Genomic DNA, 72089 nt, shown 5'->3' on the forward strand with positions numbered 1-72089 from the left:
GACTCAGATTCACTCCTGACTCCTGTCTGTTTTTGTGTCTTTTAGCAATGATTCTATTCAATGAGTTTTGGTTGTTTGTGGGGGGGTTATTAAAAGGGCAAGAAAGCTTTATCCCCTACTCAATGGAAAGTTTCAAGAGTTCTCAGATCACAGGTTGGTGTGTTACAATCTGCATTTTAATATAATGTGCATTCATGTGTGTGAATATATACAAAATTTTATATACATATAGCATATAAAAGAAAACGGTTTAAAAAAAGAGTTCTCATCTCATAAAGCAGGTAAGGAATATGCAGCAGGAGACAGCAGGAGAGGAAAGGATGAGAAGCACCTGAATTCTCTTCATAGAAGGCATCTTTCCATTCATGCAAAAACTCGAGTTCATGGATATCCTGTCTAAACACTTAAGATCTCCTAAACACTCTATAAGTGTTTCATAGGAAGCCTCTACTTACATTATTAAAATTATTTAAGACTCAATGAATGAATGAATGAATGAATGGAAAACTTACTGCAAAGATGTCCTGTGCTATGGAGATGACTCTTGGTTCTTAAATACTTTCCCAGTAAACTGGCATCCTGATACCTTCCAGGTACTCTGTCATGTTGCAAAATACTTAAAAATGAAAATTATAGATGTGCTTTTTGTCTGAAGGCTCTGAGTTATAGAGGCTCATGTTCTCTCATGAGACAAGTTTAGGAGACAAATTTAGATGGCCAAAGGGATACATGACAAAAAATATAAAGAATCATTGGGCTAGTTATACACCCAAATCGTATAAAAGAGGTAACTGAGGACAAAAGATAGGAAATGACTTGGTAACATCTTAGCTCATATGTCTTCAATTCTAATCCAGATTATTTCAATTATATTCCTAATTGGTCATTCTATTTATTTTTATTTTTTAAATCCTTATCTTCTGTCTGGGAATCAATATTGTTTATTGGTTCCAAGGCAGAAGAGTGGTAAGGACTAGGCAATGGGGGTTAAGTGACTTGCCCAGGGTCACATAGCTGGGAAGTGTCTGAGGCTGTTCATTCTATTTTATCACTTTTGAGCTCTTACATACTGTTGCTAATATATATGACCATATGATTCCAGTGCCCTTTTATGGGCTCTAGCATAAAACACAACTTGCTCTGTTAAACTTTTAATCCCACTGTCATTAGTAACTTGTTATTTATTTTTTATTAAGTTGAGGTTGAGGGCCATTTCTCCAAGCTAAGATGTTATTGAGCTTATGAAAATAGTCATATAAGATATGAATTTTTCTGAAGACATCAAACATTTCTGATAGAAGAATCCAAAGGAGAGTAAAAATTTCCCAATTTACTTTTTGGAAGACTCCTGAATGCCTCTTGTCTTGGGGTTATCTTTGAGACAAGTAGATCTTCCTTCTCATTTATTCAATGCAAACTCTCTAAATGTAGTTTAATCTGTGTTTTGAATTAGCTTACCTATAGAGTATTTTTAACTGTCTGTTTATTAAGAGAATATATGAGATAATAAGTTTGTTTAATAAGCATTCTTTCAAAAGATTTATGGTCTAAGATTATTACAGGAATTAGAAGCATGAGTTCCAGAATTCCAGTGTATATCAATTACTATTGAGAGGTACTGATACAAAATAGATCATGGTAGTCCAGTTGGTGATCTATAGAACAAGAACAACTATCAGATGCTGAGATGACTTGTTGAGACACACTATATGGTTAGATGGAATAATGTGAAGAGACAGTATTCTGTGTATTACAGGCATCTATTGACCAATATCTTAAAGATGCAGAAAATTTTCCAATACTTTTAAAATAAGTATTTTTTATTAATTTTATTTTATTAATGTTTTTTTTTTGTATTTTATTAATGATTTCATAGAGATGAATACAAATCAAATTGGCACTGTATTGCATACATGCATACACAGAAAATAATGAAGATTACCCTTGCCATACATCTGGGGAACACAGAGCAGCAAACTGAAATTTATAACATCAAGAATGAGAGTGCCCAACAGAGGAAAAACCAAATAGATCCTCCAATACCAAGAGGCAGTCAGCTTCACCAAAATCATCATAACTATTCTATAAATAATAATTTCAGTTCTTACCAGGAGCTGTTGCCCTTTGGTGTCATGGAGACACACAGTTGCTAGAATTCTTCCTATTCTGGCAACTGTTCCTGAGAAATTTTAGCATCATTAACTTCTCATTTAGATTGTTGATTGACAGTATTGCCCTTCAGCTGATGCCCAAGGCTAAGGTTCAGAATGGATAGAAGCTTAAATCTGGGTTACAGTCATTTTTGATTGCTCCCAAGCATCAGTAATGGCTCCAGGTCAGTACATGATATACCAGTAGTTTAGGAAAGAAGACCCTGTTGTTCACTTCCATGCAAATGACTTTGATTGTTGAAATTAGGAGTGCCTTTCCATGGTAGCCAAAAGTCAGAAGGAGACACCAGGAGTCCCTTAGTCACATTTCTGCCTTGCAAGGAAGAATTATTAATATTTGCATAGATATTGGAAGTTTAATAAAAATATTTATGATGAATTCCTTTCCATATTCCTAATTTTTATTTGTATATATTATTCTGTCCCAAACTATCTGTTGACATCCAATCTCATATCTCTAAATGCTTTTCAGACATCTCAAACTGCATCTCCAGTAGACATTTTAAACTCAACATATAAAAAACTAAATCCATCTTTTCCCCAAGCCCTCCTCCTCCTATCTTCCCAGTTATTGTAGAGCACTCTATATTCCCAGTCTCAAGTGCTCACAACAAAGGACTCTTAGACTGCTTGATCTTTCTCACCTTCCATATGAAAGTTCCACCCAACTAAGACAATTTCACCTTTACAATATCTCTTGAATATGCTTTCCTCTTTCCTTTACTACTGCCATCATTCTAGTCCAGGACCTCATCACCTCATGCCTCAGTCTGCCTGAAACAAATATCTAATACATTTTCTATTAATCTTCTAAAGTGAGATTCATAAAGTCCATGTCAGATCACATGACACTCTTCTCTCCCATTTATTAAAAAACCTCCATTGGCTTTCTATTGTCACTGGGACCAAATATAAATGTTTGGATTGCTATTTAAAATTTTTTATAACCTAGCACCCAATTACCTATCCAGTCTTCTTACTCTTTGCCATAACATACTTTTAAATGGTGCTGACTTCCTTCCTGGCTAGTCCATGAACAAAATATTTCATTTCTTATTTCACTTTGTCTCTCATGCCTAGAATGCCCTCTCTCCTCTATTCTGACTACTAACCTCTTTGGCTTCTCGTAAGTTACAACTGATATTGCATCTTTTACTGGAAGCCTTTTATAATTCCTCTTATTTTTAGTGCCTTCCTTTTGTTAATTATTTCCTATTTATCCTGAAAATACTTTGCCTTGCATATTTTTGGCCTCTTGTTGTCTCCCCTATTAGACTGAAACTCTTTGAGGACAGATATTGTCTTTTTCCTTTTTGATTTCTTAATACAGTGCCTGGCACAAACTAAATGTTTATTTATTGATTGTATATGCTCTCTGCTAAAGCTACAAAATAACTTTATTATGTATTTACTTATACATATACATATTGTTTCCAATCCAGGACCCAGGGAGTCCAAAGTTCTGGGAATATAACAATAACCCTCAGGACTCTGGAACAATCAGTCTTCTATGAAGGAACTGGGCAAGAGATAGACAGACTGGGTGATGCTCATTGTTTGTGGGAAGACAGACATTGATTTAATAATTTAATGGACACTTTTAATGTTAATCACAGCAAAACAGTCAGATGAGTGACAGAGACAGAGAGATTATTCCTTCAACCCAATATCTCTTATAGAGGACAAAGATGGAGTGTTGTTGCTTTTTAATTCAAATTTAGTTCCTTATGATATACTGATCATATGATCCTTTCCTCTTTATTGTCTCTAACAAAAGACCCTGCATCTCCCAAGTCAGTCTTTTCACTAGTTTTTCTCCCATCCAAGGAATGATCCTTTGACTAATAGTCAACTTTGAGTTTCCCTTGCTTCCTATTTATTCATACAAAAGCTTTGTCCTCAATTACATAGACATTTAGGTGAAATGTTTTTTTGTTATTGTTGTTTTGTGGTTGAGAGGGAATAGGAAGGACCTTTGCTTGGTATCGTAATTTTAGAATCATCTCTCTGTGACAGCACTCAATTTTTTATTCATCTGTTTTCTGTCTACAAAATCTACATGTATACACATACACACATATATAACATATATGCACTAAGACTCACATGTGTCTTATGTATGTCTATTTTTATGTCTTAACATTCTCTTCTCCCTTTATACTATTTCTTAGTGATATCATCAGCTTACATGGATTTAACTGTGACAAGGAAATCACTTTAAAAGACTGATATATATTAATTTAAGGTCGCCAAGGAATTCAGCTATGTAATTCCTAAATGAAAACTCAAGTCAGCAGTCAATCTTTTATGGAGTTTAATTACAACAGGAGGAAGAAAGGAATTAGAGATAGAGAGAGAGAAAAGGGAGAGAAGGGAATAGGGCTTAAATACCCCTTCTGTTTAGGCTGGGCCAAAAGGCCCAAGCCCTTAGATAGCTGGGGCAAAGGAAAGAGATCAGTCCCTATTACTCACATGACCAAAATGGAGAAACAGTCTCAGAGGCCCCCACCTTCAGCTTCCTTCAGAGCAAGCTTCTCAGAGCACACTCCAACCACTCAGACAAACTCCTCAACCACCACCCTGAGTCTTCAGACCCCTCTCTCTTTAAGGAAACCATCCAAGTTCCCTCCCCTCAGTTCTCACATCTACCAATCATTGTCCATCAATTTCCCTGTGCCAATGGAGGCTCTAGCTTAACCCAGGACCGCCCAGCGGTCTTTGGCTTTGCACATGTCTGTTGAAGGTCATATTTTCAAATAATTAAATCTTTGATCCTTTGCTACAGCCCTTCCTAAATCCTGTTAACCTGAGTAGGGTAGAGATTGGAATAATTAAATTTTGATCTATGCTGCAGCCCTTCCTCAATCCTGTTAGGACTGAGTAGGGTGGAGATTGATTCCAAGTATCTCCATTGTATCAATTCTAAAATCAATCATGACTCAAAGAAATTCCTGTTCTATGATTAAGTATAGGTCAAAGTCCTTTCCATTGTTCAGCAAAAGGTTTCTGTCCTAAAGTAATCTTAAGAAGGGAGGAGGAGGAACTCTCATGCCAATGGGGTTCACATTCCAAAAGCCAAGACCCACTATCAATAGGAAATTTTTCAAGTATGAAATTTCCCAATGGTGAAATTTCCAACATTTATAAGTCTAAGAAATTTTGAGGTTTACACAACTATCACGTTAATGTGGACGACCCTCTAATCTACCCATCTTGCCCTAATGCCTCTGTATTTAGGGTTGTATCTCCAACTTCCTTCAGGCATCTCTAACTGTATGCTGAGTAGACATCTTAAGCTCAACATTTCTAAAAGTGAAATAATTTTCTTTCTCTTTAATCACTCCCCACATACAAATTTCCCTCTTAAATTCAAGAGCAATATCACCCTCCCAGTGGTCAATCAGGTGCAAAACCTAGGCATCATCTTCAAATCATAATTTTCTATAAAAGAAAGCCTATTAATTTTACCTTTGAAATATTTTCTGAATATGCCACTTTCTCTTCTCTGACACCAGTACCAGCTACTAACTTTGCTCTTCATATTTGAACTATATAAAAATCTGCTGGTTGATTTGCAAACCAGAATTCCCTTCACATTTAATATAACTTCTACTCAGCTGTCAAAATTATTTTCCTAAAGTGACCATATAATCTTCTCACCTAATAAATTCTAATAGGTCCTGATCACCTCCATGATCACATTGAAAATCATTTGATTTGTTTCCATAGCTATTCATAGCCTATACTCTCACCCTCAACCTTTCCAGTCTTTTTATGCTTTTCTCCCTAACTCTTCACACCAGAGACACTGATCTTCTTGACATCTTCCAGGAATAAGATACTCTACCTCTCAGCTCTGGACACTTTCTCTGGCTTTCATATCTGCCTCCTCATTTCCCCAAAGTCTCAAGTAAAATGCCACCTTTTATAGGAAGCCATTCTCAGTCTGTCTTAATTGCAATGCTTTCTCTTTATTAATTATTTTTAAATCATCCTATTTAAAACTTATTTATATGTGTGTATTTGCTTGTTCACTCCCTCATAAGATCATGAAGTGCTTTAGAGTAGATACTGTCCTTTGTCTCTTTTTTAATCCTTAGAATTTAGCACACTGACTGGAAAAAAAAGTAAGCACAATAAATATTTATTGATTACTTAATATCAACCAACAATATAGTTGCTGACATTCTGTCTCCTCCATTAGATTGTAAGATTCTTGGGAGGAAGAGAACAACAATTCTCATTTATCTTTCCTTGTATTCCTGGAATTTACAACAATATTTGGGGCATAGTAAGCATATAATAAATGCTAGTTACCTGCAGGTCAGACAATAGAAACACTTTGCTGTGTAACTCTAAGGTAAAATTGACAAAATTCTCTAACAGAACAATAAACAAAATTATCATTACCATTTCATCAGTAATTATCGGTATTTAATAGTGTTTAGGTATCAGCAGCTGGATGGTACAATAGAATATAGACCCAGTGTCAGGAAGATGTGAGTTCAAAGCCAGATTCAGGTTCTTACTAGTCTTGTGATCCTGGGAAAATTATTTAACTCTTTGTCTGAGTTTCCTCATCTGTAAAATGAGCTGGAGAAGAAAATGACAAACCATTCCAGTATTTTTGCCAAGAAAACCCTAAGTGTGGTCATAAAAGTCCAATAAGATGGAAGTAACTTAACAACAAGTTTTCTATGCAATTTACAGATATTTAATTTTTTTCCTTACAAACAAACAAACCCCCCAATAATGTCATAACAAATATCAAGCTTGACAGTATCAAAGGTAAAAAGTATATGTTTGGGAGATCATTCAGAATTATTTTTAAATGAAAAGGGTCAAAGGAGAATTCTCAAAAGACTCACCTTTATTCATTTTGAATATTTTCTTTAAGAAGATTATTAGAAGATTCCAGATATGGTTGAATATTGAACAAAAAAAATTATTCTGAATCTCTTGATGTGTACAAAATTAAAAGTTAATACAAGTATAATCAGTCTAGAATAGTTGTCTTTGTGAAGTCAGAGTTTTGACCAGTTTGAGAATGGAACAAAATTAGCATCTCATTAGTTGAAAGGTTAAAGATGAACATAAAGAGAGATGAATGTAGTGTGCAATTATAAGAATTCCTATTGAGCATAAGGAAGTATTGACCAAAATGGTGAAACCCAATGACAAATAGAATTATTCCAATTTTCTTGGGTAATTGAAAAGAAATTGCCATCAGGAGGCCCAAATACCTTAAAACTATCTCACACAGATAATAATTAATTTCTTTGCTGAGTAGAATCATGTTAAATATATACAGAAAAAACTTTGGTTTATGTATCTCTGCTCAGTGATATTAAATGAGGCACAAAATAAAGTTAGGCTTGCCCAGAGTATAATACACCATTATAATGGAGATTGTCTTTTTCAGGGTCCAAAAGGAGGACGATTTCTCTCTAGTGGTGGTCAAAGGCTATACCAATTTAGTATATAAGATTATGAACTAACATCTGTAAAGTGCTTTTCCAGCCTTATGATGCTATGTAATTGCTCATGATTATTATTTTTTGTCAGAAATGTTTCATGGACTTAGATGATGTGAGAACTTGAGAAGCATTACCTAACAAAATGAAAATAATTGGAGGGGAAAAACAAATTGTCATAAGACCTCAGTAAGCTTAATCATCTAGAAAACATTTGCAAATGCTTAATGGAATAGATTTACCAGTATTTAGAAAATCATATATTTTCTTCAACACTGACAATGAAATGACCAGATTTGGCTTCTAAATCCTCAAAACTCAACGCCTTACATCAGGAATTCAAAATGACCCTAGAAAACATGAAGTTAAAAAAGTGATTAGACAAGAAAAAAAATAGAGGAATAATTTCATGTGGGGCAAGAACATTTTAAAGTCTCTGAGGAATAACATTTCATGATATAAGATAAAATACAAAAAGGAATGTGAAAGTTGCATTATTTTCAACAAAACAGTTACTTAAAGTGCATTAACTTCCATATCTATCCATATCTAGTTCTATCTATACATATGTATATATAAATGTATGTATATATATTCTTATAAATATATATAGTTTATTACTTTAAAAACAAATATCTTTATTAAGTGTGTGAAGGGAACAAATATGCTAAAATATATCACTCAGAAATGTACATATATGTACACATGTTATATACATGTGTAGGGAGGACTGTATGGCAATGAAACAGACAAGCACTCAAATATGATTTTCTTTAGCAGACATCTTCACAGAAAATTGATTGAAATATATAAAGATGTGAGTTTGTTCTTTGTTTATTAATAACTAATATTCAAGAAGGTCTTTACTTTGGTCTAGCATAATATAATATTAAAGCATCATCTCCGACAAGATCTTGCCTAGTCATGTGTTCAGGCTATGTAGGATGTCATGTTAAATATAAAGACAGAGAAAATCTTGCTTTTGTACCTCATTTAAGTGAGGCACAAAATAAGGTGAGTTAGGCTTGCACAAATTATAATACACCACTGTGACAGAGGGTGTCTTTCCCAGAGTGCAAAATGAGGAAACATTCTCTCTTGGTGGTAAGATCCTTGAGATGTTCTGGTTTATCAGTGACATTGGGTCAATCATAGCAAGACTAAGAATAGAATTTTGTATAACTGTTTAAACTGGCAAAATGAAGTAGAAGAAATATGCTTATCACCTAGATTATAAAATGCATTTGGATGAGCAAATAATAGACAGTGATTTGTGCCATGAACTGAAGAGATCAGAGATAATAATTTGGAATTGCATTGAGAAATAATAGCTTTCAATGATCCTCATTTGATCTGTTACACAAAAGATCTATTATTTTAATCAGCTGATGATTCTTGGTACTTGGCATTTATGTATTATCACAGACTCTTGAGAATCATCATTGTGGGTAACTCAAAAATCAATTGAGAGATGGATGACAACATACAAGAAGCATCAAGAGATGTATGAAAAAGACATCTCCATCTGAAAATGAGGAGAAGCCTGTCATATAACCATAGCAATGGAGAATAAAACTATAGCTTCAGGGTTTCACTAATACCCATGAATTGCTAATATAATGCTACTAATAAGAATACCACATGCTTTTGTGTTGGACTAATCCTGTTGAGAGAATTCTTGGGCTAACAAGGACAATAATCTGATGAGATGAAAATTTATATAGACTAAACATTGGTATTTATGGAGATATTAGCCACACTGACCTGATAATAATTCTGCTCCTATATATATGCAAATAGAGCAGCAAGGTGGCATAGTGGATAGAGTTCCTGGTAGGAAGCCAGGAAGACATATTTTCCTTAGCTCAATCTGGCTTTGTCTCACTTTCTGATCTCTAATATGAGCTATTGAAGGAAATGGCAAACCATTCCAGTATCTTTGCCAAAAAATTCCAAAAAAGGGTCATGAAGTCAGACTTTTCTGAAACAATATCAATTTTTGTGCCTCAGAAACAAATATGTGATACTATTATTTAAATTAGGAAATAAATAGCAAATTTTCATATGATAGAAAGTTATATCTCCTTTCTTAATCTTTGCAGCACTATTCTAAAGTCTAACATTAGGAACAATGAGCTAAATGTCTACCCTTATGTCAAATAGCTTATAATCATCTAAACAAGGATTTTAGTCCAAGTCTTGTGACCCCAAAATCAGAAGCCTTTCCATTTTCTCATTCCATAACAATTGTGTCCACAATGAAACAACATACCCTTCATTTTTAATATTCAAAGGATACTTTTTTCTGGGAAAAATATTAAATGTTCATTAGATAAATAAATAACAATAGACAGATTTTATTTAAAATACTGTACAAAACTTGAGAAAGTTTTTCATTTATTGTGGACATAATGACTTACTGGGGTGGAGGAGAAACTTAGACAAGATGACATTTCACTCCCATACAGCCAAAAATAGCTGAATGACAAAAACTGTAGGATAGACAAAGGTGAAATATTGAGGTCATTTTAGAAGGCGGTTGCTATTGGCATGTCTCCAGGAATGATGGAATCATTGAGGTAGAATTGAGAAGGATTTTATTGGTAAATCTGGGCCAACACACTCATGTTTTAGATGAGGAAAGCAAAACCCAGAAAGCATAAGTGATTTTGTCATCATGACACAGATAGGTCATTTTAGAAGGGGGGTTTAAATGCAATTCAACTTCTATTATTTTTATTTGAACTCCAAATCCAGTACAGTATCCAAAGGACTATGGTTTCTTCTCAAGAAATCAGGATTGCAGCAGATAATCTCCAAGGCAGAACCACTGTTAATATCAATCAATATTTTATGTGGTTCCTCTGCATAGAGCACTATGCCTTGTTTTGGGAGAAAATATCAATATTAGACAAAATATCTATCTCTTTAAAGCTCTTGGTCCAGTGGGGGTAGCATACACAAGTAATTCTAATACATACATAGAATATGTGCATAAGAGATGGATGAGAAGAGGGTTACATGAGGCTCATGGCAAGAAAGATCATTCCCAAAAGTCATGGGAGGATGGATCCAGGAAGATTTCATTTAAGAGGTCTGGTGTAATTCCTGATGATTGCCTAATGAGACAATGAAAGGAAATTTTTTGAATTGACTGAGACCAACATTGATGAAATTTCAATTCCCTCATAATAGTTCAGTAAACTTTGGTAAGGAGAGTCTCCTGAATGATAATGATATAAGAAGGTATCAATAAAATTTTATTTTAAAATGATATTTGATATCTCTGATTTTGATCCTCAGACATATGCTATCTTGTTTTTTGTTGTTGTTTTTTTATATGACTGTTCACATATGTATATATCGCAAAGTATTTAAAGATCCTGTATGCAAAATAAACAACCAAACAAAAACAAGTAATGAAGAAATATAAAAAGACAAATATTCTTACATACTACTTATAGCTCTGCCTCTCTCTTAGTCTTAAGTAGGGGGATGAGGCCATGGCAATCAATCAAGCAGCTGGCATTTATTCAGTGGATACTAGGTGCCAGGAACTGTGATACAAGTTAAGGATACAATTACAAAGAATGTGACAGTTCTTACTCCCAGTGAGCTTACATTCTGTTGGGGTGATAATTTGCATCAGGAAATCATGGTGAGTCACCCTGAAGAATAGTAGAGGGAGCATTTTCCAGTCCATTTTAAACACTCTTGTCATCACTTTGGCCACCACCTCAGATTCTGATAGAGAAAATTCAGGAAGCTGAACTCAAGAACATTGAGGATATTATACCCTTACATCCTTCTGTTCTCTCATTAAACATTCCTAACAGATGCCATAGACTAATATTCAATGTATAGTCTGGACTCAAGATTCCTCTCTTTCCTAGTAACCTTTTACTGTGTGCTCTTCACTTACCAATACCCTTTTTGAAATCTTGGGTGCCTAGAACAGAACACTTTCCTTTAAAGTTGTCTTATTAAGCAGAGTACAATGGAATTATCACTACATCTCTACCATCTCCAATTCCTTTAAGTACTGTCCCTCTTAATAAAGCTCATCTTCTCATTAGTGTTTTTGACTGCCACATCACTCTGAGGACATTTAGTGAGTTGGAAATCCACAAAGGAAATCCGCCAGGTCTTGATGCTGAACTATTGTGTCATTCCTTGTCCTTAAATGGTAATTGTGTAACTGATTTTTTTTTATACAGAAGCACATAACTCTACTTTTAACCTTATTGAATTACCCCTTACTAGATTCAGTTTAATAATTGAGCCTTTGGGGAATTCTGTTTTAATGAGTATGTTAGCTATCTCTCCCAAATTATCATCAGTGACAAATTTTATATTCATTCTCTTTTGACCAGAGAATAGTGATGCCCTTTTGGTTCTCTTTGAGTACAAAGGACAATCACCATATTCATTATTTTTTTGTTTTACTTGTTATTTTTTATCAATAGAATTTATCTATGTGTTGCCCCCCTCCCTCACCACAGAAGTAGGATAATGAAGGAGGCAGACATGCTCATATAGATTATGTCTTTAATGATTCCACCTTTCAGTTCATTCTCTGGAAGTAACAGCAACAATTTATTCTTCAAGTATTAAATATGTAGCTGTGTGTGATGTTCTCTTAGTTCTACTCATTTTCTTGTTTATTATTCTGAGTATCTTGTTCCAAGTTTTTTTTTTTAATTAGCCTGCTCATCATTTTTTTATGACACAGTAGTATTCCATCACAATTATATACCACCATTTGTTTAGCCATTCCCCAAATGATGAGCACATATTCATTTTTTAATGACTTCATTGAAGTCACTGATAAATATGTTAATGGAAAAAAGCTTAGCATAGATTCTGAGGTTCTCCACTGAAGACAACCTGGCAGGGATTTTGAATCATTTTGAACCTTTCACAGCTCTGGTTTCAGACCTGCAATTTGATTAGTTCTGAATCATTCAATATATATTATTGGCAAACTGATTATTTCCTTCACCAAAATTGTATTGAGATAATGTATAAAATACTTTCCAAATTAAGAAAAATGTGAATATCATTCATCATCATCATCATCATTATCATTATTTTAATTTCATCAAAGTATTTGAAAATCATTAAAGTAAACACATTCATAGTATTCCCACTACATAGTAGCTTAAAGTCTTGTCAACCAAGAAAATGAGGTTGCTCTGTGTGGCCTTTTTTGGATAAAACTTTGATGACTTTTTGTAATCATTGCTTCATTGAATTGTAGATATTCACCAATCACCTTTTTCAATGATATTTTCTTTAGTTTTCCCAAGAATCAACATTAAACTCTCTGGCCTACAATTTGCACACTTTGCAAATGAGAACCACATTGCCCTTTTCCATGCACATGCTAACCTCTCTTATTTAACTCAATCACTATATCAGACTGTGCTTTCAGGAACTGAGAATGCAGTTCATATGGGCAAGGGAACTTGAATTAATCTAAGACAGGTGGATGTTCCCTTATTATTTCTTTATTAATTAGAGCAAATCAACTCTCTTAGTCATTTTTGTTTTGGTATTTCTATTGAAAAGATCACTCTAATTAGGCAAAGTAAGTCAAGTTTTCAGGGAACATCAACCTAGGAGGGATGAAATGGAAATATGATATTATGATAAACATCATAAGCAAAACAAGTAAAAGAATCCCCTTGACCTTCTACCCTCCTGCACAAAAAAATAACAGATGGAATTATAAGTTGTATACATTTTAAAATGAAATGGGATGAAGTAAAATGCAAAATTCTACTTTAGGTACAAAAATGAATTCAACAATTAAAAGACAGCAGTGAAATGTCTAGGTAACTATTTCTTTGATATGAAAAATCTATGAGTTTTGTGAATTATAATCTGAATATGAGACAAATAAAATTAATGTTCTGTATTCAAGAGGAGGTAGAAGGGCTGTATTTAAAAATGGGAGAGCATGTCACATGAGAAACTTGAAAATGTAATTTTTGAGAATCGAGGATTGAGCTTGATAGGTGCCTATTATACTGGAAGTTTTGTTATGTAGAAGAGAATTATGAATTGACAAGTTTGAACCCAAAGAACAGAACCAGTAGTAATTCCTTCAAATGCTATAAAAATTGACAGTCTCAGTGTAAGAGAAAATTCTCCAATAATTAAAACTCTTGAAAAGTCTTCAAGCAAGAATGTGATGGACACTTTTTGATGACTTTGTAGAAGGGATCCTCAGTCAAGTGTGACCTTAACTATTTGTATTAAGCTTTTTCCATCTCAGATTTTATATAATTCTGTTAAGCAGAATATATTTTATCCCAAAGAAAGAATATTTTTCTTGGCAAGTAACATTGGCTGTATGCTTTTGCATCAATGTCATCAATTTAAAATTAATATAAAATACTTTTGTTCATAGTCTTCACAAAACTGTTTTAAATGTAAAACAAACTGTCAAGTAATATGAAGTACTCTTGTTAATTTTCTTAGTAACTCATTTCATTTTCAAAGGATCAGAAAAATGAATATCACATGGTAACATCCTTGTTTCACTCTTTACTGCATCAACTGACCCAGGATCCAAGACCAGCTAGCTTATGAAGAATGCAATATTAGTCTGAAAGGTAGCAGCCTACCAGTGCTCAGTAAAGGTCCAAGAACCAACCAGGGAATAACTTGCATAGTCAAAATCTATGTGTGTTTCCAGTGACATTTCCTAAAGTATCTCTTTCAGCCATTGGATGTTTTAAATGGATCCAAGTTATAGAAACAATGTGAGTAGGTGCATATGTCATCATGAACATTGGAGTAGGGGAAAAAAGGAACAGTTCAATTCAATAGAAATTCACAATTTTAAAGAACCTACTCTTTGTCAGGAACTGTGCTAGGTGCTAATGGGACAAATAAGAAAAGAAAGACAGCCCCTGGCCTCTAGGAAATTATAATCTAATTGAGATGTGGGGGCAGGTAGAGGGGGGAAAGAATACACATAAGGAAGCCAAAAAAGAGAGAAGTACCTGCAAGAGACACTTGGTATCAGAGACAAAGTGAAACCAAAGCCAAGTGTAGCTCTGATAGAAAATGAAGTTATTCTCTTGGAAAGATCTGAGCCCCCAATAAAGGAAGGCTTTGGGAGGAATTTATTGATCTGCCCTCAAGCACTCTATTGGGAGGGGAGAAACAACTCATTGAGCTCAGAAGAGACTGAGGATTCGAAGTTGTGAGAATTTCCATGATGATATTTTAGGTGATCACTTTATCGTGGAGGAGGTATAGTTCCTTGAACAAAAATGAAAGAAAGTAAAATTTTAGCTAGAAAAAAATATAGTAGGTTAAAATGGTATCTGAGTTGAGGTAAAAAGCATGATGATTTTAAAGACTACATTAATTCTAAATTCTTTTTTTTGAAAATTTTATTTGATTCATTTAGAATATTTTTCCATGATTACAAAATTCATGTTCTTTCCCTGCCCTTCCCTAAGCCCCCTCCCATACCTGACACACAATTCCTCTGGAGATTTACATGTGTCATTGAACAAGACCCATTTCCATACCATTGATATTTGCACTAGAGTGATCAATTAGAGTCTAATTGTAGTAGTCTCTCGGTAATCGAGGATGACGATTGACTGTGCGTTTTTGTGCACAAAGACACTTGTGCATGAAGATTTAAGTGGAAAAGTCGATGAACAGAGACAGTCCCACTCTCTCGGCGTTGGAAGCCTGGGGCCATTGGCACGAAAAGTTGTTACACCTGGAGACATCCTCAGCTTCATTGGATGGCCGTGTTGTCCTTTGTGCTCCAACACACCCTAAGCACTCCATGGTGCTTTGCTGCATCGCCATCTCAGCCATTGAACTTTCTTATTGGTTTCTTCCACCTGTTCAGCCGAAACAGTCTTCACATGCTGGATGAGCAAAGCCCTGGCCCGATGGCTACCCTCACAAGGTTTAGCCAGCCTGTCGAAGCTGTTGCCTGGGGTGTGGCCACTGCCGCATGCTAGCAGCTACTAGGAGCCACAAGTGAGAGCTGGCTGTTGGGTGAGGATCAATTAGATCAATTAGAGTCTGTATCCCTAATTATATCCCCATTGTCCCTTGTGATAGAGCATTTGTTTTTCTTCTGTCTTTCTACTCCCACAATTCTTCCTCTGATTATAGATAGCATTTTTTCTCATAAGTCACTCAGAATTGTCCTGGATTATTGCATTGCTGCTAGTAGAAAAGTCTAACACATTTGATTGTACCAAAGTGTATCAGTTTCTGTGTATAATGTTCTCCTGGTTCTGCTTCTATTACTCTGCATCAATTCCTGGAGTTCTCTCTAGATCACATGGAATTCCTTCAATTCATTATTCCCATGACCACAATAGTATCCCATCCTCATCATATACCATAATTTGTTTAGCCATTCCCCAATCGAAGGATAACCCCTCATTTTCCAATTTTTGCCACCACAAAGAGCACAGCTATGAATATTTTGGTAAAATTTTTTCCCTTATGATCTCTTTGGGGTTTAAACCAACAGTGCTATAACTGGACCAAAAGAGAGGCAGTCTTTTAGAACCTTTTGGGCATAGTTCCAAATTGCCATCCAGAATGGCTCAATCAATTTTGCCACATCCCCTCCAACATTTATTAGTTTCCTTTGCTGTAATTTTAGCCAATATGCAAGGTTTGAGGGGGTATCTCAGAGTTGTTTTGATTTGCATTTCTCTGATTATGAGTGCTTATTGATGTGATTATTAATAGTTTTGATTTCTTTATTGAAAATTATCTATTCATGTTCCTTGCCCATTTATCAATTTTGGAATGGCTTAATTTTTTTGTACAATTTATTTAGCTCTTTAGTTTGAGTACTTAGACCTTTGTCAGAGTTTTTTGTTAAGAAGATTTTTCCCCATTTTGTTTCTTCCCTTCTAATTTTGGTTCCATTGATTTTCTTTGTACAAAACTTTTTTAATATCATGTAATCAAAATTATGTATTTTACATTTTGTGATTTTTTTCTAGCTCTTGCTTGGTCTTAAAATCTTTCCTTTACCAAAGATCTGACAAGTATACTACTCTGTGTTCACCTAATTTACTTATAGTTTCCTTCTTTACATTCACATCATTCACCCATTCTGAGTTTATCTAGATGCAGGGAGTGAGATGTTGATCAAAACCTAATCTCTCTCATACTGTCTTCCAATTTTCACAGCAGTTTTTGTCAAATAGTGGATTTTTGTCCCCAAAGCTGTATCATTGACTGTCTTGTTGAGGTCACTTACCCCTTGTCTAGTCTGATCCTCTCTTCTGTCTCTTATCCAGTACCATATTATTTTGATGATCACTGCTTTATAGTATAGTTTGAGATCTGGTACTGGTTGGCGTCCTTTACATAAGTTTTCATTATTTCCCTTGATATTCTTGATTTTTTGTTCTTCCAAATTAACTTTGTTATAAGTGTTTTTTTTTTCTAATTCAGTAAAAAAAGTTTCTTGGTAGTTTAGTGGGTATGACGCTAAATAAGTAAATTATTTTGGGTAGGATTGTAATTTTTATTATGTTAGCTTGTCCTACTCATGAACAGTTAATGTTTTTTTTCCAATTATTTAGATCTAGTTTTAATTGTGTGGAAATTGTTTTGTATTTGTGTTCATATAGTTCCTGTGTTTGTCTTGGCATATAGATTCCTAAGTATTTTATATTGTCTAGGGTGATTTTAAATGGAATTTCTATTTCTACCTCTTGTTGTTGAGATGTATTGGACATATATAGAAATGCTGAGACTTTTGTGGGTTTATTTTGTAACCTGAAACTTTGTTAAAGTTGTTGATTATTTCCACTAGCTTTTTAGTTGTTTCTCTATGATTCTTCGACTAGATCATAATATCATCTGCAAAGAGTGATAGCTTGTTCTCCTCATTGCCTATTTTAATATCTTCAATTTCTTTTTCTTCTCTAATTGCTAATGCTAGTGTTTCTACTACAATGTTAAATAATAGAGGTAATAATGGACATCCTTGTTTCACTCCTGATCTTATTGGTAAGGCTTCTAATTTATCCCCATTGTAGATGATATTTACTGATTGTTTTATATACATACTCTATATTATTCTCAGGAAAAGCCCTTCTATTCCTATAGTTTCTAGTGGTTTCAATGTGAATGAGTATTGCATTTTGGCAAAGGCTTTTTCTGCATCTACTGAGATAATCATGTGATTTTTATTGGTTTGCTTGTTGATATGGTCAATTATGTGGATGGATCCTTGCATTCCTGGTATAAATCCCACCTGATCATAATGGATAACCCTCGTGATCACTTGTTGGAGTCTTTTTGCAAATATTCTATTTAAGATTTTGGCATCTTTATTCATTAAAGAGATTGGTCTATAGTTTTCTTTCTCTGTTTTTGACATGCCTGGCTTTCGAATCAGTACCATAGTTGTGTCATAAAAGGAATTGGGTAGAACTCCCTCTTTTGCTTATTATGTCGAATAGTTTATATCATATTTGGATTAGTTGTTCTTTGAATGTTTCATAGAATTCACTTGTGAATCTATCAGGCCCTGGTGATTTTTTTCTTAGGGAGTTCTTTGATGGCTTGTTCAATTTATTTTTCTGATATGAGATTATTTAAGAATTCTATTTCTTCTTCTGTTAATCTAAGCAATTTATATTTTTGTAAATATTCATCCATATCACCTAGATTGCCATATTTGCAGCCATATAATTGGGCAAAATAGTTTTAAATTATTGTCTTAATTTACTATTCATTGGAGGTGAGGTCTCCTTTTTCTTCTATGATACTGTTAATTTAGTTTTCTATTTTACTTTTTTATTAGATTGACTAGTAGTTTGTTTATTTTGTTTGCTTTTTTAAAACATCAGCTTTTAGTTTTATTTATTTGTTCAATAGTTCTTTCACTTTCAATTTTATTAATTTCTCCTTTAATTTTTAGAATCTCTAATGTAGTTTTCATTGAGGGATTTTTGACCTATTCTCTTTCAAGTTTTTTGATTTGCATGTTCAATTCATTGGCCTCTGCCCTTCTGAATTTGTTAAAATATGAACTCAAGGATATAAATTTCTCCCTGAGTACTGCTTTGGCTGCATCCCACAGATTTTGAAAGGATGTTTTATCATTGTCATTTTCCTCAATGAAATTATTAATTGTTTCTATGATTTGTTCTCTAACTGGTTTTGGAGAATTAGATTAATAATTTCCAATTAATTTTGATTTGCCTCTCCATGTACCCTTGCTGATTATTATTTTTATTGTGTTATAATCTGAAAAGGTTGCATTTATTATTTCTGATTTTCTGCATCTGTTTGCAATGATTTTTTGCTCTGGTATATGGTCAATCCTTGAGATTGTACCATGTGCTGCTGAAAATAAGGTGAATTCCTTTTTGTCCCTATTTATTTTTCTTCATATATCTATTAACTCTAATTTTTTATAAGAATTCATTCACATCTTTTACCTCTTTCTGATTTATTTTTTGGCTTGATTCATCTAGATTTGATTGAGGAAATTTCAGGTCTCTCAAGAATATGGTTTTAGTATCTATTTCCACCTTCAACTCCACTGGTTTTTCCTTTAGAAATTTACATGCTATTGTGAATTTCAAAACTATTCAACCCTGTTCAAGCCATTCTTTAGAGGATAGGATTTGGCTATTTCCTGATCAATAACAATAGAGATACTTGGAATGACAGAATCAGGTCTTGGAAACTACAATCTCCACCCTACTCAAGGTAACAGGATTTAGAAAGGGCTGCAGCAAAAGCTCAAGATTTAATTATTTGAGAATATGGCCTTCAACAGACACGTGCAAAGGGGACAGACCTCTGGGAGATCCTGGGTTAAGCTAGAGCCACCATTGGCACAGGTGAGACACAGGAAGTGAGATAGAGGACAGCTGAGGAGGGCTTCCTTCTTCCTGTGTGGAGGAGAGTGTGGTGGTTGGAGCCTGGTGCTTGGAGTGGAGGCCCTCAGACTGTTTCTCCATTTTGGTCACTTGAGGGATAGGGATTGATCTCTTTTCTTTGCCTCGGCTATCCAAGGCCTCGGGCCTTTGGCCCAGTCTAAGCAGAGTGGGTATTTAAGCCCTATTTCCTTCTCTCCCCTTTCTCTCTCTCTCTCTCTCTCTCTCTCTCTCTCTCTCTCTCTCTCTCTCTCTCTCTCTCTCTCTCTCTCTCTCTCTCTCTCTCTCTCTCTCTCTCTTCTCTCTCTCTCTCTCTCTCTCTCTCTCTCTCTCTCTCTCTCTCTCTCTCTCTCTCTCTCTCTCTCTCTCTCTTTCTCTCTAATACCTTTCTTCCTCCTGTTTGTAATTAAAACTCCATAAAAGGTTGACTGCTGACTTGAGTTTTCATTTAGGAATTATATAGCTTAATTCCTTGGTGACCTTAAATTAATATATATCAGTCTTTTAAAGTGATTTCCATATCACACTAGATCATTTGGTGCATATATGATGATTACTGTAAAACTTAAATTTAGTCTCTAGTAATAGAAATATATTTTAAGAGCTTTATTAATGATTATTAGAAATCAAGGAATAAAGAAAATACAAATAAGAAAGCTACATGCCTAGGGCTGATTAGCCCATTCAAAACTCCCACACTTAGTTTACCCACTACATCATTGAAATGGAAGAGAGAACACGTGGAGGCAGAGAGCCTGTTAAATACTAATTGTGATCTTGCCCAGGTGGAGACAGGTGAGATTATAGTGAATTCTGGGAAGTACCAAGGATTTCTGGGGATTGAAGTCTAGGGTTCAAATCTCCATCTTACATTACTGATATTTTCTCATTGTCTATAGTACCTTTTATCAGAATGTAATTACCTTCCCTATCTCTTTTGATCAGATCTATTTTTACTTTGGCTTTGTCAAATATCATGATTTCAATTCCTGCCTTCTTTTTCTCAATTGAGGCTGAATAGATTTTGCTCCAGCCTTTGATTCTCACCCTGTGGGTGTCTACCTGCCTCATGTGTGTTTCTTGTAGACAACATAGGATAGGATTTTGGTTTCTAATCCACTCTTCTATTTGCTTTTATTTTGTGGATTAGTTCCTTCCATTCACCTTCACAATTATGATTGCCACTTGTATATTCCCCAACATTTTGATATCCTCTCCAAGTTCTGCCCTTTTTTCATTCACTATATCCTTTTAAACCAGTGGTTTTATTTTAATCAGTCCCCTGATTCCCCACCCTTATTATACTTCATTTTATGCCCCTTCATTTTTTGTTTTCTTATTATTGTTTTTTAGGGTCAATTAAGTTTCTTCCCCCTCTATTTCCCTCTCTATTTGTATTCCCCTCCTCACTTCCCCTCCCTTAGTTTTAACCTATTCATTTTCCTTGTAGGGTAAGATAGAATCCAATACCCCAATGGATCTAGATGCCTTTCTCTCTCAGAATTGATTTCACTGAAAGTAAGGCTTAAGTATTACCTATTAGCACCCTCTCCTCTAATACTTACAATAGTATTCTTCCCCTTCTCTTCCCATGAACCACTTTGTGTGATATAGATTATCCTATTTATAATATATCATCAAGATTTTCTAGGTGTCATCTTATATTCCCTCCTCCCTTTTGCTTTTTTTTTTTGCATATCATCTTAGACCACTTATTACTGCAATCTCTACCAATGAATGATTCTTCTAATTACTATAATAGTGAATATAATTTTTGAGAGTTACAAATATTTTCTATATATCAATATAAACAATTTGATCTTATAGAATCCCTTAAAGAAGAATTAAATTAAAAAAAATGCCTTTTCCCTCTCTTTATCATTTACCTTTTCATATTTCTCTTGATTTTTGTGTTTGGATATCAAACTTTCCACTTAGTTCTTGTCTTTTCTTTATAAATACTTAGAAATCTTCTATTTTGTTGAATGCCCAAGCTTTCCTTAGGAAGTAGAAAGTCAATTCTGATGGGTAGGTGATCCTTGGTTGAAGATCCAATCCTCTTGCCTTTCTGAATATCATATTCAATGCCTTGCAGTCCTTTAGTGTAGAAGTTGCCAAATCTTGTGTAATCCTTATTGGTGCTCCTTGATATCTGAATTATCTCTTTATGGCTTCTTGTAAAATTTTCTCCTTAGTTTGGAAGCTCTTTAATTTGACTATTAAATTCCTGTGGCTTGTCTTTTGAGGACTTAGTGTAGAGAAATTTCTATGAATTCTTTCGATGTCCATTTGGTCTTCTTGTTCAAGAACATCAGGGCAGTTTTCTGGTGTCATTTTTTGTAATATGATGTTACAATTTCTGTTTATTTCTAGGTTTTCAGGTAGACCAATGATTCTCAAATTGTCTCCTTGAGACCAGTTCTTATGGTCTATCATCTTGTCAGTGAGATATTTTATGCTTCCTTCTATTTTGTAAGTCTTTTTGACTTTTCCTTATTAATCCTTGCTGTTTTGAGAGCTCACTGGCTTCCAATTGCCCAGTTCTGGTGTTTAAGGACTGGTTTTCCACTATAATCTTTTGATTTTTCCTTTTCAGTTTGGTCTATTCTGCTTCTTATGACTTCCAGTTGTTTAATTTTGGTCTCCACATGGAGTTCCTATATTTTAAACAGTTATTTTCTTTTTGAACCATTTCCCACTTTTCTTGTCAAAATTCTTCCATCTTTTTCATAACCTCCAATTTAAAATTTTCAAGACCTTGTGACCAATTATCATTTTTGGGGGGTGGGGGTAAGGTTTGTATGAATTTATTTTTTTATCCTCTTCTGCTATTATTTCCTCTGTAGTCTGGATTTTTCCTCCATAAAAATTATCCAGGATCAATGCCTTCTTCTTGTTCTTCTTGGTGTTGGTAAGTTGTTTTTCCTGGGCATTGTTTGCCATCACTCTGTTGGTTTTTCTTTCCCTTTCCAGTTAGAAGTCTAAGTGAGGAGGGTAGGCTCTCTGTGTATGGAGCTAAGGAGTGTGGTTTTTGCATGAGGCCACCTCTCAAGTTTCTGTAGCTTTAACTGTTTGCCACCCTTGTCTGAGCTATCTCTGCACCCAAAGCCTAAGCTCTTCAGCTTGTTGGGGTATCAAATCTAGCTGATCTCAGGGGTTGATTTTTGGTTGTCTTTGGTTGTCAGTTGCCAAGGACCTAGAGGTGCCACTTACTCGCTCACTGATTCTAGGGCACTGGCTCTGACTCTAGCTCACTGGCTCCATGTGTGTGGGGTGGGGGGGAGGGTTGATCCTCTCACATTTTGGTTGAAGCTATTTCACCCCCTTAGAGTGTGGAAAGGCCCAAATCCCATGTACCTATTGTGGAGTCCCTTTATTCATATGATTTTTTTTTGACATAGTATATATTGGTAGGTGATGAGAACACTGCCACCATGTTTACTTGGAAGTCTAAACTCTTTTGTAAATGAGTAATTTTATTTTAACAATCAGAATTATGGACCTGAAAGTAAGAAGAATTTTTTTTAACTTTCTCATCCATGTCTTTCATTTTCCAATGAGGAAATTAAAACCAAACATAGATCATGCATCCAATCAATGAGGGATTCAGGATTAAAATTCAAGAGTTCCAATTTCTTCCCTAATACTTTTGTTTATTCACTATGGTGCCCTTTATATAATTTTTAATTCACTTTCATTTTTCCCCTAGCTTCTAAAATTTTGTGTAGTCTGAACACTACTGGATTTAGAGTCAGAAAACAAAGGATTGAAATCTGGCTTGACTCTGTGTGATCTTGTCACAGTAGTTTGACTTTTCTGGCCTTCTATCCCTATGTTTATTAAAGCAAGGGAGCTGCATTAGATTACTGGTTTCAAACTCAATCAAAATGGAAGACACTAAACTTTACATAAGGATCCTTGCTAGGCACTCATTTACTTAGACATTCAACCAAATATTAATATTATTCATGCTTTAATTTATTGTTATTCATCTCAACAAATATTTCTCCATTAACTTTTAATATAAATTTGGCCACATCCATGAGTGCAGGGTCTTTAACATTTCTGGAATGGGTAACTTAAAAAATACATTCTTTCTCTTCATTTTACAAAATAGGAAATAAAAAATAAAAACCAAGTTTTCAGTTTTGATTTGTAAATTGGTCAGATGAATGGCAGAAATGCAAGCTAATGACTACTCAGAACTTAGCATATTGTTTAGCACAACACATGGTTTCAAATATACATTCTGTCTCTTAATAAGTATGCAACTATCAAGAAATCGCCTTAGATCTCAGAACATCATCTCCCTCACCTGTAAAATGGAAATAATCAGTCAAGAAAACATATAATTGCATCAAGCCACTTTTTATCAGTAATTATAATAGAGTCTGATAATAAAAGTGAAAAATGACCAAAAAAGATGATAAAGAAGCATCTTTACCTTTAAGGAACTGATGTTTTATCATATTTGACCTCCATACCTTTTGAGAAAGGTTACATGTAAACTATAAAATATCTGCTGGATCTGTATTATTGTTAGTGGTCACTAATTAGTGATTAATAATATAAAATGAAAATAAAAGTTCATTTATATACCAAAGATAGTCTTTTACTAAAGCTCAAATTTTGTGAGAGGGAATTATCTTCTAGATGTTAATAGAGAGAAAGCATGGAATGTCTATATTTCTGATAAAAGTGGAGGAGATGAAGGAAGGGTAGAAATGAAATGAAGTATGAGTTACCAATGGCACTGATTATATCAGAGGAACAGGACTCAAAGAATTAAAGGCTAACAGGAAATGCAACATTGGGGAATATGGCCATATTTAAACACTAAGATGCTAACTTCAAAGACAATCAACTGCTTTAACTTTCAGACTCCACATGTATAAATAACAATGAGGATTTCAGTGCCCTTTCAATTCTAAATCCCTTGCTACATTTCCACACTTATTTAATAGGCTGAAATAAAGATGCTGAAGAAGGGAAATTGGTTGATCACAGATCAGGAGAAAAAGGTATTTTTATTAAAACATTGCCAGCATACATAGCTCAGTTGGTGTGATTAAGAGGCTAATTTTAAACAAAGGAAATCATAATCTTTTCCTGAAAGGAGGTGATATGATAATGCTGATATATTTAACTTTGGCCATATCCCAGCCAAATCATGATGATGAGTTTTGTGTATTATGATTTAGAAACAATTTTGATCACCTAAGAAGAAATAAGAGGAGGGCAATCAGAATAATTAGAGATAGTGAGTCTAGAACATATGGGGATAAATTGAAGGAAATTGTTATGATCATCTGGAGAGGAGAGAAATCTTAGAACAGAGGTTATTACAGAAGTATCTGAAGGATTGACATGTGGAGGAAATATTTAACTTTTTCTTCATGGTTCCCGGGAACAGAAATAGAAATGATGAGTGAACCACACAATATGGAACATTTTAAGGAAAAAAAAACAACCTTTCTAATATTAAGAGATCTTCAAGAATACAAATGTCTTCCTTGGGAAATAATGGTTTTTCTCTCACTGGAAGCTTCAAGGGAAGGGTGGATCAACATTTGCCAGTGTCATAAGTCATACTCTTTGAAAAATAGTTATCATCTTTGAAAGGAATAATGAACTGGAGGAATACCCTGTGAAATGGAATGACCTCCAGGAATTGATGCAGAGTGAAAGGAGCAGAACCAGGAAAACATTGTACACAGAGACTGATACATTGTGGCACAATCAAATATAATAGACTTTTCTACTAGCAGCAATAATGATCCAGGGCAATCCAGAGAAATTTAAGAGAAAAAAATGCTATCCACATCTAAAGAAAGAGTTGTGGGAGCAGAAACAGAAGAAAAGCATACCACTGATCATATGTTTTGATGGGGATGTGATTAGGGTTTTGATGTTAAAAGATCTCTATTGCAAATATGAATAACATGGAAATAGATTTTGTATAACTCAGTGAAATTACTTGTCAGCTCCAGGAGAGGAGAGGGAAGGGGGGGGGAGTGGGAAAAAAAAAACATGAATCATGTAACCATCGAAAAATATTTGAAATGAAACAAAATACTTAGCACAGTGTCTTGCACATAGTATAGATACTTAATAAATTATTGTCCACTGCTGTATTCCACCACATCTAGTTCAAATCTCTCTTCATTTCTACCCTTTTGAAATAAGTCTAGCTTCCCCATAGGGATCTTTGTATTTATTTAGATTCTTATTTTCTGTCTTGTTCTTTATACTCCCCCTAGGGGGAAGCAAACACAAGACTACTAAAAAGGTAACCCCAACAAAATTGGGAACATTGCCTCTTTCAAACTATGCATACACAGAATAGAGTAGTCACATGTTATCCATTAAAGGGCTTGTACTCCAATAAGAAGGAAAAGTAGCTTGGAGTTATAGTAGTTAGCTGTCCTCCCATTTCTTAAGGAAGAGGATGAGAAGCAAAGTATTAGGAGAATAAGGAGAAAGCAGAGAGAAAGAAAAGAAGTTAACTCCCTTCCTATCAGGCCTACATTGTCACAATAGTAGTAAAGGGTAAAATCTAGATTTCTTTTTTCACACTGTGGCTCATACCTTTGCTTTGCTAAGAGGCCAGATAGAGCTTCTTTTTTCTGCCAAAAATTATAAAGCTGTATGGTAACTACCCTTTCTCTTACTCAAAGACTAGATTGAAGAATTCCTTTCTCTATAGGAAGTTGATTAACATCTGAGCACTTTCCCCTTCTATCTTTAGAATGTGGGAGCCCAGAACTGTCAAATCTGAAACTTTCAGCAAGAAATTCCCAAGTGTTTCAGGGCAAGATATTCTACATCTATCCACAAAAAAAACTGATTTCTTGAGCTCTTTAGCACTTGAAATTTTTCAAAAAGAACCCTCCCATATCTCTTGAGTTTATTTATTTTTTACTTTTAACATGTGGATATAATTGATATATATAGATATATTATTTTCTGACATTTTGCAATCTACATCCTCTGCTTCCTTTCACTTTACTGTTCCCCCTCCTCAAGACAGTAGGTAATATGATATAGATCATGCATATGGTATCCTATAATATATTTGCCCATAATCATCATGTTAAGAAAGGAGACAAATACTGTTTATAGAAGAGAAAATTCAGGGAGGAAAAAAAATGAAGAATGGTATGGTGTTAATTCAGACTCTGTCCATTCATTCTCTGTGTTTTAAAATTAATAATCAATAACTAAGTATTATATTTTATAAAGTTTTATTAATAATAACTAAAACAAACAAAAAAAAATTCCTGACTTTTGCCCAGACACAGGTCCAAAAAGAGAGAGCATGAGGGAGGAGTTACAGCTACTTAAATAAAATCATGCAAAATGTGAGAATACAGGAAAATGGAATTTTGGGAAATACTGGGGGGATGAAGTCCAAATGCTCAAAATCTCCATTTATACATTTCTATGGCAATGGATAGTCGTTTTCATTATGATTCACTTGAAGTTGTTATGGATTCTTCCTTTGCTGATAATAGATCAGATTGTACATTATTGTTGTTACTATGAACTTCCCACTTCTTTAGGAAGAGGGTTGGGAGGAAAAGATGAGGAGAAGGAAAGTGAGGAGAAAGTATAGTGAAAGAAGAAAGATGATAAGGAGGAAGAGATGGAAGTCAAGAAGGAGGAGAATAAGAATCTCTTTTAGACATCTAGCTCAGAATGTCTGTTACAGTAAAGATTGAATCAATTTATCTGCAATATCCAGTAGGTTCCCTCGGTTTTCCCAGTGATGCCGATTGACTTTCAGAAGATTTTCAATTGGAAATAGGTATCAAACTACCCTTCTCTCCCAATATATGTCTCTTGCAAAATTGTGGAGCAATGAAAGGATTTCCAGGATCACACCCCAAACTTTCACAAGGATAGTACACATTTATGCAGTAACTCTAGTTTCTCTATAGCAAGGAAAATGGAACTACCATACCTCTATTCTAACAAACTGTAAAGTTTGGACTTAGGTTTTATACTAAATAAGAAAGTTATAAAGTAATATTGTGGTCACTGATTTTAAAATATTATAACAAGTCAAACAAACAGCTTTTATTTACAAAGAGGTAGAAAGAATGAAAGTGTAAGTGTAGAAAATAGACAGATCCCTAACAAGCCTACCAGTCCTTCTCCTGAAGTCTGGCTCAGTCCCTGCTAAGGCTTCCTGAAGACTGTCTCCATGTGGATTTCCTGGTAATCCTCAGCCAGAAGTCCCAGTGGTGTCTTCAACCAGGTTTCCACCAAAGCAGGCTTCTTCAAAGCCAAAGTAAGAACCTCAATCATTCACCCAGCAAGCCAATGCAGGATACAGGGGGAAAAATCTCCTTTAAGCCACAAAAAGAATCTCTAGAATCAATCTCTCCAAATGCCAGGAAAGGAATGAATGCTTGACTATGTTGGTCTCTTCTTTTCTTCTTTTTTCCCCAAGTCACTTCCTGTTACTTCCTGCCACTCCCCCTTCTTCACAAAAACCAATGGCAGTCTTTCAATTTCCCTAGCACTGCCCAAGGGGGGGGGCAGTGACATTTGGAGGTGTAAGCTTACTCTATTAAGTGACTTGTGAATTCTCATACTTAATGATAAGTAGGGGTACTTTAAGTTCTTGATTAGCTAAAAATAGAAAAGGGGAGAATTAATCTTATCTTCACAACACCAATTTTCTATGTGCGTAAGTTTCCTCCTCTGAGACCAACATTGGAAGTCTTTTGATTTGAATTTTTAGATTCCATGTTCAGACAACAATAAGGGACTACTAACAATAGTAATAGTGATAGTTAGAATAACTAGGATTTATATAGTATTTGATGGTTTTAAAACATTTTATATACATTCTTTCATTTGATCTGTAATCTAATATTGGAAATGAGGTACAATTATACTATTAGCCATTATGTGTGAAACTGATGTGAAAATGCAACCCCTTACCAACACATGTGGATTAAGTCAGGAATCTAGCCAACAATCCATGGGACAGAGTCCTGATTTCCCTAAAAGGATGGTGCAAGTTCTCCTATGGCAGGTGACATATCTAGAAGTCAGGATATGGGACTCAGACTGTCCAATCAAAGAGACTCAATAGGAGTGGCATTATTGACATTATACAAAGAGGGGCCTGAGCAGAGACGTGCTCTCTTGGATGAGGTATTCTTCCTGAACATGATCTGGAGCAAGATGTTTCTTTCCCTTCTCTAAAGCACTTAATGCTCCCCTTGAACTTCAGCTGGGTATTACTAGATCCAGGAAAGCATGGAAGAGGTTTTTTAGTTAGTTTTTTTTTTGTTGTTGTTGTTGCTTTTAAAGTTAGGGAGACCTAGTGATTGTTCTCTCTCCAAAATTGTTACTAATAAATAATTAGAGTTTAATATATTGTCTCCAAGGAAATTTTAATCATTACAATTTTCTATTTGAAGAATATGTGGCCAAGAACTAGGTTAAGGGACTTTCTCAGGCTAACACATCTAATCAATGCTTAATGGAGCTTTTGAACTAGTGTTTCCTTTTTTTTAAATAAAAAACCCTTACCTTCCATCTTGGAATCAATACTGTGTAGTGGTTGCAAAGCAGAAGAGTGGTAAGGGCTAGGCAGTGGGGGTTAAGTGACTTGCCCAGGGTCACACTAGTAGTGTTTCCTTTTGATTCTGACTCCAGTATTCTCTTTGTTAAGCAACATATCTGTGCTTTGAAATCATAACAAAAATGAGAAGAGAATGTGGACTAGATTGCCAAAAGCTAAGATTTTTATAACACTTTCTTTGTGCCATGCTTTAGGCTAAGTGCTTCATAAAAATTATCTCATTGGATGGGCACTAGATCAAGTGTCCCCAGAAGAGAGACATGCTCTAACATACACTGATTGGGGCACTGAGGTACTAATTTCAAAAAAATAGAAATTAGGAAAAATGCTGAAGCCTGGATGAAAAATAATATAACTTTGGTGCTTCACAATGTTAGACTGCATGCAATGCAAGAACTTGCTGAACTTAGCAATGGATGATCTGTTATTTACCCAGACTTTCTTTTGTCTTGTATTATGGTATGCAGAAAAGTTCAGACCTTCTCATTCAAAATGTCTCCAGTTTTGTGTTTGGCTGCTGAACTTTGTGGGCTCATTAATTTGAATTAAACTGATAATTAAGGCAAGTGTTTCTCCATTGACTCCCCCTTCACCTCTAGCATTGTTTATAATTAGAATGACCTTCCACATGGCCCTCTCTTTGATCACTGCAAACTTGCCTGTTTATAAACTCCATTTCAAAATCCTGTCAAGGCTAAGCCATTCTAAATCTCTCATCTTGCCAATTAGGATTCTCAGTGTACATCTGGAATTATGCCTGAGCTAGGGAGCAAATTGTATTATCTATGCACCAACCTAGAAGAGTAGACCTTTGGTTGGATCCTAACTGTGTAGTGAACTACTCTATGTGTAACCTTGATTAAGACACTATGATTCTCAATTTCCTCATCCTCTAAGGTAGGTAAAGTCTTTATTTGTTGTTTTTTTAACATGGAGAAACTAATGGACTTTCCCAAGGTCAGCAGCACTCCACCATATTGAATACATGAAAGGATGCAAATTTCATGTGCACTGTTTGAAATAGGCTCAGGTCTGGTAGAACCTCTTTACTCAATTTCTTTTTCTTTCTTTCTCTTTTTCTTTTTCTTTTTAGGAATTTACTTTTTAAAAAAATACTTTTCCAAGTTTACATATTTCAATTTCTTTCCTTCCTCTTTCCTCTCCCCTCTCCCAGATCCAATAAGCACTTCTGAGTTATAAAAATATTATCACATACCTATTTTCATATTATTCATTTTTTCAATAGAGCAATCTTTAAGAACCAAAACCCCAATCATATATATATATATATATATATATATATATATATATATATATATATATATATAAATAAATGATAAGTCATTTGCTTTTCTTCTGTGTTTCTACTCCTGCAGCACTTTCTCTCAAAGTGGATAGCACTCTTTCTCATATGTCCTTTGGGATTGTAGCAGAGTCCATTACATTGGATAGTTTCAGTGGTTCTATTCCTATGTATAATGTTCTGCTTCTACTCATTTCACTCTGCATCAGTTCCTGGAGGTTCCTCAAGTTCATATAGAAATCCTATGGTTCATCATTCCTTAAATTATAGTAGTATTCCATCACCATCACATACCACAATTTGTCCATCCATTCCCCAATCGAAGGACACCCACTCATTTTCCAATTTCTTGCCACCACAAACATTGCAGCTATAAATATTTTTGTACAATTTTTTTTCATTATTATCACTTTAGGGTACAAACCTAGTAGTGGTATTGTGGGATCAACAGGTATGTATTCTTTTAATGCCCTTTGGGCATAAATCAAAATTGCCTTCTAGAATGGTTGGGTCAATTCACAGCTCCACCAGTAGTGTATTAGTGTCCTTGCCTCAATTTCTAGCTTGATCTTGGATCATTTCTTCTCTTTGTTTTTTGGGTTTTATTACTTCTATGCTGTCAAGCTTTCCCCCAGAATTGTATCAATGAAACAGGCTTAGATTTCTATGTCCCCATAATACTTTTCTTGATTGAACATTCCTTTCAGGATATCACATTTTCTCTCTTCTCTTTCATAATCAGTTTTCTAGAACAATTAATGTATCATGAGCACCTTTGTCTCCTCATTGCCTTCTCACAATTCATTCCTTTATCAATTATTTTACATTCTCACACTGATTGATGGATTTCGTTTAACCTCATTAGTGACACATAATTTATCAAACACAGGGGCATATCTTATGGCCTCATTCTTTCTGACCAATCTGACATATCAGATATTATTCAGAGACAGTCATGTTATTTTGATTGTCTTTCCTTGTATTCTATGATATTGTTCATTAACATTAAAAGTCAGATTAGCTGGGGCATTAATTATAACAGTAGTTACTATTGTTTAGTAGTTGTTAAGTTGGGTTTGACTTCATGACCCAATTGGAGATTTTCTTGGGAAAGATACTGGAATGGTTTGTCATTTCCTTATCCAGCTCATTTTTTAGATGAGGAAAATAAGGCAAATGGTTGAGTTATTTGGCCAGGTTCACATAGCTGATAAGTGTCTGGCACTGGATTTGAACCCAAGATTTATATGACTACTATCCCGGTGTTCTATCTGTCTCATAGCCTATGTATATTGGGTATTCAGGGAAGACTAGTACCTCTGGTGTGAGAGTTTACTAAGTCTTTTTAGAGTTTGTTTCTTCCTTTGGCATCTACAACCCAGTTTTCAATTGTGGCTCCAAGAAGCATGAGCAGTAGACATAACCTGGCAAGCTATCTAAGTAGGCATTCTAAAGCAGGCTACCAACATGTATCAAACCCATCAGTGAATTAGAATATCTACCCCCAAGAAGGTAAAGACTTTCCCTGTGGAAGGGCAGATAAGAACCATTTATTCTTATGGTCATAAGGGCAGCAGAAGCAGGCACCAAAGAATCCAAATTAATCCACTGTATCCTGAGCCATCACTGGTTATCCTTCCTTAAGCAAGTATGCCAGTGGATTTTAGAAAGGGAGAGTGAGGTCTATAACTTTGTGCCACTGAGCCTCACTTTAATCCAATTTATTCTCAATTCAGAAGATATATAGTCATACCATTTTGCTCCTATTCAAGTGTGAAGGATATCAACCAAATAATGGCAATGTTCAGGGGAGATGCTCCTTCTATATTTACAGCTTTATTAATTCTATTTTTCTTAATTTTTCTAACTATTAGGAAGTGATTCCACATCTTTAAAAATACCTGTTCTTTCCTTTCCCATTTTTCTTCAATCTCTCCTCACTTGCTCTTACTATGAAATCCCAGATTCTTTTAAAGCTATGCTTATTATTGGAGAAACACCCCCAAATTTGTAGCAGGGTCTTCCCGAAGAATGGGAGTCTCAAACCGTTCAGTCCAGAAGTAAGGAAATAATATTATGTGAAGAAGAGATTGAAGGTGGTAAAATAGTCTAATAACTGGTAGAATAGCCTGGGGGCTAAACAGATAGCCTTAGGCCTGATGAATTAGCCCAGGGCTAGTAGACTTTCTGCAATTGATGGAATAGAAGCTCTTCAGGTGTGGTAAGGCAATTCCATATGTAGAATAGCAGTTCCATAGAACTGGGTTGATGAAATAGCAAAACTAGAGTTAATAGAGTAGCTCTAGTGGTGATGGAATATCCCAATAGGTAACAGATTAGCAGACAGCAGACCAGGTATGGAGTTGCAACTCAAGATGTGGATTGGGATGTGCATACTTATTGAGGATCTGGGGGCTTGTTGTCTCCTTTTGCAGAAAAATCTCCACCTTTCCATTACATTCTGAAAACCTTGGAAAATGGGCATGGCCAAATTCAGATGAAGGTATGGTTTTGAAATGTTGTTGGTGATCTTGGTGACACCATAAAGGAAACATGGAGAATGCCCATGTTTGGGGGAACTTAGTCCTTACCGTGCATATCCATTTTTCACCCCTGGTCCCACCTAGCATCATTTGTTCATGTGAGCGATATCTTGCTCTCCTTCTAGAATGGGAATATGGAGAAGTGATAGTAGATGAGCACTCTAGGAAATTAATAATCTCTCATAATTCATAATTAAGGTAAGTAAAGAATGATAGTAGTAATTAATAATGTATAGCAGGCATATATCTGATTCCCAGTATAGAACATTACAGATCCAGTAAGATGATTGATGGCACAGAATGGGATCAACAATATAATCAATCATGATTGACTAATGCTGAAACCACACATGTTGCCATTCATGTTTAACTAGTGCTAAATAGTGAGAAATGCAAGATTTCAGAATATGAGGATCCTGTTTCGATTACTGCCTCTCACTGCCCACTGCCAGTATCCATCAGGCTCAGATACTAACTTATATAGGAAAATATTCCTGACAACCCTGCTTATGCTATTTAAAAAGTATTTATACTTATCTATGTACATGTCTTAACTACCCCCCTCCTCAGGCCACCACACACACACACACACACACACACACACACACACACACACACACACACACACACACACTCCGAGTAAAAGGTAAGTATTCTGAGGACAGGAACTATTTTTCCTTTCATGTCTATATGAACAGAGAACAGTGAATTGTCTTGTGTGCACTTCCTAAATGTACTCAGTCAAGTTTTGGCTTGGATTAGATTTGCTGATTTATCACCAATATGTCATTATGTCCCAAATCTCTTATTTCCATTTCTGTCATTTCCCTGTGAATATTATCTTTCATTTTCAGCTTCCTACCAGAAGTTTCCAATGAGATGTTCCACTATTGCTTCAAACTCCACAATTCTAAAATTGAATTTTCCAACTTCCTCCAAAAGAGCCTCTTTCCATTTTCTTTTGATGGTACCTAGTTACTTCAGAAAAAGAATAGTGCCATAAAATTCCATCCATTGCCAAGACTAGGTGATTTTAATGACTTCGTGGAAGGAATTTGAGATACTCCACTGATCCTGTTTCTCATCTCCAGACTCTCTCTACCTTTTCAATTGCCTTCCTAAAATGTTTTGCCTAGAATTGAACAACATATTGCCAATGTGATCTATCTGGGACAGATTGGAGATGGACTACCATCGCATTATTCTTAGAACCACACTTGCCTTGAAACCATGAGATATTTCATTTTTGATCATGTATTCTCAGAACATAACACTCAGTGGACACTTTTCCATGTTTGACTAATTAATGTAACAACCACTTTTTTTAATTTGGAAGATAGGGGATTCATTGATATCTATTAATACTAACCCTAAATAGCTAGATAGACCCTAATATGATGCATTTAGAATATGGAGAGGTATGGAAAATCTTACACAAAGTTCTCCTTTTACAAAGAAATAAATAGTTCCAGAGAGATATAACAATTTCAAAAAGTGAGGTAATATATTAAAATGCTGAGCTAGGTGGCTCAGTGGACTGAGAGCCAGGCCTAGAGATGGGAGGTCTTAGGTTCAAATATGCCCTCAGACACTTCCTAGCTGTGTGACTCTGGGCAAGTCACTTAACCCTCATTTCCTAACCTTTACTGCTCTTCTTCCTTAGATTCAATACACAGTATTGATTCTAAGATAGAAGGAAAGGGTTAAAAAAGCTCAAATTCCCTGAAACCTATTTTACTAGGGATCCAATGAATATAGAGCAGCAATTCTAGGACTCATTTGAGTTTTACATAACAAGCAGAGAAATGATCCCTATTATGTTGTGATAATCACTAATCATAATAAACCCCCATATAATAGACACTATACTAAATATTGAGGATATGTGAAGACACAAAAGACAGCTCTTGACTTCAATGAGCTTTTCATGTAATGTGGGTAACAACATACAAATGAACATATACAAAGTAAACTATATATAGCATGAACAGAAAAATTAGGAAGTGATTAAAAGAGGAAAAGAACAGGAGTTAAGAGGGGTTGGAGAAGATTCCTTTTAGAAGGTGGGATTTTAGGTGGCACTTCAACTAAGTCATGAAAGTTGGTACTAGGTGTTCCTAGCTTGTTCCTGGATCTTCCACAAATATGGAAAGTTTCTCTGATAAGACATCAAGAATTTAGGCTTATTTGATGATATCCAGTCACCTACACTCAAAATCTCAGTGTCGTAAAATTCCATTACTCCTTAAGATCAGTTGATTTTACTGTCCTATTGTGAGAATTGGGAAAGCTAGGTAGTGCATTAGGTAGAACATAGAAGCTGTTGTCAGGAAGATATGAGTTCACATCCTGTCTCAAACACTGGCTAGCTGTGTGAACCTGGCCAAGTTACTTAATTGCTATTAGTAACCCTTACTTGTTCAATGGGCACATAAGAAGAAGGAAATGCTAACAGTATCTTTACCAAAGTCAGACAGAACTGAACAACTGAACAACAACTGATAAGAACCTGAGGTACATCACAATTTCAATTGCCATCCCACAGACTAATTCTAGATTTTTAATGACCTTCCTAAAATATGGTGACTAGAACTGAACTAACCCTATCCCCAACATAATGCTTGCTTTTACCTTTTGTGGTTTCTTCTCTGATACCTCAAAATTATTAGAGCTAAGGAACTAATACACTTTAAATCCCCACTCATGTCAAGATGGATCTTTGCTGTAGGCATAAGCTGTAGAAATGACTTTTTAATTTCTCTCTTATTAGGCCATGGTTTTAGTTCCTTTTTCCCTTTCCCACTTGTCATGGAAGATGCTACATGATTCCTTTGAATTGCCTATCCTCAGCCTTCTTTCTGATCCTTGAAAAGTACTCTTCTCAAGTCATGGGTATCCTCCATCAACCCTTCCATAAAAACAACTGCAACTCTCATTTCTAGAACTCTTGTCAGTATTAAAAGAGCATTTCATGCAGTGACTATGTGAGGTGGAGAGTAGAAAGGTGACATTTGACATATGAGCAATCTTGGGCCCAAAAAGTCTATATACCAAGCTCACACACTTAGAATGATAAAAGCTAACATGCTGATCTTATGTGCAGAGCATGACATACACAATGACTGCAAAAACAAAGAAAATAATAAAAAAGGACATCAGTTCCTAACAATTGAGTAACAGAAGATATTTTACAACTCCAAATGAAAACTCCCTCCATCTTCATGTGAGAGACTTTGGGAATGGGGATCTTGGAAGGGGATATTCTAGATATACTCAGATGTAGTCCTTGTGTCTGGTTATTTGTCTTATTTTGTTCTCTCTTCCTTCCTTCCTTCCTTCCTTCCTTTCTTTCTTTCTTTCTTTCTTTCTTCCTTCCTTCCTTCCTTCCTTCCTTCCTTCCTTCCTTCCTTCCTTCCTTCCTCCCTTCCTTCCTTCCTTCCTTCCTTCCTTCCTTCCTTCCTTCCTTCCTTTCTTTCTTCCTTCCTTTCTTTCTTCCTTTCTTTCTTCCTTCCTTTTTTCTTTCTTTCTTTCTTTTTCTTTCTTTCTTTCTTTCTTTCTTTCTTTCTTTCTTTCTTTCTTTCTTTCTTTCTTTCTTTCTTTCTTTCTTTCTTTCTTTCTTTCTTTCTTTCTTTCTTTCTTTCTTTCTTTCTTTCTTTCTTTCTTTCTTTCTTTCTTTCTTTCTTTCTTTCTTTCTTTCTTTCTTTCTTTCTTTCTTTCTTTCTTTCTTTCTTTCTTTCTTTCTTTCTTTCCTTTCTGTTTTTAGAATTGATAATAAGTATCAGTTCCAAGGAATAAAAGAGGTAAGGTCTAGGCAATAGAGATTAAAAGATTTTCCCAGGGTCGCACAGCTAGGCAGTGTCTGAGGACAGATTTGAATTTGTCAAACTCTTTCTTGATAGCTAGTATTTTCCTCTTTAATCTAGGTACTCTGAAATTTGGTTTTGTCATTTCTTAGAGTTTTAATTTTAGTGTCTCTTTTAGGAGATTTGAGAATCCTTTCTACTTTTACTTTGTCCTTTGCTTCTTATAGGTCTAGTCAGTTCTCTTTTTAATGATATTTTATTTTTCCCCAATTACATGTGAAAAAGTATTTTTCTTATTTTTAAATTACTTATTCTTTCTCTCCCTTCTCTAACCCTTCATTGTGAAATTAAGTTATGTGATATGTTATGCTTTTTCATTCATGTAACATCTATTTCCATATTCATCAATTTGTCGAGGAAAACAAAAAAAAGTGAAAAATATACTTCAATCTTTACTCAGACACTATCAGTTATTCTTCTGGAATTAGATGGCATTTTTTATTACAAATAATATAGTAATATTTTAGATAATTTAGATCATTGTATTGCTGCAAATAGCCAAGTTATTGTAAGGATAATTTTAGGGTTGTGACCTAACTAAATTAATTCCTGGTCACCATGGGATATCCCAAATGAAATACCGAAGTCAGCTGGAAATTTATGGTGATTTTAATTAATATAGTGAGAAGGAATTAAGAAGAGGAAGAAGAAGACACACACACACACACAGAGTTAAATTAAAATTCTCCAATTCAGGCTGAACTAAGCAGGAGTTCAAGGCCTTGGCCAAGGGGGCCTCCCCTGAGAGCCAAGGGAAAAGGGAGTCAGTCTTATCATTCACCATGTGACTGTCTCAAGGAAGCTATTTGAGGGAGTTCCTCCAGGCTCAAGTTCCAGGATTGAACTGGCACCCAGGCCTGCTCACAGGAAGTCACCAGCCAGATCCACCTCTCCAGGAAAGAGAGGAAGTGATGTGAGATTATATCCTACTTATTCCCCATTATTATCATATTACCCTCACGACCTTTACTGAACTCTCATAACTTCTTTCTATTCACACCTTCCACATCTTACACTCAAGAGTTTTTGTTTTAACCTCAGTGTAAGGTTTTCCTCTTATCCTTATTTGGTCTCACCTCATTAGATATTAGAATGTGCTCTAAACTGTGGAGAAGCTTTCAGATCCTGACTCTATTATCTACTATGTTTGTGGTTCTATAAATTTCATTAGCATAATGAAATCATTAATATAGTCAACAAAACAATAGTAAGTTCAGATACTTTGGATTTTAATAGATACCTCTCTTTATTATGACTTTGAATCATGAAGAATGACTCTGGAGGTCATTTGTGAATGCATCTGATTTCCTTATGTTACAAGGGAATCACTTTAAAAGACTGATATATATTAATTTAAGGTCGCCAAGGAATTCAGCTATGTAATTCCTAAATGAAAACTCAAGTTTGCAGTCAATCTTTTATGGAGTTTAATTACAATAGGAGGAAGAAGGGAATTAGAGATAGAGAGAGAGAAAAAGGGAGAGAAAGGAATAGGGCTTAAATACCCCTTCTGTTTAGGCTGGGCCAAAAGGCCCAAGCCCTTAGATAGCTGGGGCAAAGAAAGGAGATCAGTCCCTATTATCACTTGACCAAAATGGAGAAACAGTCTCAGAGGCCCCCACCTTCAGCTTCCTTCAGAGCAAGCTTCTCAGAGTACACTGCCACCACTCCGATCAACTCCTCAACCACCTCGAGTCTTCAGACCCCCCTGATCTTTAAGGAAACCATCCAAGTTGCCTCCCCTCAGTTCTCACATCTACCAATCACTGTCCATCAATTTCCCTGTGCCAATGGAGGCTCTAGCTTAACCCAGGACCGCCCAGAGGCTTTGCACATGTCTGTTGAAGGTCATATTTTCAAATGATTAAATCTTTGCTCCTTTGCTACAGCCCTTTCTAAATCCTGTTAACCTGAGTAGGGTAGAGATTGGAATAATTAAATTTTGATCTAGGCTGCAGCCCTTACTCAATCCTGTTAGGACTGAATAGGGTGGAGATTGATTCCAAGTATCTCCATTGTATCAATTCTAAAATCAATCATGACTCAAAGAAATTCCTGTTCTATGCTTAAGCATAGGTCAAAGTCCTTTCCATTGTTCAGCAAAAGACTATTAGTAAGAAATTTTCCAAGTATGAAATATCCCAATGGTGAAATTTCCAACATTTATAAGTCTAAGGAATTTTGAGGTTTACAATTACAATATAACCCGTATCTCTCCATGGGCCCCATAGGTATGAAATATTTTATCAAAGTATACTTAGTATTGGCTTTGGGAATATGTATTTACCCTTTATGTTAGATAGAGTTCACGAAGGAAAGTCATAAAATAAAGCAATAAAGGTAGATGGGAACCATGTGATAGAAGGCCTTATATTCCACACTGGGAATTTGTAGGCATGGTATATTTCCAAGCTGGAGAGTGACACTGAAAAATGAGAGATAGAAATCTGTGCCCTAACTTTATAAAGAAAAGAGTGGAATTCCTATTTCTTTCTTCCATCCCTGGGAATAAAGCCTAAACTTTATGCAAACCTTCCATTCCAATGAGCCAGAAGAAAGCTAAATCACCAAATATAATTTTGATAATGAATCTCCCCATTATACATTTGAATACTTCTTCAAATCGGGGCCGTTAATTCATGTCAGATTAAAGGGCACCATTCATTAGTCTTTCAGTCTAGAGCTGTTTTTGAGTGATACATAGGTATGGGCAGCCTAATAATTAGAACTTCAGGTTCTGTACAGGCCTTGGAGCCTGGAAACAGGGCCAGTGTCAGCAGACTATTGACATGTTTTTCATCTGTGCAGAATATGTCTATTTATACAAACTATGGCTAATGAGATGCTAATTAAAGTATCAAGATCTAAATAGAAAACACTAGCTTTTATTGCTGAATTTTCTAAATGTGTTTCCATTGAAAAATGTACTTTCTACAGTAAAATTTTCTTCTACAGTCTATCAATTTTGTACTGTTTGAGGCTTGCTTTCTGGAAGAAAGTTAGAGAAATAAGTCATGAAGACAGAAAGATAAGGAACAAGGCAGGTAGGAAAAAGGAAGGAAGGCTGGAAGAAAGGAAGAAAGAAGGAAGGAAGGAAGGAAAAGATAAAGAGCAAAGGAAGAAAAACAAAACAAATATAAAAGAGGCTATATGGAATATATGGAATAAGGGAAGGAAAATGAGAGAGGAGAGAAAAAAGAATGAAGTTTAGAACCTTATTGACCATTTGATTCAGACTCCTGGTTTTAAAGAAGAGGAAACTTAGTCTTAGAACCAGGAAGTTAATTATTCACAGTCACAGAATAAGACAGCCTTTAGTTCTCTCTATTCCCAGACCAATTGACTTCTAGTTACTCAACAGAAGATTATCTGAATGCCTGATCATAATATCTGTAATCAAATGGCATTCGAGACATCTTTGATTTTAACTGGGATTTCAATGAAATTTAAGGTCCATAGAAATCATTTGGGACTGAGTTTTCATAACCATTGAAACCCACAGGAAACTAGATTCCTGCTCTCTGAGGTCTATGAAGCACTTGAGCTCTGCAACTATAAGTGACAAGGTGTTTCCTTTAATTCTACTGTATATATATATATATATATATATATATATATATATATATATATTTTTTTTTTTTTTTTTTTGCACACCCCATTTGATGAATGATCAGCTTCTCAGCAACCAAAAATGTCAGAGAAGGGGAAGTCTTCATAAATCATTTAATTCCATTCCCCTACCTTTAGGAGAGGAAAATGAAAACCATAAAAGGAAAATAAATTTCTAGAAACATGTAACTAAGTGAATCAGAATTTACTAAGCACTTATTATATATGTTAGGCAAAATAATAAGCAATGAGAGTGGAAATCCAAAACAATAAAGATGGCCCTGGAACCTCAAGTTATTTACATTTTAATGGGCAGTAGTAGATAGAGCTGACCTCAGTCTGTTATTATATGTGACACTATGAAAGTCACTAAACTTCTCTTTGCCTCAGTTTCCTTATTTGCAAAATTGGGGAAAAAGTTGTGCCTACTTCTGAGGTAGTTGAGGAGAAAATAAAATAAGTGTAAAGTATTTATCACAGTGCCTGGCATACATGCAAGTATTATACAAATGTTTGCTATTATTATTGGAGTGGACCACACATAAAAGTGAGCCAAAAAGTTGGATGGCTGCCAGTCCATGAGTGTGGAAGAGAAATAAATGGAGAAGGGCAAGAGTAAAGTCAAAAAGTAAAGAGGAATAAAGTAGTGAAGTACTCTGGCCTAGGTACTTTCACCAAATGAAGGTTCCAGGAAAAATAGGCCAACCTGAGGAAAGAGCTTTGGGAACAGAATAATCTTTCAGGGTGAGAAGGCTAATGAAGAAGGTCAAAAAAGAAGTCTGAAAAGTGTGTGAATTAAAGATCTTGGGGACCTTCAACACAGTCTGGTTCCAGAAGACACCATAAGGAGTAGACATAGGAGTCACCAAGTCACATATATGGATGTGCCAGAATGGTGAGATAGAGACAGAGTCAGAGACAGAGAGACAGGCAGAAAGAGACAAAGACAAACACACACACACACACACACACACACACACACAGAAATAGAGAGAGATTGAGACAGAGACAGAGATAGAGATAGAGAGACAGACAGACAGAGACAAAGAAAAAATCTGAGTACAGATCACAAAATAAAAGTTAAATCTCCTAGAGTGTTTAATATAAGCCAGGAACTATCCTAATCATTTTACAATCATTATTTCATTTGGTCCACACAACAATCTTGAAAGGCAGATGATATAATCATCCTCATTTTACATATGGGGAAACTGAGGCAAACAGAGGTTACATTACTTTCCCAGGATTATAGAGGTAGAAAGTGTTTGAAGATGGATTTGAACACATGTCATCTAGTCTTCCTGATTTCAGACCTAGTTCTCTTCATTATCTACTTGATATACACACACATATACATGTATATATGTGTGTATATTTGCACAAAATTGTCCTCAGATTATACACATGTAAACATATGTGTGCATCTACTTTTACATAAGTATATAGAGATTTAACATATGTCAATATGCTTATATGATACATTTATACTACATAGAATCAGCGGGCAATATAGGATGGTAAAGAGAATCCTAGATTTTTAGCTATGGATGGATTCCTGGCTCTGATTCTTACTTCTGAAATGTTCTTGAGTTCCTCCAAATCACTGAGCTGCTATTTGGTACAATGGATTGTTTTGAACTTGGAGTAAGGAAGACTTGAATGCACATACTACCTCAGACATTCCTAGTTATTGGTCTTGGATGAATTTGGACCAAGGCTTGAAAAGGATATGTACCCTCCCAGTTTTCAAACTGTAACCCATTCAGAGTATATAAAATAAAAAAAATATGAAAGAAAACCAAACCTCAGCCATTTAACTCTCAAAACAACCTTTGGAGGGAGATAGGATATATGGTACCATTTCCATTTTATAATGCAGATGAAACTTGGAGGTTAGAAGACACTTGTCCAAATCTACACAGTTGGTCAATTCCTGGAGGAATATTCAGGCCATACAAGGTCTTTGGCTTACAATTGATTGTCACCAAAAACTACTTAACTTTTGGTATAAGCAGTATTCAGAGGATGTTGAGAAACAAATATAGGTTTGATATTAAAAAAAAAAACAAATTCAAGAATAAAGAAATGAATTACCAGAATGATAACACCTCCAAGAGTAGACAGAGCTACAGCTGATCTGGGCTCCCTCTGAAGGTGGAGGCTTCCCCCCTTCTTTGGAGGTTTATAGGCAAAGGCAGAAGGAGAATCATTTGTTAGATTCATAGTCCTAGGCATACTTAGGAGGGTTCAGAAGAGATAATGTGTCCTCAGAGTTCCCTTTTCATTCAGAGATACTGTAAATATGTGATTGAATATTAATTATCTTTAGCATTAAGATTAGGAGTAATAATAATCAGGTCACAACTCTATAGTATTATAGAATTTCCAAAGGTACAGGAATGAAGAATGAATGGATAAATGACAACAGAGTTAAGGATAACCAAGCAGATTGTTGAGTGCTTGCAGAGTTAATGGAAGATATGCATCAAGTCTATACAATGTAAATTTCTGTTCTCTATATAAATTCCCTTTATATTCAAAGGGAAAGTCTTCCACTGAAAGGAAGAAGCATGCTGAGTCTTTTACTTAACACAAAAGTATAGCCAAAAATAATGATACTTTACATTTGTAAAGAAATATTGATGGGTTCATATATAATTCATTCAGTAACAACAGAGATATATTAAGGAAGGTGCAATTCCTTCAGCCAAAGCCCTGAGAAATCCATTATTGTATTTATTCATTCCATGGAATCATCTCTACACAGTTACAGAATCATCATTGGATCAAGAGGATTAGAGAGAGATCACATAGTTTTATCCCTTTATTTTCTCAAAGAGGAAACAGAGAACTAGAAAGAAGCAATTCATAATTCTTACCTTCTGGATTAATAGACTTTTAGTGGTATGATATAGTTCCAAAGAGACCTAGTCTAATACCCTCAAATCAAATGATTTTCCCAAGGTCATGAAGATAGAGACAAGTGGCATTTGAACTCAGGTCTCCAGATATCAAAGCAAGTATCCTTTTAAAGTTTTATAACTGCCTGGACAATAGAGTTGGTGAAGTGACTCAGCTTCACACAGCCATTTGATGTCAGAGGCAGGACTTGGTAACAAAGGTAATGAAGATTAAATTAACCCTCCCTGCCCATTTTTAGTTTTAATCACCAAAAGTTTAACATCTCATTCACAATTGAGTGGAGGAGGTCTGTGACCCACATGTGAAATAGTGGGTGATGAATCAGAACCAGTTGACTGCCCCTTGGGCAGTCCTAAGCAAAGCTTTAGACTATGATTTGTCCACCTAAAGTAGAGGAAGGCACAGGAAGTGATGCAAAGAAGAGTCTTTAAAAGGAGTTACAACTTCCTGTGTGAGAGAGTTCTTTGTGCTTGGGACTTCTAAGTGCTCTCATTCTTCAGAGTTCTGAGTTTGAATTGGAGGCTCCTGAAGAATCTGCTGACTAGACCTGAGGCCTTAGACTTGGTGAGACTGTCCTTGAATCTCTCCCTTTGGACTGACACATAGTGAGTGAAAAGGCTGACTCCTATCCTGGATATATTTTTTTAGAAACCCTTACCTTCCATCTTGGAATCAATACTGTGTATTGGTTCCAAGGCAGAAGAGTGGTCAGGGCTAGGCAATGGAGTTGAGTGAATTTCCCAGGGTCACACATCTGGGAAGTATCTGAGGCCCTATTTGAACCTAGGACTTCCCATCTCTAGACCTGACTCTCAATCCACTGAGCTACCCAGCTGCCCCCCTTTCCTGGATTTTCTGAAGAGATGAGCTTCAGGAAAGACCCATCCTCTTGAGAAAAGCTCCCTGCATCCCCAGGTCCTTAGATATAAGGCCAAGACTAATCCCCCCCTGACTGTTTTTTAGCCAGGGGTTGGAGCAAAATTCTTAGTGCTTAAGCTAATATCTTACCCTATCCTCTCTCTCATTTTCTTACTTTCACTCTTTTCATATTTTGTAAATAAATTGGTAAAATAAATCTCTTGGAATTAATTAAAATTCCTGATGATTCTATTCTTAAATAATCCAGTCTAACCTTTTATAAAAAACCCTCACATTTCTACCCCTTACATTTAATAGGTCTGAGTTATAATTTAAAAATATATCTTTTGGTTTCAAATAAAAAAAACACATGTATATATGTCTGTATAAATGTATATATAAAGGAATATTATACTCATATATACATTCAGATATATGCATGTATGTATATGTTTTAGGTATTTGCATTTAAAATTTCACTATATAATATATATATATATATAATATGATTGTATATTATATAAAATTATAGATACACATACATATACTATAATAGTTTATAATATATTGGTATACTACACTTTATTATATTATAATATACTATTATTATAATATAATAGCAAGTAGGTGATTCAGTGAATAGATCATCAAACCTGGAGTCAAATCCGGGTCAGACAATTACTAGTTGTGTTGCCCTGGGCAAGTCACTTAACAGTTTACTTCAGGTAAAATGAGCTGGAGAAGGACATGGCAAATCACTCCAATATTTTTGCCAAGAGATCTCCAGTGGAGTAAACAAGAATTGGATATGACTAAAACAACTAAAAACAATAACAATAAAAGCAAATAAGCATTATTCTTGTAGTATTTAATATATAATTGTATTAACACCATATAGTCATATTATTATAATGGATTATTATAATAAATAATATATAATACATATACTTATATATGGTACTGAAGGGGACTCATGCTAGGTATGTCAGCTAGAATACATCAGACAGAGGAGGTGGAGTGAAGATGCCAGTATAGTAGTAGGAACCTTCTGAATCTCCTTTCAACTAATCATTACAGAGTCTCAAAAGGACAGAAATCAAAATATGACAAGTAAATGGGCTCTCCCACTAGACACAGCCTTCAAGTTAGACAGTGTTTGGGAATTTCCTTGCTATAAGGGGGAAAAACTATACTTTTCAAAGCACAATCTAATCCCTCCTACCCTATACCACCTAGCATACCAGTCAGAGTGAGGGCCAGGGAAATCTCTAAATTCTTGGGGTCTGAATGAAAGTAACACAGATTTATCACTGTGGGCATTGCAAGGCTTTGGCAACAAGACTTGAGTCCCAAGGCTTAAGAGTGTGGAGTCTGGGCAGCAGAGCTTTGAGCTTAGGCAGAAACAAGGCTGACCACAGTCAAGTCATCAGGGGATAGAAAGATGGCCTCAGTGCAAAATTCTTTAAAGTACACTACACAAAGAACGTCATAGGTCTACCTACCCTCACTCAGGCTTCTGACTGTGAAAGGAAGATACTACCAAGGCAAAGCCCTGCAAGACAGAAGCTAAAAAACAAACAAACAAACAAACAACAACAAAAAAAAAACAACCAAAATACAGGAACCCCAATCCACCAGTGGCAAAAAGAAGAAGCAACAGCAAAAAAGAAAGAAAGAAAGAAAGAAAGAAAGAAAGAAAGAAAGAAAGAAAGAAAGAAAGAAAGAAAGAAAGAAAGAAAGAAAGAAAGAAAGAAAGAAAGAAAGAAAGAAAGAAAGAAAGAAAGAAAGAAAGAAAGAAAGAAAGAAAGAAAGAAAGAAAGAAAGCAAAAGAAAAGAAAAAGGAAAAAAAAAAGCTCTTGACCTCAGATAATTGCTATGGAGAAAAAGAAAAAAATATAGTAGCAGGAGCAGAGAGTGATAAACAATCAAATACATCTAAACTTTCAAAATAAAATGGAAATTAGTCACAAGCTCTTTAGTACCTCAAAAAAGAGTTCAAGAACCATGCAAGAAAGATAGAAGAAAATGAAAAGAAAAGTGGGATAAAGAAAATAATACAAAAAGAAAATAACAAAGACAAAATTACTCATATAGAAAAAGAGGCAAAGAAATAAAATGAAGTAATAAGCAAATTGGAGAGTAGAATTGATTTTCATGGAAGCCATGAAAAGCAGGATAGATCAAATTGAAAAGGAAAGTACAAAGGTCATATCTGAAAATTAGTCTTCAGTGACTAGAATTGGAGAAGTAAAAGCTAATGATCTCACAAGATAGCAAAAACTAATGAAGCAAAATCAAAAGAAGGAAAAAAATAGAAGGAAACATGGAATTTCTCATTGAAAAGGTGATTGACCTCTAAAACAGATCCAGGAGGGATAATTTGAGAATCATAGGTCTTCCTAAAAACCTAGGGGGGATAAAAAAACAGAAACCTTCATAGTACAAGAAATTATCCAAGAAATTTGCCCTGATATTCTTGGACAAGAGGGCAAACTAGACATTGAAAGAGTCTATAGATAACCCTCTATATTAAATTCTCAAAGACAACCCCCAGAAAGGTAATTGCCAAATTCAAGAGCTTCCAAGCCAAGGAGAAAATATTATAAGAAGCCAGAAAGAGACAATTAAGATACCAAGGAGCCCCAGTCATGATTACACAGGATCAGGCAGCTTTTACCCTAAAGGACTGCAAGGCTTGGAAAGTAATATTCAGAATTGAGTCGACAACCAAGAATCCCCTATCCATCAAAACTGATTATATAATTTCAGCAGAAAGTATGGGCATTTAACAAAATGTATTTCCAAGCATTCCTAAAGAAAAGACCAGAATTAAATGGACAATTTAATGTCCAAATACAAAATTCAAGAGAACCATATAAAGATAAACAAGAACAAGGGGAAACATTTAAGGGCTTCATTTGGGTCAAATTGATTATATTCCTATATGGGAAAATGATATCTGTAACTCTTAAAAATTATTTCCATTATCATAGTATATAAAAGAATTATTCATAGGCATAAGTTGTGATATTAAGTTGCTTAAGATATTTTTAAAATCGGGGGACAAAAATATGGTACTAAGAGAGACTTGAAGGAAGAAAAATAGGATTAATTATATCATAAAGGGGCACATTTTGAGGAGGAAAGAATGGGAGGAAGAGAGTGGTAATAGTTAATTCTTAAACCTTACTCTCAGTGTAATCAGTTCTGAGAGGGAAGAGCATGTAGATCCATTGGGGTAGAGAATTCTATCTTACCTACCCTATGGGGAAATTGGGAGGGAGAAAACAAGGCAGGGAGTGGGTCAGGGAATACCAAAAGGCAGTGAAGGAGGGGGGGTAGGGAATTTAATAGACCCTAAAAAATAAGAGGGAGATAAGAAGGGAGGGGGTGGGAAGGAAAGTAAAATAAGAGTGTGGAAAAGGGGGGACTGATTAAAAGCAAAACACTAGTGTAGAAGGAAATAGTGAAAGAAGAAAGTGCAGGACAAAAAAAGGAAATCAAAATGATAGGGATACACAGGTAGCAATCATAACTCTGAATGTCAATGGAATAAACTCAACCATGAAATTTAAGCAGATAGCAAAGTGGATTAAAATATTAAATACCATATATTTTCTTCAAGAGGCCCATGAGGTAGGTAGAAGAACACTGGGTAAAGTAAGAGGGTGGAGCAAAATTTATTGGGCACCAATTGAGAAAAAGAAGGCAGGTGTCACAAGCATGATATCTGATGAATAGAAAGTAAAAATAGATCTGATTAAAAGAGATAGGGAAGGTAATTACATCCTGATAAAAGGTCTTGAATAAAGACACATGTAAAACCCAGTGGAATTATGTGTCAGATGTGATACAGGGTTGGGGGGAGGTGAGGGAAAGAACATGATTTTTGTAGTCCTGGAAAATGCTCTAAATTAATCAATTAAATAAAATAAAAAATAAATTGAAAGTTTTATGATATAATGATTGTTATGTTTAAATTCTTAACATCTAAAAAAAGAGATAGGGAAGGTAATTACATACTGATAAAATGTAGTAGAGACAATGAAGAAATATCAGTTCTCAACATTTATGCATCATGTGAGAAGGGAATTTGTTTTAATTTAATCAATTAGGGACTTGGATTTTCCCTCCCTTTTAATTTAATCAGTCTGGGACTTGGAGGTTCTTTGAGCTGTTCATGGATACACACACCGACAGTGAAAGGAAGTCAAAACCAAAAGACAGGAAATTGATCCCATAAGTAGTGCCCTCCTGAGTGATGCCAGGTAAATTAAAGAACTATTATTGGTTCCTGAGATGTGACATAGGGCAGCTAATGAGTAGAGAAAACAGCTTATAAAGGCAAGACCAAGGGGCTGGACCTCATTCTAATTCCCATTTAGATTCTGAAGGGAGATTCTCTCTCTGGCTTTGGCACTGGTGGTTCTTGCTGAAAGGACACTCAGATTCCCATTGGGATTCCTATTTGGATCAGTATTTCAAAGTCATTCTTATATTGGTGACACTGGCTGGAGACACTACTGCACTGGTGACTCTTGCTGAAGCAACTCTTGCAGACTTCTGACTGGAGATTGGATCTGAAGGAGCCTTTTTCTGTGATGAGCTTCATTCCATTAGAATGGCAATTAGGGTATTTAGATAAACTGCTCTCTACTTCTTTCCTACATTTCCCTCTCTTCATTGTAATTTCTTTGATGTAATAAAGCTATTAAAATTACTAACAGCCTCATAATTTAATTTTAATGATTACAATTTGGAAACATTTTAATTATTACAATTTGGTGAACTTTTAGCTATTATAACCAAATAGTATAGCATCCAGATTTTAAAAGGAGAAAGTATTGGAGCTTAAGGAGGAAATAGATAGTAAAACTATCTAGTGGGAGACCTCAGCCTTCCTCTATCAGATCTAGATAAATCAAACAAAAAAAATAGGAAAAAAGAGTTTTGAATTAAATTTTAGAAAAAAAAAGTTAAAATTAATAGCTATATGGAGAAAATTGAATGGGTATAAAAAATGATTTTATCTTCTTTTCAGCAGCACATGGCACATTCACAAAGATTGACCACATACTAGGACATAAAAACATTGCAAATAAATGCAGAAAAACAGAAAAATTGAATGCAACTTTTTTCTGATTATAATGCAATAAAATTATAATTAATGAGGATACATGGAAAGACAAATAAAATTAATTGGAAATTAAATAATTTTATTCTCCAAATATAGTTGGTTAAAGAACAAGTCATAGAAACAATTAATGATCTCATTGAATATAATGACAATGAGGAAACAGCATATTAAAATTTTTGAGATACAGAAAAGCAGTACTCAGGAGAAAATGTATATTCTTTAGTGCCACTATTAACAAAAAAGAGACAGAAGAGATTAATGAATTGACATGCAATTAAAAAAAGAGGAAAAAAATTAAACCCTCAGATAAAGACCAAATTGGAAATCCTAAAACTCAAAGGTGAAATTAATAAAATTAAAAGTAATAGAATAGGTGTGTAATTGAAATCTGAACTCCAGAACTACAATTCCCAGCACCCCACTCTCCAAATGTTACATGCTTATGTAGGATATAAATTTATCTCTCTTCCTGTAATCCCATTTGGTGGAGGTGGTGTGAGGTAAGTGACAGGAGAATCTACTCCTGTGACCCCATATTTTGTTATATAATTACCTTTTTATTCCTTTACTTTAAGTGATTATTAATAAACTTCATAAAATATAATACTTGGAGTATTGGACATTAATTTAAATCCTTCATAGGTCAGGAAGTTCCTAACCTCACTCCCCTTCCCTTTTTATCTTAGTTACTTCTTTTCTTTTACATAGACTAGATCACAAAGTCCTTAACTCCACACAGAATAGTTACAATCACACACATTGCTCTCCCCCCTTGACCTGTCATGAGGTTTAAATCTGATCTGTACCATAACCAGGTGTCCATAAGAATGGAAGTGAGTGAGGATTGTGTTTAGAAAGGTGATCATGCTCTAGAAGGAGGACAGGAGTGGCCACTAGTTTGTGAGCCCCTCTGGTGCATGAGGAAAATCCTCCCTTGAAATTATACTTGAACACCTGTTTCAAATGCAGTGGGAACTTCCCAACTGAGTTGTATCTCTGTTGCAGATGCACTCTAACAGAAGAGAAATAAAACTGGCTTGCTGCTTTGTAATCTCAGTCTTGTCTTTTTATTTTGAGTTGGTGGGCTTCTGTTCCATACAATGCCATATGATACTGTATATACTGAAGTTATGTTGACCTGAAAAAACACTGAGAGTGCAAAGTAATTTAATAGGGGTCTTCAAATGAGATATGAAGACTAATCTGGGAAGACACACAGAACCTCAGTCCTGAGACTTGCAATGAACTACAGAATGCAATTTGCTTATATAGATTTTGAGATGGAGGAAGAAGGGCATAGGCCCTGCCACCCATTGAGTAACTAGCCACAATCAACCTGGTTGGGAGAGGCCTAGATGCAATAGTCAGTAGCTAGGGTACTTGGAGGAGCCTAGATACCAAACAAGAAACTTAGAAGATCAAAAGAGTACTTGGGATTTTATCATATCTGTTAATCCTATCTAAGGTGATCAAGGGGTGTTTGAGAGTTTATTGTTTAGTCTGGGACAAGGGTTTTGTCTTGAAGACAGATTATTAGGGACAATAATTAATTTGGGGTTTCATAAAACATATATAGGTTGTCACCTATATATTATAAGATTTTGTTCGTATATAGTCATATATTTGCATATAGTTAGTAATGTGTGTATGTATATGAGTGTATTGGAATGTAAATTAGGGAGAGAAAATTTCATTCATTAGCTTTAAGTGTAAAAGAGGAAAATTTGGTTACAAGCCCTGGAAGAACATTCTGATGAGGAGAAAAGGATTGTGGGAGTTTTATTGGCATTTACTGTCATTCACTCTCTCTTCTGTTTTTCATTGATTTGGAAGGTTTTCCTCTGCCAAATTTTCCCTTGGCAGTTCTAATCTTATGGACAAATAAGTGATTCCTTGGTCTGATAATATGCCTTGGAATGTATTGCTTTCCCTGAAGTACAGAGACTTTCTGCCTGTGATCCTTCTACCACAAATCCACTTGGCTAAGGTAATACCAAGGACTTGTCACCTGGGACTTTGGGTTGTCTAAACCCAAACCCAGGCTTTAGGTAAGGGCTCAAATTCACCTGTGAGTCCTTTCCTCTTCCTCTTTGTTAATCCATAATAAGTAGATTAGGTTATGGTTAGATAGCTTTTAGGGTCTTAGATAAGAGCAAGAAGATAAAGGAAGGGGTTGAGAAGACCAGAAGAGTGAACCACATGTGGAAAGAAAAACTAAACCAAGTTCTGGACTTTCTGCCACAGAGTTGAAACTAACAGCAGTTGGAGTATTTGAGAGAGAAGATATTAACGAGACTGACAGTTTGTGGGGGAAGGGGCAACTGGTAGTGGCAGTTGGTCTTGTGATGAGCACTTCCTTCCTGGCCCTGGAACCACATAAGGAGCTCTCTCCCAGTCTCTGGGAGAAGTGGCTATATTCCTGATTTTCCCAACTGTGTGCTCTCCCTAGATTCCTGTGATTGTGTCATCAACAAAAGGACTTAAGGGAAGTAGTTTGAACTCTAAGGTTGGGCTTTAGGGTCTTTAGCCTGAATAGACAGGTCAAACCAGCTCTGAAGGTCAGAACTTTTCTCCCTCTCTCTGTCTACCGCTTAGACTTTTGAAAATAAGAAAGCTAGCACAGATATAGCAAAGACAGGAATAGGAGAAACTCCACCAGCCTGTGAGGCATGTCCTAAGCTCAAAAGCTGAGAGAGTCTCAAAAACCTCATCTAAGGCCAGACCTATTTCCTCTTCCCTGATACCTCCACAATCAAACTTGTTATTAAAATTTATCTTTACAAGAATATCACAGTCAGAATTGAAGACTATCATTTCAGGGGACATAGAGGGAACTGAACCTTAGGACAGCCAGTCAACTATAAACGGTCCTTATCGCACCCCAGCTGGGTGATTAAGTCTGGGGGTGAGGCTTGTCCCTCAAGAGGGTCCATGCTTACCTGCTCTGAGGTATCTGCAATATCATTCTATAGAGAAGTTGTCCCCTCAGGCTATCATAAGTGGCCCTTTTCTTGGGAACCCCATTTTTAAAAAATAGCCTCTTGGCAGGGCGCATCTCTCTCCTTTTACCTCACCGGCAGCCATATTCCTTCTCTCCCTTCAAGTCCTCCATTTCTTGCTACAAACATTCAGTATCCCTGTTCTTCACATCCCACACCATTTTCTCTATAAATATTACAGACATAAGGAGGGAATAGATTGGAGGGGAGGGTCTATAGCTGGAAACATTTGAGACTATTTATTATTCCCCTACCCTTAATCAACTTGATTTTACTAATTTTAGGGGTTATGCTTTACTGACCCTGGGGAGGTTCCTAGTGGGTTTTATCATCTCTCATCCTTCTAGGAAGGATTTTTATTTCAAGTGTATATAAACACAAGTATTTATTTACTTGCATATCATCCTTCTCATTTGGATATGAGTTTTTTGGACAAAGACAATGATTTTGCCTTTGTGTATATTCATCATTTAACACAGCACTTCACACATATCAGGAAGTTAATATTAGTTAACTGACCCTCTGAGTTCCAAAATCACCTAGTTATTTACTACAACAAACATAAAGGATCTTCATTGATTCCTGAAGCATAATGCTCTGCTAGTCTAAATCTTGGAAGGGTTGTTACACTATAAGCCATGGAAATATCAAAATTTATATTTATAATAGCTGCTTTTCAAGATGCTGTCATGTCACAACTAACTTTTGGTCCTTTTACTAAACTTTTGAGAAATGCTGTACCAATATTGGTATATCCATTTTACAGATAAGAACTTTAGGATTAGAAGGAGTAGCATGAGTGAATTGGAATTTAAATTCAGCTATTTTTACACTTAATCCAATCTTCTTTTTATTAAGGAAATTGCTTTGGGAGTTACCAAAGCTTTGAGTCGAAAATAATCCTAGTTATCTGGTGGAATTATTAATTACTCAAGTTTATACTAGTTTTCACTGAATCTTTGATGGCCATGGCCAAAGAATTCATCTTGAGGGTTCACTGGGGCAGTGAAAAGTCTTTTTTGACTTATCTAAACTGATCCTTGGGCAACATACAAAGTGCTAAGTGATACCATACTCAATGACTTTCCTGATTTTCAGCCTCCTAGAGATTGAGTTGAGCTGACATGACTTTCAAGAATTCAGCGGATAGTAAGGCAAACAGATATTTATTTTTAGTCCTGACATTATCTTTTTCTAGTGATACTATGTGCATTTAAGACATGAAACAACAAGCTCCAAAATATCAAAATTTTGCTTAACTCCCACAGTGATGAGGAGATTTATATAGGTTATTAGTAAGACCCATTAGATTTCTGTGCCAAACACGATACGAGTCATATATAATTAAAAATAAACATGGAGTCTTATTACCAGATTTGCAAGTATTTATTAGTAAAGAGAGAGAGAGAGAGAGAGAGAGAGAGAGAGAGAGAGAGAGAGAGAGAAGAGAGAGAGAGAGAGAGAGAGAGAGAGAGAGAGAGAGAGAGAGAGAGAGAGAGAGAGAGAGAGAGAGAGAGAGAGAGATTTCAACCTTTCTAACTCCTCTAAGGAAAAATCTGATTCTCCATTTAGTTGACTGTGCTTGCCAGATTTTTGATGAGATAAGAAGCAGCCCAGAGACAGATATGGAAGCCAAGAGCAGAAGTGAAAACACCCTTATCCTTCCCAAGCTCACTTTTTAAATACTCAAGCTCTTTTTTCCATGAGGATGTTGAGCTGACATACTGATGCTGGCAATGATGACACACAGTGTCAGGGCTTGAAACACATGAGTCTGTGACATGTATGTCCTGTCACTAGACTACACATGATTCAACTACCCTAAATACTTTACTTCACACAAACATAAGCCTGGAGACAAAACCAAGATGGGATTGTGATAGAAAATAGTGTGGACAAACTCCCCTTCATCAAACTCCTTTAAACACTTTTAGAAAATTCACTAGCTATTATCCTGAAAGGAATGATAAACTGGAGGAATTCCATGTGACATGGAAAGACCTCCAGGAACTGATGCAGAGTGAGAGGAGCAAAACCAGGAGAATGTTGTACACAGAGACTGATACACTGTGGCACAATCAAACATAATGAACTTCTCTACTAGCAGCAATGCAGTGATCCAGAACTATTCTGAGGGACTTGGAAGAAAGAATGTTATCCTCATCCAGAAAAAGAAGTGTGGAAAATGAAGAAATAAATATATGATTGATCACATGGTTCAATGAGGATAAGATTGGGGTTTTGTCATTGAAAAGTCACTCTAATGAAAATATGAACAACATGCAAATAGGTTTTGAATAATGATACATATATAATCCAATGGAATTGCTTGTCCACTCCAGGAGACCAGAGGGAAAAGGGGTGGGACAAATCATGAATCAGGGAACCATGGATAAATATTCTAAATAAAATAAAAAAAAGAAATTTCATTATATTTTTTAACATTATGGGAATGGGTCAGATATACAACTATTTTTGTGGAGGTTTGACTTCATTTTTGCTCTGAGTCTTAGATTTCATTGGAACTCCTGATGTAAAAGTTTCCCTTTATTTAGGATTATTTACTATTATTGTTAATGTTATTACCATTTTGTGTAGGGAAACTACTTATATGGAAGTGTATTGCTATAATAAAGATTATTCATTCCAGTCCAATGGAAACAAAAAACACTAGTAGTCAGCCTTCTCTCCAGAATACAGACACTTCTACCCCACAAACTAACTTAGCCAAGGAGCTCATTAGTCATTTTAACCACTTTATCTTCTTCAGAGCATGGCAAGGCAGATTGAGTAGGTTCAAATGCTGGCTTTAACACATTCAGGGACTTTCTGACTTTCAACAAATTATTTAACTTCCAGATCTCAGTTTCTTCATCTGTAAAGTGGATTAAAGGAAGACCTCTATCTTCTCATCCAGCTTTAAATTCATGTTCCTATGATTCTTGGCCAATCTCACAACTTCTTCCCAGTTATTTTGGAGTTGGGAACTGATCCAGCTATTCTGAAGAACATTCTAGAATCACAATCAAAGAGTAATAAAACTATGTATATCTTTTGACCTAGTAATACTGCTATTAGGATTATTTCCTAAGATGACTAAGGAGAAATGAAAATGAATTTTTCATTCTAAAATATTAATACCAGCTCTTTTTTCATGTGGCAAAGAACTGGAAAGTGAAGGCATACTCACCACCAACTGGAGAAAGGATGAACAAGTTGTAGTACATGATTTGTAATGGAATATTATTGTGCCATAAGAAATGACAAACAACATGACCAACAAAAAAACTTGGAAAGACTTCTATGAAATGATTTAAAATGAGAAGGAGCAAACAGAGTCTGAATGCTGATTAAAGCACACCATTTTTTACTTTTTTCCTCCATGAATTTTTCTCTATTGTAAGCAATGTTGTTTCACAACATTATGAACAGGGAAATATATATTATATGGTAATATATGTACAACCTATGTGAAAGCCCACCTTCTGGGGATGGGAGGGATTTTTTAAAGTTTTTTGTTGATTCCAGCTTTTGGGATAAGATTTCACTATTTAACAAAAACTTATGGGAAAACTGGAAAAGTTTGGTAAAAACTAGGTATAGACCAGTATTTCACACCTTATACCAAGATAAGGCCAAAATGGCTATATGATTTAGACATAAAGGTTAATGCCATAAGTAAATTAGGGGAACATAGAGTAGTTTACCTGGAAGATCTATGGAGAAGAAAAGAACTTATGACCAAATGAGAGATAGAAGATATTATAAGATGTAAAATGAATAATTTTGACTATATTAGATTATACAAACAAAATCTAAGCAACAAAGATTAGAAGGGAAACAATAAACTGGCAGGAAATTTTTTTATAACACATTTCTCCAATAATGGTCTCATTTCTCAAAAAAAAAAAGAAAAAGAAAAGAAAATTCACTAGACTAAAAACTAATGGGAAAATCTAGAGAAAGTAACAGTGAAATATTTGTCCAGGCAGAAGGACATAGAGTGGCAGTAGGTCATTTCTGAGCCAGAAAAAAAGAATTCAAGCCTGAAGGAATTCTAATCAACTTCACACAAGATTTAGCAACCATCAAGATAAATGAGTGAAGAACTTAGAATACAACATTCCAAAATTCAAAGGATATATGGGTTTCAGTTAGACAATTAAAATTTACAAAGTAGTTACCACGTGGCAGTCAGTTTACTAAGCACTGTAAAGGTCAATCCATTAATAACATTAATAATAGCTTTAAAAAGGAACAGTCCTTGCCCTCAAAGAACCCATGTGCTATTGGAAAACATAGCATATATATAGCAAGAAATATACCAGATTATAGAAAGTGAAGAAACTAGGTGGCTTATCAGATAGAGTACTGGGCCTGGAGTCAGGAAAACCTGAGTTCAAATCTAACCTCCATTACTTATTACCTCTGTGACCTTGGGCAAGTCACAATTTATGTTTACTTTAGTCCACCAGGGAAGGAAATGACAAACAATTCCAGTATCTTTCTCAAGATAATCTCAAGAAAATATACAGTATGGTTAATGGTGTAGTAAAGAGGCAGACATAACTGAACCACCAACCAACAATACAGAGAGAAAATAGAAGATAACTTTAGAGGGAAGACATCAACATGAGGAAGTTGGAAAAGCCTTCTGAAAAATGTAGCCTTTGAAGTAAGTCTTGAAGAAAGCCAGGGGATACTTGTGTGAATTTTAGATTTTATTCACCCAGATTAATCTTTAAAATTCTAGCAACCAGGAATGTATACCCCCCCTACTTAAGAATTAAGTGTTGAAGAGGATGGCCTATGACAGAGATGTGCTAGCAAAAGACAAATAAGAAACAACAACAGACCCCCTGGGTTGTCCTAAATAAAACTTAATCTACCATTGGTACATGTTAGGCACAGGAAGTGATGTAAAGAACAATCCATATATTTCACATCATTTCCTCTCTCTAGCCTCTCTCTCGCAGAGATGCTGGGCTTTTTCAGTGTTCGGAGTTCATGGTGGCATCCTTAGTGTGCTTGGTGAGTGGTTTAGGCTGATTCCTTTTTTCCTTTACCTCCTAAAACTCTATCCTCCTAGGGGGCCCCTCATCTCAGAGGAGGCCTCATGGCTGGAAGCCAAGCTAGATTGAGAAGGCCCCTTGGCCTAGGCCTCTGAACTCCTGCTTGCCAGAGCATTCCAAATTCCTTTTCTCTCTCTCTTCTTAATTTCTTCCCTCTATTGTAAGTAAACCACCATAGAAATCTCAAACTGACTTGAGTATTTTATTGGGATTGAATTAATCCCTAGCAACCACTATAATATATTCAGTCAATAACCCCTAACTTTACCCCTTACAGGGCTCAGAACACATTTATATGTCATATACAATCCATGTCGTACCATAACATATATAATCACATTTATATGCCCAAAGACTTCCTTTTGGTTTTCATCCATTATATCTTAAAAAGACACACAAATGTTTCCCGTAGATCCTTAGAGTTTTTTTTTTTGCTTAGTATTAATCTATCATTAATTCTACCCTCCTTTTATTTCTCCCTCTCCCCATCTCTCAGTTAAATTTCACTGTTGAATGAAATGTTTTCTTTTTTAACTAATTCTTTATGCTAAATCTGGATAATCTTTTGACCATTTTTAACGAGAGTGAGGTTCAACTGTGAGCAATTTCCCTCCATACCACCCTCTCCTTATTTACTTAGATACCTACTTCTATAACCTTATTATGAGTTAATTTTCCCAATTTTCCTTTCCCTGTCCCACACAGCCCAATAGTGTATTCCTTTCCTTCTCACCTGCCATCATTGTCTTAAGATCCTCAAAATACAAAAGAACTACTCCCCAGTGCTTATTTAATTGGCCTCCTTTGATGAGCCTAAGGATGACAAAGTTAAGAAAAAAATATAAATCATATCCTCATGTTCAAATGTAAGCACTTTATTCTTGATTAGTTATCTATATTAATTTATGTCTGCCTTTTTATATCTCTTCTCTCCTGTGTTTGAACTTCAAGATTTTCTATGAAACTGCACATTTCATCAGGAATATTTGGAAATTCTCTGTCATGAAAGGTTCAATTTATTCCTCCAGAGGATTTTTTGTAGTTTTTATTAATATTTCCCCTTATATCTCCATAGTATCCCATATATCCCTTACCTGCCTTACCAAGAGAATCATCTGAAATGTAATTAAGATCAGTTTTATTGGGTAAGCTTCTCTTGCTATACTTTAACACTTGGAAAAAATACTAATAGAGAGTTTAGGAAAATCTTGCACATGAAGATAATGATTCCTTTCATAGAATAGCTCCCCTTGATGTTGGCCACTCCTCTACTTAAGGATACACCCCCTTTCACCAGTGTTCTCTGTGGTACCAACTGTATTCTTCTTTGCAAGTGAAAGAATTTCTTATGATTCTAATTATCCCCATTTAAGTAGAGCTAATACAAATAATGAGTAACATTTCTATAGTAGCTTACATTTTGAAAAAAAATTATTTTAAACCTATATCTCATTTGATCTTCATAATATCCCTTTGAGGCATAGATACTATTCTACCCATTTTATGGCTGAAGAAATGGAGACTAAAAAAGTTTAAGTGACTTGTCCAGCATTTTCTTTATTGCATAATGAACTCTATGAACTATTGAATTGAGTTGTGTCTCCATGTCTATTAATACCCAATCTAGTAGCATTGATTCATTTACTAGGCCAGAGTAACAGTAAACTTTTAGGGTTCCCAGAAATTCAGACAGTCAAAGGAAAACCAAAAGATATGGAAAGCTTTCATGTGATAGAAAAGACCCAACTACATGGTTTCCAGTCCAGTAAATAAAGATACCAGATTGGTATCTTTTCTCCCAATTTAGGTCTTCATTGATAAAGAGGGATTGATTTTGTTTAAGGTTGGAACACTTTCTTATCAGAGCTTTTCCTTTCTGTAGAAACATTGCCATTGTTGGGTATGGAGATGGGATGGGAAAAACCTCCCCCTTCTCCTTGTTTCTCTGGCCGTTTCATGATTTTAGCCCTGTCCCTCTCACATCCCTCCTGGGGAATTATAGGCTAGCCCACTATCTAGAAGTTTCACAATCTCATGAACTTTGATAAAAATTAAATCTTTTCCTGGTTTAGGCTACAAGGACTTACATAACCAATATGATCTGCAAAAGCCAATTAAAGAGGATACTAATTATACATTGTGTGATGCTAATTTGATTTCCACTTTCAAAATAGATTGCTTTTTCTTTTCATTTTTTTAATCGGGTCCTTTATGCTAAGGCCCTACCAGGGTGCTTGTATTTTTCCAGGGACTTTTGATTATCAGTGAGGATATTCTACATATTCTAGTTATTGTCAGTCAGGAGCTGAGCTACTAAATTAATCACTTACTTTCCTCTGATGATGTGTGGACATTGTGCTCTACTTTGAGTCAGCCCTTTTTAGCTCAGAACCACAAAATGACTTACTGTGGTTAGGATGACAGACTCTTAGAGCTGGAAGGACCTAAGAAAGTCATATAGCTCAACCTGTCCTTGAACAGAAACACCTTCTTCTCTATGCTCAGCAAAGGCTCATTCATACACACAAATACATTTGCATGGGTATAATATACATATATATATATGCATATGTGTACACACATACATATGAATGTGCAAATATAAATATACATATGCACATGCATGTATATATGTATGTGATATATATATATATATGTATATATATATATATATATATATATATGGTGCATATGCATGGTTTTCTTCTCTTTTCAATACCCAAAGCCTCAGTTTAGATATCATCTTGAATCCTTTATTATCATTTGGGGTCAAGTAGCAATAGGTCAAAATCATCTTCTACATACTAATTTTGAAGTAGATCACGATAGCTGACTTGTGCCTCCTGCATCTTCTCCTCTCCAATATGAATAAGTTCATTTCTTTCAAATGACCTTTCTATTGCCTCATACTATGCCCTTGTAACATTCTTGTAATCTGTCTTGGGACACTCTCCACTTTATGGATGTCCTTCATAAAATGTATTCAAACATGAGCTCAATATTTAAATCTGTTCTCAATCTTGCTCCAACCAAGCTTTCCAGTCTCATCTCAGTTACCTCTTTCACACACAGTAAGTTAAACCAATGATCATTTAGTCAATAAATATTTAATGAGCATCTACAGTATCTTAAGTAGTATAGGAGAGATACAATATGAAAGTAAGACAATTCCTTTAAGGATTTTGCATTCTAGCTAAATTAGATTACTATGTATTTAACAACCCAAATTCTGTCTTCCATTTCCATATGTTGGTACATGGATATTTACTATACTCAAATGCATTCTCCTTATATTTATCTGCCAAAATCCTTATCTTTTTTGAAACTCCTTTTGAGACATTTCTTTTGAAAGTCTTTGCAGATTGCTTTAGTTATTAAAAGTATCTGTCTCTAAAAAGATCTTTTATTGTTGACCTTTCTGCATGTATCATATGCCTAGCAAACCCAAGATGAATATAAAGTCTCTGATAAAAGAAATGTTAATTTCTGTTTTTCTCTGCTCAGGCCATAATACAATATGTGATGATATAGAAGACACTGAAAATGATTGTTCAATTGTTGAATTGCCAGAGATGAAGAGGACTTGAAAAATCAGGAACATAATAGCACCTACTTCATTGGGTTGTTATTAGGATCAAATGTAATAATGTGATTTCAGTATTGTAAAAACCTTAACACATTCTGTAAACATCATTGTTCTCATTATCTAGGAAATGATTATTATGGCCGAATTCCCAATGTAGAGTGCTCCTGGGGAGGAATAGCTCTGGAAAATGTCAATCTAAGAGAGATGATAAGATTTTGTTGTTATGATGAACAATCAGCTAAGTACAGATTTATACTTATCTTGTGATTCAGCTGCCAATATAAAGTCAGACCACTGACTTGCAAGGCCAAAGATCAAGACTAGAATAGACCTAGAAGAAAAAGAGAAAATAAAAAAAAAAATAAATGAGCTATTATCTGCAATTAAAACAGATAAATCTTGATGTATTTTAAATAGACTTGAGAAAATGTATCTAACAAAAAGGCTAGAGGAGGTGATGGAATTCTAACTTACCTATTTAAAATCCAAAAAGATAATGGTATTAAAATAATGCACTTAGTATGCCAGAAAATCTGGAAAATTCAACAGTGGCCACTGGATTGGAAAAGATCAGTTCATGTTTTGATCCTAAAGAAGGGAAATGCCAAAGAATATTCAAGTTACCAAACAATTGTACTCATTTCATATTCCAGAAAGGTTATGTTAAAATTCAACAAGCTAAGTTTCTGCAATATGTGAATGGAGAATTACAAGAAGAACAGCCTGATTTTCAAAGAGGTAGAGGAACAAAAGACCAAATTGCTAATATTCATTGGATTATGGAGAGAGCAATAGTTCCAGGAAAAATATGTTATATATTTCTTCTTCATTGACTACACTAAAACCTTAGTTGTGTGAATCATAACAAAATGTGGCAAGTCATTGACAAAATGAATGATTATCTTACTGGTCTCCTGAGGAGCCTGTATGAGGATTAAGATGCAACAGTTAGAATGAGACATCAAAGAACTGATTGATTTCATTTTGGGGAAGTAGGAAGACAAAGCTGTATATTTTTATTTTATTTATTTAACTTATCTGAAGAGTATATTGTGTGAAATGCCAAGTTGGATATACCAAGTGCCAAAATTAAGGTTTCCAGGAGAGATATCAATAATCTCAGATATTCAGATGATACCACTCTGATGGTATAAATGGAAGAAAAATGTGAGGGCAAAAGAGAAGAGTGTAAAAGCTTGCTTGAATGTTAATATTTGAAAAAATATAAAATCATGACAAATGGCCACTTCATTTCTTGTCATATAAAGGAGAAAAAAATGGAAGTAGTGTCAGATTTTATATTCTAGGGTTGAAAGATCACTGCAGAAAGGTGACTGCAGGCCTGAGATTAAAAGATACTTGTTCCTTGGAAGAAAAGCTGTGACAAATGTGGAAAGAATACTAAAAAGTATAGACACTGTCTTGTCAAAAATGTTTCATGTAGTCAATGCTATGTTTTTTTTTTTATGGTAATGGAGAAGTTTTGAAATTCTTTTGGATAACAAGGGCATTAAATACATCAATAATTAATTGAATTAGTTCAGGCTACTTATTGGAAGAATAAATACTGAAGCTGATGCTTAAATACTTTGGCCACATAATGAAAAACAGGACTTGAAGAAGACTCTGATATTGGGACATATTGAAGGCAAAAAGGGAAGGGAGTGTCAAAGGATAAAATGTATAGATATAATCATGGAAACAATGAACATGGATTTGTACACACTTCAGGAAATAATGGAAAATAAAAGGGCATAGAGTTTTAGGGTCTGTGAGGGCATAAAGAGTCAGACATGAATGAAAAAGTGAACAATAACAACCACATTTCAAATAGTATTGATAATAAAAAATAGGTAAAGAAACAAAAGAAAAGACAAATTTGCTCAAGTTTTCTCTGAAAGATATAATAGAGAAAATTTTATTAATTGACTTTTATAAAAATGGAGATTTGAACCCCAGACTTCAATCCTCAGAAGTCCTTCGCAGTTCCCAGAATTCCCTATAATCTCACCAGAGATACCCACCTGGGCAGAGAACAAAATGGGTATTCTCTCTCTCTCTCTCTCTCTCTCTCTCTCTCTCTCTCTCTCTCTCTCTCTCTCTCTCTCTCTCTCTCTCTTTCTTTCTCTCTTCAGCTTCTAAGCACATGCATCTCTCAAGATGTAGAGTAAGTGGCTGTGAATGGGCTATTCAGCCCTAGACATGTGCTTTTCTTATTTTGTATTTTCTTATTTCCTTTATTTCTAATAATATTTAATAAACCTCTAAAAATATAATACTTTTATTACTAGAAACCAATTTAATTGTTACAGTTTTGGTAACCAAAAGGGACAAGAGAAAAACTCTCATTTTTTTTTAAAAGATAGCCTAGGTGATAATTTCTAAACCACATTTCTCCAAGGCTTTTTAGGAAGCCTCTTGCCTAATCCAGACCCAGATTTTTCTCACGCCCTTCCTACCCAGCCTAGCCTGGCTCTGCTCCTGCTGCCTGCTTCCTGATTCCTGGCTCCTGGCTCCTGACTACTGGTGTCTCTCTCCCTCACCTGGTCCTGGCCTGACCTGCCTGGCCACAGAAACTCTGGCCTCTGACCCAGATGGTGCATCACACCAGGCCCAGTCCCAGGACCCAGGCTGCTGATAGCTGCTGTGTCTTCAGAATCACTTCCACCAGCTGGTAAAAATGGGGTGTTTTTTTTTCTTTAGGCTACAATTAGCCTCCACGTGGACTGGGGGCAGGAGATCACAGGTGGGGAGAAAGAGGGAAAGAAGGAAGAGACTTTTACAAACAGGAACTTATAACCATGGCTTTAAGAGGATATCTTTTGAGTGCACTGATACTTTTATTTACTTCACCTGAGATTAAGGGGGAAAATTCAACTCCCTGTAACTCTTTAGCCAAATTTGAAATTCCTAAAATCCACCCCCACTATGGAGAAGCAGCTCAGTGTTTCAGTGGATTGAGAGTGAGGCCTAGAGACTGGAGGTCCTGGGTTGAAATCTGGCCTCAGACACTTCCTGGTGTTGTGGCCCTGGGCAGGTCATTTAACCCCCAATGCCTACCCATTACCAATTTTCTGCCTTCTGACAATATTCATCTAAATGGATGATTAAAAAAAACCAAGGAACTATAAAGAGACTGGAGATTATATTTTTAAGGCATTTTAAATTTTATATTATTTTATTTATCATATTTATTTTATATTATTATATTTTAAGGCATTGCAGACTTTAATGTTTTGTAAAAATCTCTGTATTCTATTGCATTTTACTGATTTTTTTGTTTAAGATTTAACTTTGTGATTTTTTTGCTCATATATTAATGTATTTAATACTATTCTGTTACCCTGAATCAATTTAATGTACTGGGTTTTAATTGCTGTTAAATTCTGTTGCTTTTCCCCTATAACTATACTGAAGAAACATTATTGAATAAGCCCATATAAAAACAACTTTTCTACTTTTGACTTTGTAAATTGTCACATAGAGGATATATGTACTCCATCAGAACATTGCTACAAATGAATAACAACCTTTGGAAAATTTAATAAGCTAAATATCTCAAATTGATTTTAAGGGTTCTTTAGACATGAGTTTTAGATTTATTTTTACCAACAACTCTGGTCATTTTGCCTGCCCCTAACAGGAGGTAAGGTTAACTTTAGTAGCTGAAGTGCAATACAATTATAACTCCCACCTCCCACATTTAGAAAAATGTAAAAGGAAGCTGTGAAATTAATCCCAGGGCATATGGTATCCCTGGACGATTCCCCAAAAGGAGGAATTTATCTTATTTATAACTGTTCAGCTCACAACTTTACTTCCACAAGAATGATATCTAGATTCCTTGATGATGTTCTAGACCCATATAAATTTCACTTTGTTTAAAAATATGTTTACCAAAGTTTAAAGATTTGTTATGTTTATAAAAATTGTGACAAATATCCATCAGTTCATAGGCTTTTAAAAATGCCATACAGTAATTCATGTAAAAATGATAGTGTGTTTTTTCTTATTGTAATTAACTGGGCTATTGAGAATTTGGGGGATATTGATTCCTACATATTTGTACTACTGTTCTTTAAAAATAAAACTGTTACCTTATAAAATTTATTTAATTGTACTCACAGTGGATCATGGCCAGATATGAAGAGGAAATGGATTTTTGGTGAGAAAGACTTGTATTCTATATTTTCTTAGCTGACACAGTGTGTCAATTGTTATTAACTATATTTTTATTTTAAAAACCCTTTTATTATATTTTTGTTTATATGTTCGATATACTATTTCAGATTTTTCTCTGTTTTGTATTTGAAGCAAATGTTACCAGCATCAAGATTTTCTTTGACTTTTTGATTTAGCAGTAATATAAGCTTAACATATATTTGCTATAATGTCAATACATGCCCCCCAAAGCTCAAGACTATAAAAACGATGCCACTAATTGTTTAAAAAATGTGGAACTTTGCTTAATGATTCTGTCTGATTCCAGGACAAGATATACAAAAGAGCCATTTCACAGGGCCAAAGAAGCAAAGATAAACCTGAATTGTTCCAAAAGAGCACACAGGTCAACAAATAAACGAATCCAGGAAGGATAGATGCACCTCTAAGCCAATACAAAGGATTTAAACTTAGTGTGAAGACTCAAGGTTGCAATGCTTGACATGCATTAACAGGCGTAGACCTTCCTTGTAGCCACACTCTGAAAATACTTACAGATGAGTTTCCCTAACTTGGCTCCTACCTGGCTCCTATAATCTAGTCCCTTTTCTGTCTTTCATAGTGTGGCAAACTTTCTCTAGTCCTGGCTACTAACTGGGTAAATGCGTACTTGCATATATCATTTTAATTGGGCCCTGATTCAAGGACCTATTATAGATTTATTTTTCCTTTACTTAGAATTTTTACACATAAGAATTTTATAGTCTATATTTTCATCCAGAAATCATCTTTTTCATTTGGATTTTTCTAATGTCTTTTTTCTTTCTCTTGCCAATTGATTCAGATACCTCATAACTCAGCCATGCATCCCTAAATAATCCCTGTGTTTTTCAATCACCCTCTTCAAGGGGGGAATGTAAAAATATCATTATTTTTTAATTGCAAATTTTAAATTCCTTTTGAGAAGAATTGTAGGTTAAGAAACATTCTACCACTCCGAATCCAGAAACTGAACTGTTTGGAGAAGACACCATGAAGATGTCTCCAGACCACAAGCTGCATGAGAAAATCAAGAATGAACTTTGGGTGTGGTTGATTGTATACTTTCATGCCAAAGGGGACTGCCCCCAAATTGGTTTTTTGTCAATGTGTCTAGCAATTATTGGTTCTGTTCTTTTTTCCTCTTATCCTCAAAATATTGTAATCTTTTTTTTTTTAATATATTTTATTTGATCATTTCCAAGCATTATTCGTTAAAGACATAGATAATTTTCTTTTCCTCCCCCCCACCCCCCATAGCCGACGCGTAAGTCCACTGGGCATTAGATGTTTTCTTGATTTGAACCCATTGCTTTGTTGATAGTATTTGCATTAGAGTGTTCATTTAAAGTCTATCCTCTGTCATGTCCCCTCAACCTCTGTATTCAGGCAGTTGCTTTTTCTCGGTGTTTCCACTCCCATAGTTTATCCTTTGCTTATGAATGGTGTTTTTTTTCTCCTGGATCCCTGAAAGTTGTTCAGGGACATTACACCGCCACTGATGGAGAAGTCCATTACGTTCGATGATACCACAGTGTATTAGTCTCTGTGTACAATGTTCTCCTGGTTCTGCTCCTCTCGCTCTGCATCACTTCCTGGAGGTTGTTCCAGTCTCCATGGAACTTCTCCACTTTATTATTCCTTTGAGCACAATAGTATTCCATCACCAACATATACCACAGTTTGTTCAGCCATTCCCCAATTGATGGGCATCCCCTCGTTTTCCAGTTTTGAGCCACCACAAAGAGCGCAGCTATGAATATTTTTGTACAAGTCTTTGTGTCCATTATCTCTTTGGGGTACAGACCCAGCAGTGCTATGGCTGGGTCGAAGGGTAGATATTCTTTTGTCGCCCTTTGGGCATAGTTCCAAATTGCCTTCCAGAATGGTTGGATCAGTTCACAACTCCACCAGCAATGAATTAATGTCCCTACTTTGCCACATCCCCTCCAGCATTCATTACTTTCCTTTGCTGTTATGTTAGCCAAACTGCTAGGTGTGAGGTGATACCTCAGAGTTGTTTTGATTTGCATCTCTCTGATTATAAGAGATGTAGAACACTTCTTCATGTGCTTGTTAATAGTTTTGATTTCTTTATCTGAGAACTGCCTATCCATTTCCCTTGCCCATTTATCAATTGGAGAATGGCTTGATTTTTTGTACAATTGATTTAGCTCATTATAAATATGAGTAATTAAACCTTTGTCAGAGGTTTCTATGAAGATTTTTTCCCAATTTGTTGTTTCCCTTCTGATTTTAGTTATATTGGTTTTGTTTGTACAAAAGCTTTTTAGTTTGATGTAGTCAAAATTATTTATTTTACATTTTGTGATTCTTTCTATATCTTGCTTGGTTTTAAAGCCTTTCCCCTCCCAAAGGTCTGACATGTATACTATTCTGTGCTTACCCAATTTACTTATGGTTTCCTTCTTTATGTTTAAGTCACTCACCCATTTTGAATTTATCTTGGTGTAGGGTGTGAGGTGTTGATCTATTCCTAGTCTCTCCCACACTGTCTTCCAATTTTCCCAGCAGTTTTTATCGAATAGTGGATTTTTGTCCCAAAAGCTGGGATCTTTGGGTTTATCGTATACTGTCTTGCTGAGGTCGTTTTCCCCCAGTCTATTCCACTGATCTTCCTTTCTGTTTCTTAGCCAGTACCAAATTGTTTTGATGACTGCTGCTTTGTAATATAGTTTGAGGTCTGGGACTGCAAGGCCCCCATCATATGTGTTTTTTTTCATTATTTCCCTGGATATCCTTGATCTTTTGTTCTTCCAAATGAACTTTGTTATGGTTTTTTCTAAATCAGTGAAGAAGTATTTTGGTAGTTCAATGGGTATGGCACTAAATAGATAAATAAGTTTGGGTAGGATGGTCATTTTTATTATATTGGCTCATCCTATCCATGAGCAGTTAATGTTTTTCCATTTGTTCAAGTCTAGTTTTAGTTGTGTGGCGAGTGTTTTGTAGTTGTGTTCATATAGTTCCTGTGTTTGTCTTGGGAGATAGATTCCTAGGTATTTTATTTTGTCTAAGGTGATTTTGAATGGGATTTCTCTTTCTAGTTCTTGCTGCTGAGCTGTGTTGGAGATATATAGAAAAGCTGATGATTTATGTGGGTTTATTTTGTATCCTGCAACTTTGCTAAAGTTGTTGATTATTTCAATTAGCTTTTTGGTTGAATCTCTAGGATTCTTTAAGTAGACCATCATGTCATCCGCAAAGAGTGATAACTTGGTCTCCTCCTTGCCTATTCTGATGCCTTCAATTTCTTTATCTTCTCTAATTGCTACTGCTAGTGTTTCTAGTACAATGTCAAATAGTAGAGGTGATAATGGGCATCCTTGTTTCACCCCTGATCTTATTGGGAATGCATCTAGTTTATCCCCATTGCAGATGATATTGGCTGTTGGTTTTAGATATATACTGTTTATTATTTTTAGGAATGACCCTTCTATTCCTATGCTTTCTAGTGTTTTTAATAGGAATGGGTGTTGTACTTTATCAAAGGCTTTTTCTGCATCTATTGAGATAATCATGTGGTTCTTGCTAGTTTGCTTGTTGATGTGGTCAATTATGTGGATGGTTTTCCTAATGTTGAACCAGCCCTGCATCCCTGGTATGAATCCTACTTGATCATGGTGAATGATCCTTCTGATCACTTGCTGGAGTCTTTTTGCTAGTATCCTATTTAAAATTTTTGCATCTATATTCATTAGGGAGATTGGTCTATAGTTTTCTTTCTCTGTTTTTGACCTGCCTGGTTTTGGAATCAGTACCATGTTTGTGTCGTAAAAGGAGTTTGGTAGAGCTCCCTCTTTGCTTATTATGTCAAATAGTTTGTATAGTATTGGGGTTAACTGTTCTCTGAATGTTTGATAGAATTCACAGGTGAATCCATCAGGCCCTGGGGATTTTTTCTTAGGAAGTTCTTTGATGGCTTGATGGATTTCAATTTCTGATATGGGATTATTTAAGAATTCTATTTCCTCTTCTGTTAGTCTAGGCAGTTTGTATTTTTGTATATATTCATCCATTTCTCCTAAATTGGTGTATTTATTGCCATATAATTGGGCAAAGTAATTTCTAATGATTGCCTTAATTTCCTCCTCATTGGAGGTGCTGTCCCCCTTTTCATCTTTAATGCTGTGAATTTGCTTTTCTTCCTTCCTTTTTTTAATTAGATTGACCAGTACTTTGTCTATTTTGTTTGTTTTTTCAAAGTACCAGCTTCTTGTCTTATTTATTAAATCAATAGTTCTATCACTTTCGATTTTATTAATTTCTCCCTTAATTTTTAGGATTTCTAATTTGGTTTTCTGCTGTGGGTTTTTAATTTGATCGCTTTCGAGTTTTTTCAATTGCATTTCCAATTGATTGATCTCTGCTCTCCCTTGTTTGTTAATATGAGCTTTCAGGGATATGAGTTTGCCTCTGATTACCGCTTTGGCTGCATCCCAAAAAGTTTGAAAGTATGTTTCGCCATTGTCATTTTCCTTGATGAAATTATTAATTGTTTCTATGATTTCTTCTTTAGCTAAACAGTTTTGGAGTATCATATTGTTTAATTTCCAATTGGTTTTAGATTTGGTTTTCCATGTACCATTACTAATCATTATTTTTATTGCCTTGTGATCTGAGAAGGCTGCATTCATTATTTCTGCTTTTTTGCATTTGTGTGCTATGTTTCTGTGACCTAATGTATGGTCAATTTTTGTGAATGTGCCATGTGGTGCTGAGAAAAAGGTGTATTCCTTTTTATCCCTATTTATTTTTCTCCATATGTCTATTAATTCTAATTTTTCTAAGATTTCATTCACTTCTTTTACCTCTTTCTTATTTATTTTTTGATTTGATTTATCTAAATTTGATAATGGTTGGTTTAAGTCTCCCACTAGTATGGTTTTATTGTCTATTTCTTCCTTCAATTCTCCTAGTTTCTCCATTAGAAATTTGGGTGCTATATTATTTGGTGCATACATGTTGATTAATGATATTTCCTCATTGTCTAGAGTCCCTTTTAACAAAATATAATTACCTTCCCTATCCCTTTTGATCAGGTCTATTTTTGCATTGGCTTTATCAGATATCATGATTACCACTCCTGCCTTCTTTCTATCAGTTGAGGCCCAGAAGGTCTTACTCCATCCTTTAATTCTGACCTTTTGGGTGTCAACCCGCCTCATGTGTGTTTCTTGAAGACAACATATGGTAGGGTTTTGGATTCTAATCCATTCTGCTATTCGTCTACGTTTTATGGGTGAGTTCATCCCATTCACGTTCAAAGTTATGATTGTCATTTGTGGACTCCCTGGCATTTTGATTGCCTTCCCTAATTCTAACCTTTTCTTCTTCGGCTCTACCTTTTAGTCCAGTGATTTACTTTGAATCAGTCCCCCTTGTCCCCTCCCTTGATGTTTCCCTTTTTAGTCCCTCCCTTTTTGTTCCCTCCCCCTCCCCCCTCTCTTTCCCTCCCTTTTTGTTCTCCCTCTCCCCCTCCCCCCCTTGGTTTTCCCTTCTCCTTACCCTTGTTGGGTAAGATAGAATTCAAGATCCCAATGGATCTGGATGTTTTTCCCTCTCAGAGTTGATTTCCCTGAGATTGAGGTTTAAGTAAACCCCCCCCCTCTCTTCCTCTCCTTCTTATAGGAGTTTTCTTCCCCTCCCCTTCCCCTGTGAATCTTTGTGTGAGAACCATTATTCTATTTGGTCTTTCTTTACCCCCTATTTATACATTACATTTTCCCCACATATTAGTATACATAGGTTGATATAAATGTAGTCCTTATAGAAGAGAGTTTGAGTAAAAGAAGATAACATTTTTCCCCTTTCCTTAATATTTACCTTTTCAGGTATTCCTTGCTCTTTGATTTTCGGTATCAAACTTTCCACAGAGCTCTGGTCTTTTCTTTGCAAAAAGTTGGAAGTCTTCTATTTTGTTGAATGCCCATACTTTCCCTTGGAAGTATATAGTCAGTTTTGCTGGGTAGCTGATTCTTGGTTGGAGACCCAGCTCTCTTGCCTTTCTGAAGATCATGTTCCATGCCTTGCGATCATTCAGCGTAGAACTTGCAAGGTCTTGTGTGACCCTGATTGGCATTCCTTTATATCTAAATTGTCTTTTTCTGGCTTCCTGTAGGATTTTTTCTTTTGTTTGATAGCTTTGGAATTTGGCAATTACATTCCTGGGAGTTGTCTTTTGGGGGTTTAGTGTAGAAGGTGTTCTGTGAGCTCTGTCAGTGGATGTATTGCCCCCTTGTTCTAGAATCTCTGGGCAATTTTCTTTGATTATATCTTGTATCACCATGTCCAGTTTGGTGTTTATTTCTGGCTTTTCTGGGAGTCCAATTATTCTTAAAATTTCTCTTCTCCCCCTGTTTTCCAGATCTATCACCTTGTCGGTGAGATATTTTATGTTCTCTTCTAATTTCTTGGTGTTTTGGCTTTGCTTTATTAGTTCTTGCTTTAAAGCCTGGTTTTCTTTTACAGTTTGGTCAAACTGGTTCTGTAGATGCATGAATTTCTTTTGCATCATTTCCCACTTTTCCTCCCAGAGGGCTTCCATCTTTTTGGTCCTTTCTGATTCAAATTCTTCATGGGTTTGTGGAGAGTTTCTATTTCCTTTGGAAGATTTTGGAGAATTTTCTTGTATATCTTCTTCTATCTGCTCTGTATTTTGTATTTTGGCTCCATAGAATGTGTCCAGAGTCGCCCCTTTCTTCTTATTTTTCTTGGTATTTTGGGGCTTCTGTGCTTCTGTGGAGTTTGTCATCTCTGAACGTGGAGGATTGGCTTTTCTTGTCTTTGTCTGGTGATCAGAGGCTTTAGTCCGGGGCAAA

Source organism: Monodelphis domestica, chromosome 1 (genome assembly GCF_027887165.1).
Source record: "Monodelphis domestica isolate mMonDom1 chromosome 1, mMonDom1.pri, whole genome shotgun sequence".
NCBI classification, from domain to species: domain Eukaryota; kingdom Metazoa; phylum Chordata; class Mammalia; order Didelphimorphia; family Didelphidae; genus Monodelphis; species Monodelphis domestica.